At 45.1% G+C, this 71,366-nt stretch overlaps 3 protein-coding genes, 1 long non-coding RNA gene and 1 pseudogene across 4 annotated transcripts in view; all 5 read right to left on the bottom strand.

Annotated features, from left to right (window-relative positions):
- The window catches only part of LOC136572061 (uncharacterized), a 10,469-nt gene extending 464 nt beyond the window's left edge, over positions 1-10,005 (bottom strand). The window contains exons 1-4 of the long non-coding RNA XR_010785748.1: positions 9,630-10,005; positions 7,822-8,001; positions 4,357-4,494; positions 1-83 (exon numbers count right to left, since the gene is read on the bottom strand). The exon at positions 1-83 is cut by the window's left edge and continues 464 nt beyond it. This is a non-coding gene — a long non-coding RNA (uncharacterized lncRNA). The remainder of the gene's footprint in view (positions 84-4,356; positions 4,495-7,821; positions 8,002-9,629) is intronic.
- A 13,039-nt stretch (positions 10,006-23,044) lies between these two features.
- On the bottom strand, positions 23,045-34,030 carry CFAP107 (cilia and flagella associated protein 107). Its single transcript, XM_066606716.1, has 4 exons — positions 33,838-34,030; positions 26,745-26,858; positions 24,356-24,530; positions 23,045-23,414 (listed from the first exon to the last, which is right to left on the bottom strand). Exons 1-4 carry the CDS (start codon positions 33,946-33,948, stop codon positions 23,131-23,133), a joined length of 684 nt encoding a protein of 227 aa, XP_066462813.1. The 5' UTR covers positions 33,949-34,030; the 3' UTR covers positions 23,045-23,130.
- A 2,657-nt stretch (positions 34,031-36,687) lies between these two features.
- LOC136632094 (arylacetamide deacetylase-like 4) lies at positions 36,688-45,951 on the bottom strand. Its single transcript, XM_066606715.1, has 4 exons — positions 45,684-45,951; positions 40,899-41,124; positions 39,381-39,444; positions 36,688-37,703 (listed from the first exon to the last, which is right to left on the bottom strand). Exons 1-4 carry the CDS (start codon positions 45,858-45,860, stop codon positions 36,929-36,931), a joined length of 1,242 nt encoding a protein of 413 aa, XP_066462812.1. The 5' UTR covers positions 45,861-45,951; the 3' UTR covers positions 36,688-36,928.
- Positions 45,952-49,396: 3,445 nt separating this feature from the next.
- On the bottom strand, positions 49,397-58,140 carry LOC136632093 (arylacetamide deacetylase-like 4). The gene is made up of 4 exons (XM_066606714.1): positions 57,900-58,140; positions 55,080-55,302; positions 52,662-52,725; positions 49,397-52,136 (listed from the first exon to the last, which is right to left on the bottom strand). Exons 1-4 carry the CDS (start codon positions 58,074-58,076, stop codon positions 51,380-51,382), a joined length of 1,221 nt encoding a protein of 406 aa, XP_066462811.1. The 5' UTR covers positions 58,077-58,140; the 3' UTR covers positions 49,397-51,379.
- A 3,616-nt stretch (positions 58,141-61,756) lies between these two features.
- Positions 61,757-68,929, bottom strand: LOC136633532 (arylacetamide deacetylase-like 4; annotated as a pseudogene).
- Positions 68,930-71,366: the final 2,437 nt, after the last annotated feature.

Raw genomic sequence — 71,366 nt, 5'->3', positions numbered from 1 at the left:
ATGGGGTTTTGTAGCCATTGAATCTTGTGGACACTTTAGTGGCTCTACTTCAGGGCAAGTCACATTGGCACACAGCCGCTCTCCTGTAAAGTAAGAACAGAAATTATTATACCTCGGTTAACTTGCTCTTCAACTTTTTCAAAAAGGAAATTGGTAGAGCCCCAACCATTGGCATAGCCTGGTATAGTTAATGGTGTGAAAGTATTAAGATGATCTGTGTTATTTAAGGGGTTAATACATCTTCATGTGAAGCTTGTGGAGACATTATGTCCTTAGGAAGCGGGAGGGGTATGAGTATTTCCTGGAGTATATACATAGTCATTATATCGAAATCTTTGTATTTTTTATCAAATAATAATGTATGCAAGTATCGTAATACGCGTTATCAGACTTTTTATACTTTTTAACACGCAGAGGTGTAATGTAGGGCGTTGTCCACTTACAATATGTCTATTATAGACTCCTTTGTTCTAGTTTTTGTGAAAAACAAAAAAAAACTGGTGAATGAGCTTTTCCTTTGCGAAGGGCTCTAGAACAAAACTTGGGTCCTCCATGCTGAGTTCTTCTCCATTGCGCCATACAAACAGTTGGGCATACCTGGTTGATGAGGTTTCAATACCCCTTGAGTATCACTTAAATATAGGGATTACTCCAACAGTGGTATACTAATGCGCTGGTGTATCAAATCCCCTCCAAGACTTCCTTACAATTCACAGTTTCCAAGATCATGAAGGGTAGGATTTTGTGGTGAACCTGTCCCATTCAAATAAGCTACTGCAGAAATTTCAACCTGGGAGAAGCATTCAAAAGGTGATTTTGATTTTCTAGCCGGGGAGTACCATGCCCTGTGGCTACGTGAGTGTAGATAAAAGTAGGTGTGGTTTGCATCATGAGGATTACCATGCCCACCTTAAATCCAACTGAACATCGCAATCATAAGAAATAGATGAGGAGATAGCCTTTATAGCTGGACTGCTGGAATGATGACATTATATGTACTGTGTATTATATAGAGCAGCTCATACTATGGTTAGAGGTATGTAAGGAGGGTGAGATGTGTGTGTGTGTGCAACTTAAAAAGGACTCCGAGTTCATATCTTTTGAGAGTGCCCTTTTGGAGGCTATTTAGAGTTAGAAACTAGAGATGAGCGAGCATACTCGCTAAGGCAAACTACTCGAGCGAGTAGTGCCTTATGCGAGTACCTGCCCGCTCGTCTCTAAAGATTCGGGTGTCGGCGGGGGAGAGCGGTGAGTTGCGGGAATGAGCAGGGGGTAGTAGGGGGGGGGGAAGAGAGTGAGAAAGAGATCTTTCCCCCCCCCCCCTTCCTCCCTGCTCTCCCCCGCAGCTCACTCGCTCGAGTAGTTTGCCTTAGCGAGTATGCTCGCTCATCTCTGTTAGAGGCCTAACAAAGGCACTTTTTTTCTATTCATATACCTCTAGATCACAGTTGTCAAACACAAGGCCCGAGGGCCAAATCCGGCCTGCCACCACATTTTCTGTGGCCCGCCAGAAGTTCCCTCTCTCCTCCGTGCTGTTGTCAGTATGTAATCTTCTATCAGAATGTTCTGTCTAGTGCTGACAGTAATAGAGGAGTGCTGATAGCACACTGACAACAGCCGCGGAGGAGGGAAGAAGATTGCAGAGAACATGATCTGTGGTGCGAGGAGAGCGGCGCTGAGGAGGAGCAGCTGCAGGGTGAGAGCTTGGTCAGTGCTGAACTCCTCTCACCGGTCCTACCTCTGTTCATGGCTGCAGGCCAGGAAGACATCAGGGGCCCAAGTATGCAGGAGGGCCCCAAGAAGGACTAAGAGCAGCCGGTATACCTGCCAGTGGGACCACATTGGATGCAGGTAAGTATAATGTGTGTGTGCATCTGTACGTATATATGTATTATAGTGGTGCGTCTGTGCATATATGTGTAGAATAGTGTGCGTCTGTGCGTATATATGTATAATAGTGTGCGTCTGTGTGTAAATATGCATAATAGTGTGCGTCTGTGCATTAATATGCATAATAGTGCGTGTCTGTGTGTATATATATGTATAATAGTGAGCGCCTGTACATATATATGTATAATAGTGTGCGTCTGTGCTATATTTGTAGAATAGTGTGCGTTTGTGGGTATATGTGTAGAATAGTGTGCGTCTGTGCGTATATGTGTAGAATAGTGTGCATCTGTGCGTATATGTGAATAGAAGTGTGCGTCTGTGCGTATATGTGTATAGAAGTGTGCGTCTGTGCGTATATGTGTAGAATAGTGTGCGTCTGTGCGTGCATGTGTAGAATAGTGTGCGTCTGTGAGTATATGTGTATAGAAGTGTGCGTCTGTGCGTATATGTGTAGAATAGTGTGCGTCTGTGCGTATATGTGTAGAATAGTGTGTGTCTGTGAGTATATGTGTATAGAAGTGTGCGTCTGTTTGTATATGTTTAGAATAGTGTGCGTCTGTGCGTGCATGTGTAGAATAGTGTGCGTCTGTGAGTATATGTGTATAGAAGTGTGCGTCTGTGCGTATATGTGTAGAATAGTGTGCGTCTGTGCGTATATGTGTAGAATAGTGTGTGTCTGTGAGTATATGTGTATAGAAGTGTGTGTCTGTTTGTATATGTTTAGAATAGTGTGTGTCTGTGCGCATATGTGTAGAATAGTGTGCGTCTGTGCATATATACTTAGAATAGTGTGCGACTGTGTATACATATATGAGGGTCCACTATGGGGGACCTTATTACCAATCAGGCCACTGTGGGGTTCACTTTTAGTATACTGTCTTACAATTAGAATCGGCCCTTTGAAGGCAACCATAAGGCTGATGTGGCCCTCAGTGAAAATAAGTTTGACACCCCTGCTCTAGATCCTCTTACTCGCCTACATTGAGCTGCTCCCAGGTGTTTGAATAAAGTCTCCACCAGGCTGTTCCCCATATCTGTCTGGCATATAAGCCATTTATAGCATGATCATGGAAGTAAACTGCTCCAAGGCAAACTGGGTGGACCTTCATGCTAGTCTACGAAGCATCTACTCGCTTCAAATATTTAACAACTTTGCTACATTTTCAAGCAAACTGGAACCCATGGGATACCTTTAGCCTCAAACTATTAAGATAGGAGCAGAACTCTACATATGTTGTGTGTTGGGACACATGGGTGGCATGACCTAGCATCTCATGTGCCTGTTATTGCCTCTGCCAAATTGATGATGAAACAATACCCTGGCCATATACCACTCAGAGATTGCACCACCTACAGAGATAGCACCACCATATAATATTTTTCTACTTTTATCACATGCATTATGTATCAAGTATGCATTACACATATGGTAAAGCAGTTGCACCACAATTACAAAAGTTATTTCATATTCACAGAATAGAGGACAAGTTGCTGATCCAAAGGAGTCTCAGTAAATGAGAGCCCTATCAATCTTGAGAACAGGGGTTCCGTGTCCTCCTAAGTGTGGGGTCATTGTACCACCCTGCAGGAGCTGTAGGGGGTTAGCTTTAGAGCTTTTAGCCACTGTAACGCAGCAGCCAGGGAGCTACAATGTGTAGCTTTTCCTCCTCTGGGCCGCTACCTGTCCAGGAGGGGAAGTGGGAAAACAGGTTTAGTGACCACTGCAGTGCTTTGTAGAGGTCCTCTCCATTGGCCAGACCCCATCGATGAGCAATTTATTCCCTATCATGTGGATAGGGGATAACTTGCAATTGTGGTACAATTTAGTTCATATGTTGTGTTACACTTCAGGGATCAGAGGTGAGGGGAGAGCATTGTGATATCTTGAGCACCAAGAGAGCGTATCTCAGTCTCTGGATAGCAATATGACTGCAGGATCAGCCTACATAGGGTTTGTGCATAGTCTGTCATGGAAACACATGAGCCTGCATCGGAGTGATTTCCAGCTCATATTATTCTAACGCAGTAAAAAACGTATTGTAAAGGTGGACCTTCCCTTTAAATTAAAGTCTACCTCTACTGAAAAATGGAAAACTTGGTCCTGGAGGAGGGAGATTGGCAGCAAAGAGTGGAAATTGGCAGTAGAAGATTTTTGACTAGTCCTGAGAAGCAGGGCTTTATGTACAAAATGAACGAATGAAAAGATAGAGATTTTGCCCCAAATGCCCATTTAGATTTCATTTCTCATTTTTCTAATGTAGATTTGGAAACAAAAATATTGACCTGATTGATACTATTGGTAATTGTTCCATTGAGTTGAATGAACCACTAGAAGAGTTGTACTCTCTGGCCTGAACCGTATAGGCAAGGTACAATCTGTCTTTTTTTACCCCTCTATAGAATGGCACTATACGGTACATACATGCTGTTTATAATGCTTTACATCAGTTAGAGAACTTGTCATACTTATCACATTTTCACAACTCCTTCTATCCGTATATTCAAAAGTACGGTCACACCCGCTAGTTCCACAAATACACTTGTTGTCCACAAGGTTGCAGCCGTGGCGGGCACAGGGAAAGTCAAAATGATGGTCCATGCCGGCTGGAAAAGAAAGAGAGATAAGTCAACATGATAAATACAATTAGGTTTTTGCCCTTCCTATTCTTTTTAAAGCAGAGTAGCCACACTTGTACAACCAGAGGGCTGGGATTTCTTTGCTCTTGAGATTGTTGGGGGTCCCAGGTAGTAGAATATGCATTTTATGTGAAATTAGCCCCTTTACTAATTGGATTCTACAAAAAAGTAGTGCCTCTTCCCATTCTGAACAAATCTAAAAGGTGCACTTGAGCTATGTACAATTAATATCTGCATAAAACTACACAACTATTGTTTATACTAACCACATAAAAATGTGAGGCTCTTAGTGCCCAGTTTGATCAAAATCTATGGGCCCATCCATCACGTCCATGCGAACCATGAGGGATGGGTTCCTAATTCTATAGATAACCCACTTTGAGCTAAAAAGCCTCCAGATTAATGGGAAAGCTGGATCCCTCGCTATGTACTATCACTGAACCAGCTGATACAGATGGGTAAATGGATGCAAAGGAGCATAGGCTACAGTAAATTATTTTCAACTGTACCCGAGTTTCACCCCTTAATACTCATTCAATACTTCTCTTAAAACTGGGTTCTTTGTGTCAGGACTCGGGGTCCGGGAAACTGGAGATCCCTGAAAATACCCGCAACCCCTGTCCCTTCCTACTTGCCCCCCTGGGCTAAGCCCCAGGGCGACAACTGGGCGACGGTCCCTACACTCACTAAGGAAGGGGGACACGGGGACTAACGAACAGACAGACACTGGAACAAACAACAGCAAGGAGAGTCAGACAATCCGGGTCAGCAACAAGAGGATACGCGGTACAAGAGGGTCAGGCAAAGGCAACGTCAGGTCCAAAGGCAGAGGGTCAGTAACAGGAGTCAGGAGTCAGAACTATGCAGTACGCTGGTGTAGCAGGAAATCCAAAACTAACACTGGCACTGGATTGCAGACACCAGCAGGTTTAAATGCTGTCAGAGCTCCCGCCCAAGCAGCTGATTGGGGCGGGGAGCCTGACAGCAGCTGAGTGCACCCAGCAGCACTGGGGAACCCGCCTCCCAGCCCTGCAGGAGGCAGGACAGGAGACGCATGTTTGGTTGCCAAGGTACCTAGGACGCGACGCGGGGCAACACCCACCACGTCCCTGCAACCCGGCGGCGAGGCGGAGCTCGGCGGCCAGGGGAGGTGACGAGGACCGGGGCCCCCCTGCGCCGCACAGCAGCCGCACGTGTGACAAGACCGGCGGTGCGGGCATGACGGACCCACGAACCGCCAGTCCTTACACTTTGCATCCCCTGAAGTAATCATGATAACAATATCCCTGATTGTTATTGATCATGCATGGCCTTATAAGTCTCCTCACTCACCTTTTAGGTGTCTTTACACCCCTTCTGGGTGCTTTCCTTAAGGAAAGACGACACCCCTTTTGACCCACATCACAGGTCTCTCACCAGCCAATCCAGAAACCTACTGCACACTGATGAGGGCAAACACTCCGAAACAGCTGTCTGTGTATGGTTTTCTGGCTTGGTTTCCTTTTCCTAATTGTTTTACAGACTTGTTAAAGAGTCGTACATTAATTTAAAGGAATGCTGCCATCCAATAGGTGGCACTGCAAAGGTATTATTCCATCTTCCTTATTTGCATAAATTACCCAGAGGCAGCATGCATGGTCTTATAAGTCTTGACCCAATAAAACTTGTGATATTAATGCAGGTTTACAATGCTGGGACCTTACACGTTATCTACATGAATACTAAAGCTGAAACAGTCTACTTGGTTTCTTTGCATTGAGTGCAGTGTACCTGGGTGTAAAGTCATACAGATACAGGTGAGCTATTTCAAATATATGCTCTTTCATTTTAACTAGCTACTGATATAGCATTGTCCCTTTAAATGTGCCAGGCACAGTGCCCCCATAGTAATAATTCCCAAACACGGTACTAGGGCACCCTGTTGTACCATGAGAAATCACTAGGGGTGCCGTGAGGTGAGATTTAGCATTTTTTTAAAAAAGGTTTTAAACATGTTTTTTTTTAAGCAGTATCAGACTGTGTCGCAGCCCTCTACTCTACTCTGCTCTACGCTACTTGGTTTTCCAATTGGGTCAATAATGTTACTACCTCCCAAGATCAAGTTGCCTGAAAATAGGTAATTGCTAAATATTTACCCAATTTCTCTGAGCAAACTTTTAATTTGTTTTTATTCTCAATAATGAGCTAAAAAGGTTCAGCAGAAGCCAACCTCATCTGGAGGTAACTTTGCTGCCAATCACTTGTCACTAGGGTCCATATTTATGGGTTGAGTCTAGAGATGAGCGAACACGTTCGGCTCCGCCCCTTTTTCGCCCGAACACCGAACTTTGCGAACACTTCAGTGTTCGGGCGAAAAAGTTCGGGGGCCGCCGTGGCAGCGCGGGGGGGTGCGGCGGGGAGCGGGGGGGAGAGGGAGAGAGAGAGGGCTCCCCCCTGTTCCCCGCTACTGCCGCCCGCGCCGCCGCGCATCTCCCTGCCCCCCGGCGGCACCCGGACACTTACGCGCGAACACTGCAGTGTTCGCCAAAGCCGGTGTCCGGGTGCGGATGTGTCCGTAACGGACACGTTCGCTCATCCCTAGTTGAGTCACAAATAACCTATTAGAGCTTTTTGATGATATGTCCTTTATTAAGTGATGATAAGATGCAATTAAAGGAGTATTCAAGCATTTACTATTGATGATCTATCCTCAGGACAGGTCATCAATAGTTGATCAGCGGAGATCTGTTGCTTGGGATTCCCTGCGATCAGCTGATCGTTCAACCCACTATTAGTGCACTAATAAATGGGAGAGCAGCCTTCTGTTATATTTCCTGTCCTGACCACCAATGTGGACGTCTGGCTCTGGTGCACTGGCAGCAAGCCGGACGATCAGCTGACCCAAAGCGGCAGACCCTCAATGATAAATTATTGATGACCTATCCTGAGGATAGATCATCAACAATAAGTCCCCAGAATACCCCTTTAAAGTGTGTGTGCACATGTTTGATATAGCTAGAAAACGGGCCCTAAAAATCACACTCCTTTGTAGGCACAAGGAGCCACTGTTCCAAACTGATGTCTTAATTACCAGAAAGCTCAGTGAGGACCGATATATTTCTTCTATTGACCATCGGAGACTGCATAAACAAAATAAGCGAAGAATAAACGGGGATCAGTTACTGACTACTGAGGAATGGACTATATACATACATAGGGTTTAGTATTATACCTACAATACAGGTAGACAATATGTATACAATTGCACAAAAGATATTAAAAGTAGAAAAGACTGAAACACATTGATAAACTTACGCTGATCATAGTAACGGTCACAATACAGAGGATTGTAACTGCCAAGTTGGAAGTCTGGTAAGCATGTACGCTTAGTTACACAGTCACACGTCCCCATGACTCTATAACAGCCAGAATGCTCAGGACAGTTCTCATCATCATCTTCCGAATAGTGTTTCATTCGCTTGCCTGTAGGCAGATCTGTAGTAGGGAAAATAAGATGAATAGGATTTAGACATATATTATACACGTCCATTGTATAAACCTCATGTGGTATCTAAAGTGGAACCAAAAGGGGCCATATCCAGTGAAAGCCATAATGTTATGTCTGAGCCAGACACCAAGACACTTCATCTGGATTGTACATAATAGCTGTCTAAAAGGACAAATATACACAATATGAAAAGTCTGAGACCAAAACTAGCAAGAACAAAACAATGTGGAAAGGGAAATTTCACCATACTATCCATAGTATCCATTATACTAATGCAGGGAAACGCTCCCTAAAAACCGGGTGATCACTCTGACAAGAGCGGCCCCATGTCTGCTACCTCATTACTACCAAGAGTCCAGACGTGCATTCACGCCCTAAAGTTGGTAGAAACTATACTTGATTGTAGCCTCCAGCAAGAGCCCTGCACTCCTCAAACACCTCTATGTCTGCACTTCACGGCGTCTTAGCCCTGGGATGTCAATAGGGGCTAAGACGCCGTGAAGTGCAGACATAGAGGTGTTTGAGGAGTGCAGGGCTCTTGCTGGAGGCTACAATCAAGTATAGTTTCTACCAACTCTAGGGCGTGAATGCACGTCTGGACTTCCAACTAGATAAGCACAGATTGCCCAAAACTGAGAGATATGTTATCTGAATTTCTCAGGGCTTCATCTGTACTATCTTAAGTGGATTCTCTGATGACTATCAGTCCTCCTAGCCTAAAAACAGAGCACTGATATATTAAACAGTGCGATCTTTAGCCATTGGGCATAAACACTTTGGAGATGTGTGTATAAGCATCAAATACCACATCATCCACATATTTGATGCAAGTGCCAACATCAGCTCTGATCGCAAAAAGAGGGGATATCCCCATATAATTGAGTTACACTCCTTAACCCTCTGAACTACTCCATCACAAGTACTAGAAACACTTCAGGCAATTCTGTGCCCAGGCAAATATACCACTATGTTAAATACAGTATAAACCAGTGGTATTATCGGTCGCAGGCGCCGACCACCTCTACCTCTAGAGGGACAATGTAAATAATCACGAACTAACTACATATAAGTGTTATAAGCCCTACGAACCATTCTTCATTTGGGGCATTTGAGTACAAAAGACAGAGGCTATTCGTCTTGATCCTGATGAATCGGCTCACTTATTACATCAGGGCCGTAGAAACGCGTCGATTAAACATTATTTGTCTATCATCCTTAGCCTTCTGAAATAAAGTTTATACCGTTATTACCACTGTATAAATAGTAATATAACCGTACCTGTAAATCTATTAAGGGAACGGTAATTAACATCGGTATAGCGGATCACCACGATAAGGTGATATACCTACCCCCTGTCCTGTATGTTCTTTGGGTGTTTGTATGTTTATGTTCGTCTAGTTTCCTGATGTGTGCTGGGCCATTTGGTGGTGTGATATAGCTTATTTTAAATATAGTCCTATAATAAAAGTTATATTTTAATAATAGAACAGATTATCTAATCTAATATTTCTGGGGCACTTTCACAGTTAAATTGTATTTCATTTAAAGGACTACTGTGCGACCTTGTCTACATGTCATTTTTTCTTGTTTTAATACTTCATTATAATCAACTTACATTTGCATGCTCCTATGTCTGGGATTTCCACCAGCCCTGTGCCATTGATAGCCGCACAGTCATAGTACATTTGACAATAGCCAAACTCCCAGTTTGGGCCTCCACAGAGCTCTCCTTCTTGCTTCGCACAGTGTTGACAGCACCCACATGGGTCTATAGCTTCACCTCTTGGGCAGGGAGACATCACTGGTGGGCATTTTTCTTTTTCGCATGCTGTGCAGTTGTACGCTGTCTGCGCAGGCTGCAAAAAGTATGGGGAAAAAACTAAGAAAAACAAAACCAATGTCATTGTCACCAAGGTAATACAAATGCACTGGAGCTTTGTCTCTGCTGGTGTGACGCTTCTGTCTCTTCCCTACGAGTGAAACTTTTGGACTTAAAAAACTGTTTAAGAGTAAAGTATCATTGCATAATAGAGGGATCAGTAAACACAACAGGGAGCATTAAACTGACTCATGCAAACAAAAAGGAACGGTGTGCAATCAGTCACTTGGGGTTTAAAAACATCTAACTTCGAGACTAATAAACACATTTTGATGAAATTTGGTCAAAACATACCGAACTCAATTAGAATAGGGGACCTTCATATCATGTGCTGGAACCAGGGGCGTAACTATAGGGGGTGCAGGGGATGCGGCTGCAGCCGGGCCCAGGAGCCTTAGGGGGCCCATAAGGCCTCTCTTTCCATATAGGGAGCCCAGTACTATGAATAAAGCATTATAGTTGGGGGCTCTGTTACAGGTTTTGCATTGAGGCCCAGGAGCTTCAAGTTATGCCTCTGTGCAGCATGGTTTAGGTATGGGTACGGGTACAGATACAGATATAGGGGGGCCCCAGCTCACGTTTGGCATCAGGGCCCCTGAGCCTTTAGTTACGCCCCTGGCTGTAACTGTTCTGCATGTGCAGTCATGTGTGCCTGAACCTTCTGGTAAGCATGTTCAGCGTCACAGCAGTAATTTCTAGCGTGATGTTCCTTTCAAATTCCTGGATAGTTTTTGGCTTATTCCTGTAAACCTTCCCCTTCAGGAGACCCCATAAAAAACATTTGGTGGAGTCAAATCAGGTAACCACAGTGGCCAAAATCTCTCAGAAATGATTCAATTCCTCAAAAGAAGCTTGGATCTCAGGCCTGGTCGCATTGGAGATGTTGCACATCAACCCATCCTGTTGAAAGTCAACAATGCTAATTTCCTCATCTTCCAATTGATTTCCGAACACATGTAAAATCTCCACATGCACTGCATTGGTCACAGTTCTGTCAAAAAAAGACAGGGCTGTACACAAGGCATTTGTTTTAATTTGGAGCTTTCCGTTTATGTGAGGTGGTCCGAAATACATATATCTGGCCCCTCCATAATTGTCATAAATGTCATGTGTTAAATGTGGATGCTCTGTGCAAATTGTATTTTCACTAGTTATGTGTATTGCACTGCTGTAGCATATAAGAGGTTAATGTCTGTGAATGTCTGGAAAATGTCACAATTTGTGTTGTCACATGAGCATGAAAGATATATGTGATTGCAAGGTGCAAATGTGGGCCTTTCTTCACTAGTCTGGTTGAGGTGCGTTTGGAGAGCAAGTGCCAGCCACATGGGGGTACGTTACACCCTCGTGTGGTGAAGAATGGAAGCAGAGGAGCGGTATCCTGGAGGTCTATTCCCAAGACCCCTACCAATGAGAGAGTCAGAGTGGAGAAGAGGAGAAAAGAGAAAGTCTGCCGTGTAGAGTATAGACGTCTACAGAAGTGAGTGTTCAGTGGAGTGTTCTTGTCCTCCTCCGGAGTGTGTGTGTGTCCAGGAGCCGAGTCATACAGATAACTCAACTGTAGGCTCGGTTTCATCCTGTGCTTCTTCCCTGACCTCTTCATTTGTTTCCTGCACTGGTGTGAGAATATCTACAGAAGTTGCAAACCTGTATCAAGATATTTATTCAAAGTAAAGTTTACGGTTGTTGACCGTTCCCAGAAACTGAGTGTTATCTAGTTAGCCCATGTGTGGACTTTCCTATTTCCCGTCGGACATCCTGCGGAGCAAGGAATGGTGGGGTCACTAAACTATTCAAGTCCACTACACCAACTAGTCAGGTAAACACAGCACCAGTATTGCCTGGAGAGGCCTGTTGGCGCCTTGGCCAAGGGTCACATGCGTCACGCAGGGGAACAGTTGGTAGTGCCGCCGTGACATCCCTAACAACTACCCCTGCCATCTCCTCAGTGGTGTGCCTTGCGCCTCCTTCACTGCACATGTACTGCAGTCCCTTGGTATGCATGGAGACGAGCTCTCTGCAGCTCTTTGGCACGTGTTCTTAGATGTTCCCATCTGCTGAGTCAATTTGTATAAAAACTTTCTCAGAGAAGTCAACAATCTGTCTTTAACATTCTGCATCATCCTTTACCACATTTTCGACCTGCCTCCACCATGTATGTTCACAATGTTCCTGTTGTTTCCAGTTTTGATACCAATTTCTGTTCTCCAATAGGTGCGCATAATGAACACACACTCTCGATTATATGACTGAAGCAAAACATGGCTGTCGGGGTGTGGTTTGGTGTCCTGAGCTAGACAACCAGGCTAGTTGACCAGACTAGCTGGTCTGTATTCCATTTGGTAAAAGCTCTTTGACATTAATAAAAACCCTCCTGTCCCCATGTATTTAAGAAATTTGATAGGTGGCGCTCACTTTTTCGGATATCCAAAAGACGTCATATAAGGCTCGTGGTGAGGAGGTGGATGTATACTTCTTATAGTCTGGCAGATGGTGTTTGTGCTCAAAATAATGCAGGACACTAGTGCACTGCAGAGCAGCTTGAGGAAGCTCCAGTCATAGGTATGGTGGAGTGAAGGCAAACGAGAAGAAAAAAGGAGAAGACGCCCCCAGTCCCAGCAAGCGTAGCAAATTACCGTCGGCAGCAGGATTGGTGGTTCCAATATTTATTAAGGAGTAGATGCGTTTCGGCCTTACACAAATTAGGTACTTGATGAAGGCCTAATTTGTGTAAGACCGAAACACGTCTACTCCTTCATAAATATTGGAACCACCAATCCTGCTGCCGACGGTAATTTGCTACGCTTGCTGGGACTGGGGGCGTCTATACAAGGACGCCTCCGTGAAGTAAGTCCATTTCTTTTTAACATCTTCTATCATTATTGTACCCATATTCTGAGAGCTGAGGACTTTTCTCCTTTTTTCTTCTTGTTTGTCCCCATGTATTTGGAAGTGGAAGGATTTGAGATCTGACAGGAACTGAAGTGGTGCAAGACCCACAGGAACATATATACAGATGAGGTCAGGGCACATTATGACATGTATGGAAAAATGGAAGTAACCAAAGACAGTTTAGTAACGTCTACCTCCAAGGTGATAAGAATGAAGAGAACAGAAATGTTTTGGGCAAGAAGAAGCAGGTCAACAGGCATCCAGTGGAAGACCGGTACTAAATCTATTGAACTAAGCCGCTGAATGAGGCAAGTCAAGAGCATGAAGTCAACCTCTGTTCAAATGTCCCTTGGAGATCTGTATTACATAGTCATCCATTTTCCCTGCAAGCAAAGCACAAGGCTAACAGACCAGAGCATACTGATACAGAAATGCCTGCTCAGCAGAAACAGAGACAAAGACAAATAGAGGCAAACTATAAATATTATAGTTGTCTTTATAGTTGCAGGTTCACTTCTTCAATGCAAATGTTGCTGCTAATATATATCCATAAAGGCAAAAATTGGTCCACCTAAAGAAAAAGCTGAGCAAACTCTGTTGGTGCCCAATGTAGTGATTTCAAAATGTACGTCGCCATCCATGGTCCCCGAAGTTCATTTTAAGCCTGTAAATTGTGCTCACCCTAATAACACCCTAGTCAAATTTGTCTACTTCACATACCAGTAAACATACCCCTGCCTGAAAACAAGCTTCATCTAAAGAGCTCAGATTCTGACAGAAAAGAGTGGCCCAGGCAAAACCAAACTCATAGTTTGAGAATAGCTGAATTTATGCATCACGTGATATCAACTTTTTGGGTTACCTCACAAACAATGAGCCATACCAATGAACATAACAGCCTTGAAATGTTCCCTAATCTCAATTTCTACCCATGTAACTTCTCCAACTAAGTTGTCGATGTATGGGTATACCTATTACCTAAATGTTTTGAGCTGCAGACGTAACCCCAATAACAGTATCATCCATTGTCACATACAGTAGGATGCTAAAATGTGCCATCAACAAGCCATCGTGTCTAAGAAATCAATAAATGGGGGGAAGGGGGTAAAAGGTGGAAAAAGTAATAATTTTTCAACCTTCAAAAACATACATGTGGGTTTCACTTTTTTGTTCTATACTAAAGCTACAGATGTCATAAAATGTAAAAAATCTGCGGAATACGTATGTCCTATATAAATGACTATATAAAATAAGTAAATAAATGAGTCTTGGAGAACTCCCCGTGAGTCCCCATGGAGCCCAATATGGAATACATGCAATAATAGCTCAGCTAAGTCCATTTTTGATGGTATGCAGAGCCGTAGCAGTAACATGGCCTTCTGACCATTGCAAGTAAGCGTAAACTTACTGTGGAGGAAACCATGTTACCTAAGGAGGACCTATCATGGGATGAAGATGAGTATAAAATGGCGGAACACCCTAAAGGAATCCTTTGCAGGAGGTACAAGGGCAGTAATGGGAACAATGGCTTAGCCAGTGATGGAAACAAACTGTGAAGGATGCCTGAGGAAATCACTAACCCAGAGAGGAGTGAGCATGATAGATGTTGGGACAGGAGAAGGTAAAAAACAACATGGTTTGGCGCACAGGTTTCGTAGTGAGGAAAGAAATAGCTGTGTCAAGACTTGAACAACTTTTTTGATGTCAGAAAATATCATACAAGATTGATCCTGTTTCTTGCTTTGTCACTGGGCACAATTAAAGGGTCACTGTCACCATGGAACAGCTTTTCTCAGACCGTTGTGCGCATGCTCTCCTATACAAGTTGTAGGAGTGCAGTACACATAATGACCTGTAAGGGGCTATAGATAGGCTTTCTGGAACCTGATGTGATGGAAAATACCTGTGGGTGTGGCAGGAAGTAACATAGAAGGATCAGTTCCTGCCACACTCAGGGGGTAATGAAAACAGACATCACAGCAGAGCTAAAAGGGCTGCAAGCTAGGTCCATTGTGGACCAGTGAAGGCCTCATTCTGACAGGAAGTAAGCCTCTAGACTCATGACCTGGAGTAAAGGCCCATAGTCTGATAGGGAGGATACCCCTAGACTCATCCCCTGGTGGGGTACGGATAATGAATTTTTGTTGATGTTATGGCATTCTGCTGCATATGGAATAAATACAGGTGCCAGAAATTAAAGAAACACCAAGTTTTTGAGACTTTTCTACACATGTGGTGCCCATTCCTGACTGAAGGATGGCGATCCAATAGATGAGAAACCCCAACTTGCTACAAAGTTTATTGAGGTGCGTGCACACAGTGGTCTGAGAAGAGTCAAATATTCAGGCCACATGCAGACTTCATGGGTGTACACCGTGGGAACCGGAAGCAGATGAGTATAAAAAACAAACACCCCGGATCCCCATCACCACCTGAAACAGTACCATAACTTTGTTTATGGTACTATTCCAGCGCTATCTCATGAAGAGGCCTGACATGTGTTATATTTGCGGGCATTGAGAAGTCAGAGTCAACCTTTCTGCTTTCTTCTATAAACAGCGCAACACCTATCCATGGGCTATGTCTAGTACTGCAGTGTATTCTACTGAAGTGGCTGCGCAACACTACTGCACACAACCAAGCTACATACTGTATATAGGATATCTAGACCTCACTCCCCACACAACTCTATTCCTCCTGTCACACCTGGGAAATGTAATATTTGCAAAATGACTGTAATATGTTTGTTAGTAAAATAACCTAAAGCTTAGTCAAAAATACCAAAACGGGTAACAAAAATATCACTATTGTCGAGAATAGTATGATACATGACTTTATTAATACAGCCTGACAGATACACAGTGAGGCACTCTCTGCTTGCCATTCCAACACCGCTTCAGGACTAAAGCCATTTTTCAGAAGCCAATGTTGACTCTACATCCAAGTTGTTCTTCGTGATTTGACATCTTGATGTTGATACAACACAGCATGAAAGGCCACAGCGAAATACACAATATCAATCCGGAACTTTCCTGCAATAGATTTTTATGGAATATCAAATAGATATGAGATTTGTGGAACTGCAAATGTTGAGACCATCACCAATACCAAGAATTTGGGTTACCTGTTCCTATCTTTGACTACATATGTATGGTTACACAAGTCAGTGGGAGATATAAGAAAGTAACAGTCGCTAAGGACACTTACCCGCTCGGAAGAAAAGGTTCAGCTGCCGGTGCGGGTGAGAGGTGAGTTGCGGCAGTGAGCAGGGGGGAGCGGGGGGAGAGAAAGATCTCCCCTCCGTTCCTCCCCGCTCTCTCCTGCGCTCCCCGCCCAATGCCGGCAGCCGAACCTTTTCTTCCGAGCGGGAAGGTACACGCTAAGGGCAATACTCGATCGAGTAATTGGCCTTAGCGAGTATGCTCGCTCATCTCTAATTATTACATGTATATAATAGGAAAAGTAGGCATCTGTGTCCGCCATGCAGCTGGAAGGCAGGTGAGTGTAGGGTTACCCTGAAACCATGCAGTGCAACTACTCAGAGATGGTCACGCCATGTCCAACTGCATCTGCTAATGGCCACAAGATTTTGTAGGTTAGTCATACTGCCATCAACAGGCAGGGATGGTTTGAATTGGCCACATGCAGCCAGCCGTAACATGTAGTTTTACCCTTACAGCAGAGAAACTTGCTTCACTTGCTTGATTTCACTTATGATTAAAGGGGATGTGTCAAGATTTCAAGTTATTTCCAATGGACAGGATAGGAGATAACTTACAAATCAGTGGAGTCCAACCACTGGGACCACCACCGATCCCAAGAACTAGGCTCTAAAGTCCCAAAGTTTGAGTAGCACTACTCCATTCACTTCAGCGGGACACCCAAAGATAGCCGAGTTCAAGTTCTCCCTCTCTAGTGGACCCATTGAAGTGAATGGAACAAAAGTGTTCACTTGCGATCGCTGCTTCCCATACTTCGGGATGTGCCACTGTTCCATTTTTGGGAATGAGTGTTGGTCCTAGTGGTCTGACTCACACTGATCTGCATGTTATCCCATATCCTAGTGATATGTATTAACTTACAATCATCTCACAACCTCTTTAAAACTAATTGCATTAAAATGTTATTGAACGATTGTTGGCTCAGTGAACACAGGGGCCATTGAACTGACCATACAAAAAAGAACAAACAAAATGTTCAGCCAGTCAGTTGAGTTTAATGGAGCATTTCCAATAAATAGCTAATAATATAATCAACATTCCGTCTACTCATCAGATTTCCGTGTTTTCCGTACTACACATCATGAAGTGCTTTATATCTGTTTTGCTAATTAAAATAATGTAATACAATTTTGAAATACTGTAAAAAATGTGAAACACGTAATATGTGTATGATATAATTTAACAGTATTACATGTATGACATAGGAACAGTAGCCGTTATGTTTGCTATGGGACGGCAAGGCCAATGAGTGTAGAGTTCCTCCAATTAGAAGAGAAACTTGCTGCAAGGTGATTTCACTTGTGATTACATCTAATTTCATTAAAGTTTACAAACACTTGTACTTTACTTAGGAAAGACATTTCCAGACTGACATTTCAATTCCCTGTTGTTTTTTTGAGACTGCCATCCAGAATCACCGTTTCCTTCTCCTATTACCCTTTAAGCAATACTGTCCAATTTATTTAAGAACTGGTATGAACACCTTACACAGCATGACATTATTAGTGCCTCATACCAAGCGGACCTCAAACGTTTTTTGCTTTGTGTGCAGGAGCTCTGGCTATATTTATACCTAGGCTGGGTCCATTTAAATGAATAGCAACTCTAACGGAAATTGTTTTTTTTTTTGGGGGGGGGGGGGTTTAGCCACCGCCATGCATCTGGGCTATGATGGGGGCATTTTTGCCTCTCGGGTGTAGAATCTTTCTATTGCATATTAACCTATTTTGCCACAAGGTTAGAGTTCCTCCTATTATATAAATTTGCTCCCAGGTGGTTTCACTTGTGATTGATCTAATTTAATTAAAGTTAAAAACAGTTGTACTTTACTTATAGGGGTTGTCCCACTTTTAGCTGTTTAGCTACAGGAAGCAGAAAGCTCCATACATTGTGCAGTGATCTGGTTGGTACATACAAGCTGAGTCCTAATAGGTGCAGTGTGTCTCCACCGGACGTATGAGTTGGCCGGCCTGACCTACAGGTAGCGCCCGAAGCTGACAAAAGCTTCTGAGTGGAGATATACTACACTAAAGGGCTATTTACACTAGACGAATGTCAGACAAACAATGCCCAACATTGGTCCCTGTGTGTACTCGCTCATATGCTGCTGCTTCCGCAGCAGTTCAGTACTGAACGGTTGCTGCTAAAGTGAACGGAGAGGCGTGGGGGAGAGCAAGGAGTGAAATCTCCTCCAGCCGCCCCTCCTTCCTGCTGCCTGCTCTATGAGCGAACCAGTAATACTCTAGTATGTCTCCACCGGGGCGTGAAACTGGGTGACTGGGGCGTTATCTGTAGGTCAACACATACTTCCAGTGGAGACATGCTGAACTAATACCCTACTAATGAAGTAAATGGGATTCAGCTTGCAGTACCAACCTGGGCCACTGCACAGTGGGGCCACAACTTTAAAGAGCAGCTGCATTTTTTTTATGTACAGGATAGGCGATTCTATGCATTTTTGCAATAAGTTTTATCAGCCTATTCTTTACATTTTTCTTACGAAACCCCTCTTCAGCTATGCAGCTAGGTGAAGACAAGGTTGAGAAATCCGTTTACACCTATCTGCAGAGCAGAAGAGGGCATTCCAGCTGTGCCTGCACTGTTTTCTCTAGTACAGCTGCAGACACAGCTGTTCCTATATACCACTTTAGTAAGAAATTTGTCTATTATATTTTATTTATTTTCAATAGCTCTGTGCTCCCCAATCTGTCTAATTGTTCCCATTACCATAGGTGTTTTATTACTCTCCTGCTCTAGGCACTGTATCAGGAGAAGCCATTCTATGCTGAATACGGCTTTTATCCTTCACAGCGCTCATTTCCCCGCCGGACCTGACGCGCTGCTTGTGTCATGGGGTGCTGACATGCAGGACTATACTCCAAATGCACTGAAACCCTGACAGTGCATTGGGTCCAGGTGGAATGAGTGCTGTGAAGGGGAGAAGCCATCTGCAGCATAGAATGGCTTCTCCTGATACAGTGCTTCGGGACATTAGCATGAGGGGGACAGGAGATTAAGAAAACACCTACGGCAGTGAGACAACTAAGATAGATTGAGGGCACAGGGCTATAGAAGATAAATGAACTATAATATACACATTTCTTAATAAAGTCATATATGGGAACAGCTGTGTCTGCAGGTGATGTTTGGAGGGTGATCTCACCTGAGGTCAATTTTATGAAAAGCTCGACTCGAATAACGCGGACCCGAGCATTTGGGTGCTCGCTCATCTCTAGTTGTGGGTTATGCCAAGGACATCACCCGTGTTATGTTTGACATGTTTTTTCTTGCTGTATGTGTTGTGAATGTTGAGATTACCAATTAAGTTGCAGGTCCTTTAAAGGAAAGACACTAGTGATGACAGTCAGCCCATGCCCACTGGTCATCAAGGATTCAGGACTGTCCTGGTTCAAAAAAATGTTACTATTGCCACTACAGACTGAGACCTGAGCACTGTGCCCCATATCGTGGTTATAGACAAATAAACCCAACCATAGACAATGAACATTGCCTTGCATCTCTGTCTTAACGGGGTTGTCCAAGTTAAAGAAACCCCTGTTGCTGGGTTCCCCACGAATTAACCGTTCCCAATCCACTGTCTGACATCTTCCTACATCCTGATTGAAGTTTATATAGCTCCAATGTCAGAAGATGCCCGACAGGGTAATTCTTACCGTCTATTACCAGCCACTCCACTGTCGGAGCCTATCTGGCGCACACACTGGCTTTAACCAGCAGAAGGCACCGTTGTATACCATCATAAGGAGAAAGCCTTTTAGGAAACCCTGATCCCAAAATTAGATTGGAAAGGGTTAAAATAGCAAATCAGTGGTTCCTCGCCTCTCCCCGCTCCCCCGCTCGTCCCCCAATGTTGTCTACAGTCCCCACTGTCTTTGGTTACAGGCTTAAGCCTGTCTTCAGCTGGCAGCCAGTGACAGCGCTCAGATAAGGAACGGAAGAACTAAGCTGGCTCATTCTAGTGATTGGTGGGGATCTCAGCAGCTGGGACCCCCGGAGATAACAACTTTTGTCATGTGCCCGTGACATGTGAAGAGTTTTTATAAAGCACAGTTCCACTTTAAGCCTGAGAACTGTATATAGATTGTAACCGCCAAGTCTGTTTGCCTCTGAGTGAGATAAAGTTGAGTTGCAACATTTATAACTGTGTCTGCTGCCAAGTTATTTCTGCTGCACCTAAATTCTTTATGCGACATACCCCATTGCCCACCACACGGACATACTACAAGGTCGTCTTAGTTACCATGGTAATGGAACATTGCTGAGAACAAAGATCAGGAAAACTCTGATGGAGAGCAGCAGGGATCCTCCAGAGCACAGGAGCAGCTGGAAACTACTGGCAAAGGCGAGAGCGCTGCAGTTGACCTCAGAATGGGGAGTAGCAATGTATATGCAGCTACGTGACCAAAGACTGCCGTGTATATGGTCCCTAAAGGTTGAGTATAGTTGCAACGTCCTGTCATTAATAAAAGTATAAATCAGCTCCAAACTAGTGCTCTAAGAAGTAAGGGTCCTTTTACACAAGCAGGTAAATTGTCCAAAATGAACACTGATTGCCAATAAAGCAAGTTGATTGGCGCTTGTTTAGGGGCTCTGTAGACTGGGCATTTTTGGGGGATGAACGGCCACACAAATGATTGCTCATGATATACAATTACTTGTATAGACGTTCCTTTCCATTAGGGCTCCTGCCCAATGACGAGGGCAATATTGGGCCGTGATGCACAGCCTGATATCGCCCATGCAGTTCTGAAAACCCCTGGATGCGAGGCGTTTTCACAAGGAAACCACCATGCATCACTGCAGGGGTTACTTTCATCTCCACCGTGACTGTCACAGTCATGGCAGGAGATCACGATCCTCTCCCATTGTTTTCAATCGGTCCGACACTGCTGCCGCAGGCTGCATTGAGAACAATGGACAATATCACAAAAAGAATGGACATCGCAAGTGTGTATGACCCCATTCCTTCACATGGGCGCATAAATTTTGCATGATTTTCTCGCCCATGTGAAGGAGCCCTTCCAGCTGTTAGCATTTGGTTCTTCACCAGCTGATTCCTGGAATGTTTATAAGAGACAATGATTGGGAACTTTGTTGTGGTGATTCTTATCCCACCAGCTTGTTATCCGCCATCTCGTCAGAGTTGAATCTGTATTTCTTTATCTAATCTGTGAAAGTTGAACTAGTGAAAGGAATGTAGCTGCAATCTGCTGTCAGCAGTTCTGTATGGCTTTGGTCTTGTCGTCTTTTGCTAGGATATAAAGGTTTTGCAGGGTGTATACACGTGAGCCGCCACATACAGTTGCCTATGAGAAAAACATGTTTTTTCTAAATGTACACCTGCTGCCTTAAGTGCTTGCCCTTCAGCCTTAATGATCGTCATCACAAATACTATTTTTAGAGTGAATTGCAGCTTTGTGAATTGAAAAGTCAAATCTGTTGGTATTATCGGAATGCATGGAAGTAAAACACTTTCTCCTTTAGCTATTCCAGTCCTAATAATGGCTCTTACAATATTTCACCCTAGGTGTGTAATTTGTAATTGTGTGCCGTTGCACAGTTTTGGTGCATCAAGATTTCGCATTAATAGGACCGAAACACCAAGTTTTAACCTCAGCTTATGGGAAGGCCCTCCTGACAATTTCGAACAGTTAAGGAACTCTACAGGGTATGATGAGACTTGTTCAGAGTCCATAACGTTATCCACCAACAGATACTCTACAGTTTCTCCTTCAACTCATGAAATAATTTCTTCGTTCATCTGTTTTACAGTTTCATTAGTTGGTGCCAAAATTGCCCATTTGTGTCGTACAGCTGAGCTTTCATTTGTTATACTGCTGAGGTAAAATAAAAGCAGCGCTGTGATTGGTTGCTTTGGGCAACACAGATTTTTTTTTTTAATTTCAATCCATGTTAATGTGTCTTTGGTTCAAGTTTTAATCCAGGGCAACGCCGGGTATCCCTGCTAGTTTAATAGTCACATATGTGCAGCAAAGACGTCTGCCCTCATGTGTCTGCCCTTTTGTGTAGGCATAGCTTATGATGTGCAACCCCCTTCCCTTTCACCTTGCTGCATGGCACGGCGCTGCCGCCGGAGCGGAGGTGCACCTGTGCATCACCAAATAAATCAGTCTTGTCACACTCCCTAGAGAACACTATAAATTTCCAGGATAGCCCATGTCCTTCCTCTAGATGCAAGCTATCTGTCTGCCAGATTTTATCAAAATCGCTTTGGCGGTTTAACTGTGAAACGGTAACAAACAGACAGACAGCGTTACTTTCGCATTTATAATATCAGTATGAATGGGTCTTTTTTGGAAACCACTTTTACAGTTTTTGATGCCGTTTTTTGAGCCAAAGCCAGAAGTGGATTGAAGAAGAATGAGAACTATAAGGAAAAGATGTCTACCTCTCCTTCCTGATGGATCCACTCCTGGCTTTGGCTCAAAAAACTGCTGTAAGTTCGCTCTCCAAAAAACTGGTGTGTGTGAAGCCCCCCTAAAAGATCTGCCCATGAGTACATATAAGTTTCATTGTCCATTGATAAAATAACAATAATGAACAATTTAAACTTAATGCAGATTAGTACTTAAGTTATCATAAAGGCGTCATATACACAAGCGGTCTCTTTTTGCACATCGCTTAGCGTGAAAAAAATCGCAATATGTCTTATCTTTGGACATTTTCTCGGAGTGCATCGCCCATTGTTTTAAATGTTGCGGCTAAAAAAAAAAAAGCATCGCACCCCATGTGAGGTGCATGCAAGTGCAATGTGAGGTTTCCTATTGAAAACAATAGGAAACACTTGCCGATCCTCCAACATGGCTGACAGCTACTTTTCTGTAGCGATGCAAGGTGTTTTTGCCACAAAAATGCCTCACATTCGCGGGAAAATCGCGCGTTCCCAACCATGATATCAGAACGAGTTTCACAGCCCAATACGGCACTTGGCCGTGTGAAATTGGCCTAACTGCAATTAAAAAAAGGTAATTCTAGAAAACGCTTTTTCATACCAAGTTAGTGTTTGAAATTTATTGTCAGATTGATCTTCATCCATCGATGTGTTAATGACGGGGGGATAATAGGATTTCCAATAATTACATTTAGGATGTTGACTTTATTATCAGGTTGCTGTTGGTTCTTCCAACTGGGTTGTCTGGAACCTGAAGGTAGGCTTGGCATTTAAAGTCTAAAGCCTTGTTGGTATTATTGGGTGGATGCATGGTGCTGGACAAGACACGAGGAGCTACTCCAAAGCGGGTGGTCTTCAAGGCAGAGGGTGGTGGTTGTCTGTATGAAGCAGAGTACACGCTTCTCGGCTCTTCAGAGACTTGGTTCCTCCAGAGCTTTTGCTTTTCTTGCAGGAGACCAAAATTGGTTGGAGGATCTGAAGAACAGACAATTCATAAAAATAAATGCATCAAGGAACCATAATTGGATTGTTGTATGATTTAGAAAACTCAATTTCAAAAACTGCTCTTCTATATATTTTGAGTTCAACGGGGAGCAGTGCATTGTGGGAGCTCAGGTGAAGGATTTAAGATGGTAGGTTACATGTGACAACAGGGTGAAGCTTAAAGGGGTTGTCCAGTTGTAAATTGTTGATGGTCTAGCCTCAGAACAGGTCATCAGTAGCAGAAGCGTAACTTGAAGATTCTGGGCCCCAATGCAAAATCAGTAACAGGGACCCCAACTAGAATGCTTTATTCATAGTACTAGGCTTACTATATGGAGAAGAGAGGCCTTGTGGGCCCCCTAAGGCTCCTGGGCCCGGGTGCAACCGCATCTCCTGCATCCCCTATAGTTACGCCCCTGATCAGTAGTAGATCTGTGGTGGTCTTTGGTTTTGATAGCCTGCTGATCAGCTTATTTCCATGCTAGTGTGTTATTGCACTGAACTGAATTCTGCAGAAAGCTGACAGCTCCATTCCCACTGCAGTGGCCAGGCTTGGTACTGCAAGCCAAATTCCCATTTATTTTAATGCAAATTAAGCCTGCAATACCAAGCATGGTCATTGCATTGGGTACGTTGCTTCCTGATGAGCGAGTGCATCGACCCATATAACAGCTAATCAGAAGCATTCCTCGGCTAGAGGCTCCCACCAATCTGCTGCTGATGACCTATCTTGAGGATTGGCAATCAATATTTTACAACTGGACAACCCCTTTAACCATTGTCTGCTTCCAAGGGCAACCCACAGAATTTAGAGAGCAGCTCGTGACGTTGTGACCCAAGATCTATAAGGGGAGTATGTTACTTTTTGCTATATTTAGTTATTTAATATTCTGACATCCTTTAAAAGAACATTCAAAAAAACCTTATATAACCTGTGGAAGGAAAGTCAGATTTCTCTGGAGCCCAAGTCATGCTGTTCCCATCCCAGCTCCGAAGAGGAGGCAAAGTAGAGTTGCCACATCGTATATAATGGTCATCATACTGTGATACTAAGTGCCTAGAACTCGGCTCTCCATGATGTGATAGCAAATGACGTTCTAGTAAACCCTGGAATGCAAAACAAGGAAATACAATAGTTTTACTGTTTTTTTTCAGATTTTAGGACTCGGCAATTACAACAGGAAGGTCACAATGTAGGTGAATTGTAAGACATTGAAATGATTGAATGTGCAAGATTTACAATGGACTATGATGGTCTCCTGGAGCTAGAGACAGAACACAATGCTCCCGGGCCAAATCGCAAAATCTATATATAATCCACCATGTACCATTTGTAATATGGTGTCTTCCTACGTGACCAACTGGCCTTGAGTCCCTTCAGGTACCGGGCTAAGTTACAACTGCTACCTCTGCACACCGTAGAGCTGCGCTCGTGTCTGTGCTCAGAAATGACTTATAACTGGACTGCAGCTCTATATAACTGAGGGGTGTCCTGTTTGTAGGGTCTATAATATAGGAATAGATTAACAGGGCATTTAAAGACTACATGTCTGTGATGACAACCCCTTTAAAGAACATCTGCTTTCGCATGTACTTGACACCTAGAAAGTTTAAATGCCTTCTTAGAAAGTGGCCAAACCATGCACAATTAGTAACATACTCTGTAATGCCATTAAATGATATTAACACTAGAGGGCACCATAAACCTGTAATTCAAAGGAGTTTTCCTGGACGTTTAGTATTGATGACCTATGCTTAATCATTGGTATTGATGACCCATCTTCAATACTGATATTAGGTATTGATGACCTATCCACTGTAGTGGCCAGGTTTGATGCTACAGGCACAGTTCCCATTGGATTCGAACTGGGAAATTGCAATATCGACAGCGCTATCTGCTTCCAGCACTGTCTGCAATGACAGCGGGTCTAGGGATCAGTTGACTGGCAGGGATCTAAAGCGGTAGACCTCTGCCAATCAACTATTGATGACCTATTCTGAGGACAGGTCATTAACTGTAAAAGCTGGTAAAGAGGATTTCTGTAAAAAAAAATGTGCAACTTAAAAACGGTGTAGAATAAAGAAAGAATAAAGAAAAAACGGATACTCACCTACTCCAGCAGTTCGTCGTCCAGCAATGGACTCTGGAAGAAGTATCGGGCAATTACATGTCGTACACTGTGCATCTAAGTGCACAGCTAATAACAGGCTTCAGCAGTCAAGGAAAAATTGAAGCGGAAGCCTGTGAGTGGCGGAGCAGTAACATGCACAATGTACCATCTCTCCTAAAGGAGGGCACCTAGAAGGTGTGTGAGGAGACTTCTAAGGCCATCTATGCTCATCTGGGAAATCTATGCAAATAAGGAAGATGGAACAATACCTCTGCAGCGCCACCTACTGGATGGCAGCATTCCTGCAAATCAATTTGCAACCCTTTAGACAGGTCTTTAAAACAATGATTGGGGATTGAAAATCAAGCCAGAATCCATACACAGACAGCTGTTTTTTTGTTTTTTTCCCTTTTCAGTGTGCGGTAGGATTCTGTCTTGGCTAGTGAGAGGCCTATGACATGGGTCAGGAGAGGTAACATCACTCCTTAAGGCAAAACTCCCAAAACAGCTGTCTGTGTATGAATTCTGTCTTGGTTTTCAATCCCAAATCATTGTTCTAAAGACCTGTATAAAGGATTAGATATTGATTTGCAGGAATGCTGCCATCCAATAGGTGGCACTGCAGAGGTATTGTTCCATCTCCCTTATTTGCATATATTTCCCAGAGGAGCATGCATGCCTTATGTCTCCCCACTCACCTCCTAGGTGCTCTCCTTAAGGAGAGACAATACCCCTCCTGACTCACATCAAAGGCCTCTCACTAGCCAAGCCAGAATCCTACAGCACACTGATGAGGGGTAAAACCCCCGAAACAGCTGTATGAGTATGGATTCTGGCTTGGCAGGTCCAATGCTGCCATCCAATAGGTGGCGCTGCAGAGGTATTGTTCCATCTTCCTTATTTGCATGCATAGTGAACGGCCTGCAACAACTTGCTATTTTCTTCTGGGTTCTGAGTGGCGAAGATTGCTGGACAATGAGCTGCTGAAACAGGAGAGCATACATTTTTTCTTTATTTAAAGCCTTTTTTTATAGTGCCAGAAATCCCATTTAAGTAAAACTGATGGACTGGATGCAAATACACAACCCAATAGACTGGAAGAACCCAAGAGTATCAGTGTGGCTGGAGTGTTACTTTAACAAGTGCTAAACACAACAAAAACCAAGTATAATCCAGAAGACTCGTCTTCAATATGAAAGAACTCTTTTACCGCCATTCTTTTTAAGTAATATCTCCTCTGTATCCGGTCCGGCTTACTGTCTGAGAACCACACAAAGTCTTTTTCATAGCAGCTCTTGGGTGCTGGGAGATTGCTTCTCATAAACTGAAGGAATGAACATACAAATATGTGTATTATAATGAGATCATGAACACATTATATACATAGCGCACACTATTTACTGTCAATGGGTGAACGTCTATTGATGTGATTGCTATTGTACTGCTCTAATGTCATTAAACACCTCTAGCCCCCAAGATATAATAACACTTACTAATGATCCTCTGCACAATATCCTCTGGTGACCTCATATATTCATGTGCAGACACAAATTCTTTAATTGAATGTTGCCACCTTGTGGTCATAGCTGGTATTACGGTCTGTATATTAAAATAATTGAGTTTCCTCTCTAAATAACATACCGTAGTATGTTAGGCTGAAAAAAGACATGTCCATCCAGTTCAGCCTATTAGCCGGCAATGTTGATTCAGAGGAAGGTTTAAAAAAAAAACATTAATGAGATAGAAACCAATTTTCCCCATTTAAGGGGAAAAAATGCTTCCCTACTCCAATTTAGCACTCAAAATAATTCCCGGATCACCGACCCTTCTGAAGTTATTAATGATTATAACATATAATATTGTATCGCTCAAGAAAGACTTACAGGCACTTCTTAAATTCTTTTAGTGAGTTCGCTATCACCACGTCCTCAGGCAGAGAGTTCCATAGTTTCACTGCTCTTACAGTAAAGAACCCCCTTCTATGTCGGTTTAGAAACCTTCTTTCCTCTAGACGTAGAGGGCGTCCCCTTGTCACAGTCCTTGGTATAAATAGATCATGGGAGAGATCTCTGTATTGTCCCCTGATATATTATACATAGTTATTAGGTCGCCCCTCATCTTTTTTCTAAACTAAATCATCCCAATTTTGATAATCTCTCTGGGTATTGTAGTCCGCCCATTCTGTTTATTACTGTAGTTTGTACCTGCTTAAGCTCTAAGTCCTTCTTGAGTACTGGTGCTCAAAACTGTCCACAATATTCCATGTGTGGTCTGACCAGTGACTTGTAAAGAGGAAGAAAAATGTTCTCATCATGTGCCCCTAGACCTCTTTTGATGCACCCCATGATCCTATTTGCCTTGGCAGCAGCTGCCTGACACAGGTTGCTCCAGTTAAGTTAATAGTTAACTAAAATCCGCGAGTCCTTTTCCATTACTAGTACCCCACTAGTAACGGTGACCCTTCCAGTACTGACCCCTATTGTATCCCACTAGTAGCTTATGTCCTACCGGGTATGACTCTGAAAATGTTGCTCATGGATTTAGAGGACAAGCGGCGCAGGCTTTTCTTTCCAAAACTTAAAGGCACGGGGACTGGGATATATTACAGTTCCTGATGGAGCCTTCAAGTCTTTGTGGTTTGATGCCGCTGCTAGAGATCTTTCATGGTACTAAACTGTTTCATTTAGGCTTTTTATTTGTGTTACTCATTTATATATACTCTGCACACAGATTGTTATCACTTATGTTGGAGCCTGTCCCTGTGGGGGTTCACAATGTACAGTTGGAGAGGGAGACTGTGCAAACTCCATGCAGATGTTGTCTTTGGCCAGATTTGAACCCAGGATAATGGTGCTGCTGCCACATTGTCTTCCTGGGACCTGCAGTTCTATGAAATTCCAGAAGCACACTGCTGCAGATAAAGTTAATTTTACTGGCTGAGGGGTAGAGTTCTCCACCCAGTCAATCACTATCGGTTTCATGCATGTAAACACTAGCCTCTCTTACTAGAGGCAGCGGGATCAACTGATCAGGCTTCAAATAGCACTGCAATACACAGGGGTTAGAGTGGAAGCCACAGCTCCGACCCCTGTACAGTGGTCAGTGCTTGTAACTGCAAATGCAACTCTCATTGATTTTAATGAGATCCCAACCTCCAATTACAAGCATCGGCTACTACACCATGGTTGGAGCTGCAGAAGGCCTAGCTTGGCACTATAAAGCTCTTTGGTATCCCTGGACAGACCATGTTGGCTTGCTCAATGTGTAATGACCTGGACTTGTCACTGCATGGTAGAATTAATATATTTGAAAGACTTTTTATATTTCTGTAAATGTATTTTGCACTTTATTATTGCCCTATGCCATGAAGGTGGTGGCTTGAGCAGAGTACAGTTCAGAGAGAATTAAACAGCCCAGTATTTTAGCTTCCCATGTCACAGCCAATCAGCAATATACAGGTGGGAGGAGCAACATTTATAAAAGTTGTCGCAGTGATCTAAAAGTTTACAGTTCCAGACTAAAAGAGAGCAGTATAGTGTGAACAAGTTAAACTGGTTTAGGGATCAGTCACTCACAGCCAACTTTACGGATGGTTTATGAAGAAGGCTGCACAATCCAGGGCTATGGTAAAAACCCACACAACGCAGTATGGAGCTAAAGAAAGGCTATAGACTTCAGAGCTGTGATGAAAACCCACAATAGGCAGTGCGGAACAGCAAAGTAGCAAGTGCTATAGCCACCACCATCAGGACTGGACTTTGATTGGATTGTAAAGAATTGTGCTTTACCAGCTGCATGTTGAACCATTTCACTTTTGGAACAAGTAAAAGTGAGTTGAACTGTTTTCCCTACCCTGACTCTCTGGACACTTTTTGTTTTATTTGGGTTTGTGCTACCCCATACCAGGGATCATAGACCCATCCTTTACTACCAACCCTGTCAGAAATCGAACCTAGGACCTCCTGTACTGCAGTTGGCATTTTTCCCTTCTGAGCGATCCAGCCCTTGGACAGCTCCCCTGCATGACCTTAGCCTTGTTCCCAGATCCTGCAATCCAGCCCCTGTTCTACCTCTACACTGTTCCTGATTTGGCTAACAATTAGAGATGAGCGAACGTACTCGTCCAAGCTTGATACTCGTTTGAGTATTAGCGTGTTCGAGATGCTCGTTACTCGTAACGAGCACCACGCGATGTTCGGGTTACTTTCACTTTCATCTCTGAGACGTTAGCGCGCTTTTCTGGCAGCCTCACGCACGTGCCATGCCTGGCCCACGTCTTTAATTTGGTGGTTCAGCGCTTTCTGAAAAGCTACCCACGCTTGTCAGACCTGCTCGGAAAGGTGCGCCGGCTCTGCGCACATTTCCGCAAGTCCCACACGGACGCTGCCACCCTGCGCACCCTGCAACATCGGTTTAATCTGCCAGTGCACCGACTGCTGTGCGACGTGCCCACACGGTGGAACTCTACGCTCCACATGTTGGCCAGGCTCTATGAGCAGCGTAGAGCTATAGTGGAATACCAACTCCAACATGGGCGGCGCAGTGGGAGTCAGCCTCCTCAATTCTTTACAGAAGAGTGGGCCTGGTTGGCAGACATCTGCCAGGTCCTTGGAAAGTTTGAGGAGTCTACCCAGGTGGTGAGCGGGGATGCTGCAATCATTAGCGTCACCATTCCTCTGCTATGCCTGTTGAGAAGTTCCCTGCAAAGCATAAAGGCAGACGCTTTGCGCTCGGAAACAGAGCCGGGGGAAGACAGTATGTCGCTGGATAGTCAGAGCACCCTCCTGTCTATATCTCAGCGCGGTGAGGAGGAGGAGGAAGATGAGGAGGAGGGGGAAGAGACAGCTTGGCCCACTGGTGAGGGTACACATGCTGGTGGCCTGTCATCCTTTCAACGTGTATGGCCTGAGGAGGAGGAGGAGGAGGAGGAGGAGGAGGATCCTGAAAGTGATCTTCCTAGTGAGGACAGTCATGTGTTGCATACAGGTACCCTGGCACACATGGCTGACTTCTTGTTAGGATGCCTTTCTCGTGACCCTCGCGTTACACGCATTCTGGCCACTACGGATTACTGGGTGTACACACTGCTCGACCCACGGTATAAGGAGAACCTTTCCACTCTCATACCCGAAGAGGAAAGGGGTTCGAGAGTGTTGCTATACCACAGGACCCTGGCAGACAAACTGATGGTAAAATTCCCATACGACACTGCTAGTGGCCGAAGGCGCAGTTCCGAGGGCCAGGTAGCAGGGGAGGCGCGGAGATCAGGCAGCATGTACAGCACAGCCAGGGCAAAACTCTTTAAGGCCCTTGACTGCTTTATGGCTCCCCAGCAAGACTGTGTCACCGCTCCCCAGTCACGGCTTAGTCGGCGGGAGCACTGTAAAAGGATGGTGAGGGAGTACGTAGCCGATCGCACGACCGTCCTCAGTGACGCCTCTGCCCCCTACAACTACTGGGTGTCGAAGCTGGACACATGGCCTGAACTAGCGCTGTATGCCCTGGAGGTGCTTGCTTGTCCTGCGGCTAGCGTCTTGTCAGAGAGGGTGTTTAGTGCGGCTGGGGGAATCATCACAGATAAGCGTACCCGCCTGTCAACCGACAGTGCCGACAGGCTAACACTCATCAAGATGAACAAAGCCTGGATTTCCCCAGACTTCTCTTCTCCACCAGCGGACAGCAGCGATACCTAAGCAATAGGTAGGCTGCACCCGCGGATGGAAGCATCGTTCTCTATCACCATCAAAAACGGGGACCTTTCTGCTTCATCAATCTGTGTATAATATTCCTCCTCCTCCGCCTGCTCCTCCTCCTGAAACCTCACATAATCACGCCGAACGGGCAATTTTTCTTAGGCCCACAAGGCTCAGTCATATAATTTTTCTAAACAATTTTTATACGTTTCAATGCTCATTAAAGCGTTGAAACTTTCACCTCAACCAATTTTTATTTTAACTGGGCTGCCTCCTGGCCTAGTTACCAATTAAGCCACATTAACCAAAGCGATTAATGGGTTTCACCTGCCCTCTTGGTTGGGCATGGGCAATTTTTCTGATGTACATTAGTACTGTTGATACAGCAATTTTTGTGGGCCCTCGCCTACAGTGTAATCAAATTAATTTTTAGCCCACCTGCATTACAGCTGACGTTACATCAGCTGTGTTGGGCAATGCAATGGGATATATTTATGTACCGCCGGTGGGTTCCAGGGAGCCACCCGTGCTGTGGGTCCACAGGGAGTTGTAAATGCATCTGTTTCCACTTCTAAAGAACCCCAGTCTGACTGGGGCATGCAGTGTGGGCCGAAGCCCACCTGCATTAAACATGACATTACTACCTCAGCTGTGATGGGCAATGCAATGGGATATTTTTATGTACCGCCGGTGGCTTCCTGGCACCCACCCATGCTGTGGGTCCACAGGGAGTTGTAAATGCATCTGTTTCCACTTCTAAAGAACCCCAGTCTGACTGGGGCATGCAGTGTGGGCCGAAGCCCACCTGCATTAAGCATGACATTACTACCTCAGCTGTGTTGGGCAATGCAATGGGATGTATTTATGTACCGCCGGTGGCTTCCTGGCACCCACCCATGCTGTGGGTCCACAGGGAGTTGTAAATGCATCTGTTTCCACTTCTAAAGAACCCCAGTCTGACTGGGGCATGCAGTGTGGGCCGAAGCCCACCTGCATTAAGCACGACATTACTACCTCAGCTGTGTTGGGCAATGCAATGGGATATATTTATGTACCGCCGGTGGGTTCCAGGGAGCCACCCATGCTGTGGGTCCACAGGGAGTTGTAAATGCATCTGTTTTCACTTCTAAAGAACCCCAGTCTGACTGGGGCATGCAGTGTGGGCCGAAGCCCACCTGCATTAAACATGACATTACTACCTCAGCTGTGTTGGGCAATGCAATGGGATATATTTATGTACCGCCGGTGGCTTCCTGGCACCCACCCATGCTGTGGGTCCACAGGGAGTTGTAAATGCATCTGTTTCCACTTCTAAAGAACCCCAGTCTGACTGGGGCATGCAGTGTGGGCCGAAGCCCACCTGCATTAAGCACGACATTACATCAGCTGTGATGGGCACTGCAATGGGATATATTTATGTACCGCCGGTGGGTTCCAGGGAGCCACCCATGCTGTGGGTGCACACAGAATTCCCATTTACAGAGCGATTCCTCTCTCGCACTGAGATTGGATTTAGACAATCGCATATCGGCTCGGTTTTCACGCCCAGCCGATATACGTCGTCTCTCTCTGCAAGGGGGTAGGCTGGAAGAGCCAGGAGCAGGAACTGAGCTCCCACCCCCTCTCTGCCTCCTCTCCGCCCCTCTGCACTATTTGCAATGGGGAGAGGCGGGATGGGGGCGGAGCTAATTCCCACCCCGCCTTCTTTCATTGTAAATAGTGCAGAGGGGCGGAGAGGGGGTGGAGAGGAGGCAGAGAGGGGGCGGGAGCTCAGTTCCTGCTCCTGGCTCTTCCATTCTCCCCCCCCCCCCTGCACACGAGGACGACGTATATCGGCTCGGTGTGAAAACCGAGCCGATATGCGATCGTCTAAATCCAATCTCAGTGCGAGAGAGGAATCGCTCTGTAAATTAACCTTTTACATGCCAATGTTCACCAAATGGGAACACTATCTTTCAATTGTTTTTAGTGGACTAAATTTTACCACTTTTGTTAAAAAAAATTCCGGCCACTTAAAAAAAAAATTGTCCTGTAAATGGTTAATCCCTTTGCATAGTTTGCAAAATTTCGGCCGCCTTCACACGAGCTTATGAGTATTTGCGCGCGGCTGAGCGCTACGTATTTGTGGAATGAATGGGACTTTGTGCGCGCATCGGCGTATTGTACTGTACTTTTTCCGCCCACAGGACATGTTCATTTGTGCTCTGCAAACAAAGACGGAGCGATTGCAATGGCTAATTAGTCTGAGTTCAAGATATGTTTTCTTCCCAAAGAAATTACGCGGCGTATAACATATCTGCTTGTGTATTGCGCGCATTTGCACACCTCCCATTAACTTCTATGGGGACCTTTGGTGCACAAATGTGCAGGAAAATAGAGTATGCTGCGTTTTATTTTTTTCGCAGGAACGAACTGTATGCAATATACGGACATGTGAACGAGCCCATTAATATCAACTTATTCTATTCTGTGCGTATTACGTGCGTACATTTTTTACGTGTGTTTATATGCCCATGTGAAGCCGGCGTGAGGGTACTTGCACACGGACCTTTTAAAAGTTGACCCCCTTGTCCCAACCTTGACGCCGCTGACACATGGGAAGCACCATACCTTCTTCCTCTCCTCCACCCAGTTTCCAATCAGCACTTTGTTGGCGTATCTCTGTTCTATCCGCCATCCCGGCAGCGACAACTTCTTGGCACAGTCGGAATATGCAGCCATAGCGAGACGGGATCTCTCCTGTGTGACGTCTGGCCGTCTCGTCTCCGGGAGATCACATCTCACTGTTCATTCTAGAGTCAGAATGTTTACTGCTGCCATGGAAACCACAATGACAGCTCAGCTCCATTCACTGCAGACATCCAGCAGATCCATTGTGCCCCATGTATCCGCCTCTCAACATTTGGTCTCGCATTCTAGTGTACACAGTGATAATACACAGAGGGGGGGGGGGGTTAACCCCTTCAGCATGAAAAACCTTTATTGTTTTCTCATTTTTTTCTCTGTCCCACTTTTAAAGAAAATCATAACTGTTTTCTAATTTTTCTGTACCGGTCTGGAGTTTTTTTTTGCAGACAAATTGTATTTTTTAGTAGTACTATTTAAAGTACTGAAGAACTATAACATATAACGTACTGAACCACTTTTAGAATTTTTAAGTGGAATTAAATTTTTTTTAAAAACAGAGTTGTGCCATTTTGTGGGGGTGTGGGAGGGTTGTCTTGATTTTACGCCATACACACTGCAGCAAAAATAACTTAACTTTACTTTGAGGATCAGTACCAGGACGATACCAAATATATATATGCGTATATATATATATATATATATATATATATATATATATATATATATATTGTAGTAGTGCAGTACACAGAAGGGCCTGTAGGGGGCTGCAGACAGGACTTCTGGTGCGAAGGGTAACAAAAAGGGGTGGAGCAGGAACTAGAAAAGGATCAGTTCCTGCCAGAATGGAGAGAGGGGGAGAGGTCCAGCGCAGCAGAGCTGAGGTGCTGCAGGCTGGTGGCCTAGCAAAGGCCAGAGTCCGACAGGGACGACAACCCTGGACTCACACCCAAGTTGAGAGAGACGTTGGCTGTGAGAAAGAGCCAGGTTCATGGAGCTGCAAGGGCTGCTAGCCCAGGGTCTAGTGCAGACCAGGAGTTTGACAGGGAAGACAACCCTAAACTCCACACCCAGGTGGGGTGCTCACATGGACTGTGTATTTTGTTGTTATATGATGTGCTGTAAAAATAAAGGCTGGCAGGGGCCAGATAAAGAAATCCACATCTCCTGAGCAGTTTCTACGTGTGGTGCGCCATTTCCATATAAGAGAGGTCAACGATCCGCAGGCAAGTGTACCCCGCTTGCTACTATATATAATGTATTGCCACTACTTTTGAAAAACAACATATTTAAAAAAAATTCCCTTCGCATGGTGCGGATATTTTCCGCTATGAATCCGCAGTGTGTCTATTTATGTTGTGGAATCGTGCTGCGGAATCTGTAACTGGGTCCCCTCCTTACCATGTGCCATTTATAATACTGGTGTCTTCTTATATGGCAGAAGTGTTTTTGGCCTAATGATCCAGGGCCCGATAGTGAGTGCTACCTCTGTACCCCCTATAGCTACACCCCTATTCTGGACCCTTTCTGTCTACTCTCATACAGCGCATTCCATCATAATAAAATAAAAGCGTAAAAAGTTCTGCAACTTCTAATGTTTTGTGTTTCAGTTCTTCAGGATTTGCAGTCGGCGAAGGGGTACATCCATGGAAACCCATTCTGATGTCCAAATGACACAGCAGCGCAATGCAATGCAAGGGAGATCTCTAACTCATTCCATAGAAGTATATTCATCCAAAATAGGGTTTTCCACACAAATACATCAAGTTTATCAATAGTTGATCAGCTTGGTACCCCAGCCCATCAACTGATCGGGTGCTTGCTGTCAGAGCCGCAATACACAGGGGTCGGAAAGGAAGCAGAGAAATTACAAGGAGCAGCCACTACACAGGGGTCAAAGCCAACTGCTTCTGATCCAACCCTTGTGTATTGCAGTGCTAACAGTGGGTGCCCGATCAGATGATCGGCTGGGGTCCTGAGCAGTGGACCTCAGTTGATCAACCATTGATGACTAGAGATCAGCGAGCATACTTGCTAAGGCAAACTACTCAAGCCTCTCCCCATTGCAAATAGTGCAGAGGGGGGGAGAGGAGGCAGAGGGGGGGGGGGGGCGGGAGCTCAGTTCCTGCTCCTGGCTCTTCCAGCCTCCCCCCCCCCTGCAGATGAGGACGACGTATATCAGCTCGGCATGAAAACCAAGCCGATATACGTTCGTGTGAATGCACCCTTATCCTGAGGTGTAGCAAGAGTCCTGGACAACCTCTTTATAGACTTGAATTAACTGAACCCGCCCATTTCGGCCGAACCAGACGACTGGTGAATGTGTACAGGGGCCTCTCAACTTTCTCCGACAGATGACATTGGGAGAAAGAGGGATCAGGCACATTTAATTTCATCACCAGATCCTTATACTCCCATGGGAATAAGTTACTGACAGAGGGGTCTGACTTTCTCCACGAAACACATGAGCGCTTAGCCAAAACCAGAGTTTATGTGCTTAGGGGAATCAGTGGAATAGCTTTCAGTCAAATAAAAGTCCAGCTGCAGTTATTTAAAGGTGTTGGGGGATCACTAGCCTTACATGTTACAGGGGTTGTCCCACTTCTTAGCTGAGTCCCATTCACTTCAGTAAGACTCAGCCTGCAGTACCAACCTGGGCCATTGTGCAAAGTACAGAGCTGTCTGTTTCCTGCAGTAAAACAGCCAGAAGTGAGACTACCCCTTTAAAGAATTGTATGCTTTCAAAGCAAAAAGTTATTGTAGATTTTGCTACAGGCTCGGGTCAAGAGATGTAAAAACAAGACTTATGAGGCACCCAAGACGTTAATGACAAGAGTTGTCAATCATTAACCATTTATTTTTAATTATCTTTATTACACATTTTAACATTTAGCTTTAAAAAGTCATCATTCTCTTAATGAATGAAAAGGTTTCCGTTTTGTCTTGCATTGCTCTGAGTTAATATCCCATGGTTGAAAGTCATTGAAAACTGGACGTATCCAATCTGCCACTGAAGTCAGTATGGTAAGCCAACCACCCATGGTGTCCAAGAGTGGATGTTGGTGGAACAGAAATGTCAAACATCAATAATGAAATTTACAATGTTATCAACAGCCAGTTTTCCAGACTCAAATGAGAGTTTTCCATTGTCAAAAAAGCTAATTATTCCATGGAAGCCATCTTTAAGATGAAACCACGTAACTGGGACTCCGTTGTCCTCCAGACGTTTCTTATAAAGTATTCCATCATCACGTAAGACGTCAAACTCGCATGTTAGAATGTATGCTTTAGGGAGAAGACGAATGACAGTGTCCTCGGCCAACAATGGAGACAAGCGAGGCTCGAATACTTGCTTGTGGGCTTCATAGACATCCTCAGCATGTGAGCCCATTACACGAGGCTTATAACCCCGCACCTTGAACTCATCAGGAATATTTTCCGGACCCAACCATTTCTTAAACTTCAACTTCAAATCAACTGGAACATGGTCTCCCTCTACAACTTCTTCCATCATTTCCAGGTTGCCTTCTATATAGTTTATCATGTAGAACACGGCTCGTTCTCTGTACAGAATGGGCACTGCTCTGTTTTGTATATAGGATGGCAGGTGGAAATCAATAGCTTGGACCGCCGGGTAAATCAGCACCTGGGCTAGGGGCTTTGGAAGATCTGTTTTGTCCACAAGGACTTGACAAATGGCAGCTGTGAGATTACCTCCAGCACTGTCTCCACTGATTATCACGGAGGAAGGGTCTACACCATATTCGTTGGCAGTCTTCAGGAAGTAGATTGTGGCATTAAGACAATCATCAAATGCTGCAGGGTATCTGTGTTCTGGTGCCAGGCGGTACCTAAACAACAGACATATATACATAGAATATTAATTGCACTTAAGACAAACGTAATATTGGCATCTGGAATCAATTTGGGCCGCTACAACCACCATGCAAGGGTGGAACATTTATGATAATTTAAGTGGGTTGTGCCAAGTTATAAAGTTATCCCCATTCACAGGGTAGAGCTAACTTTATGATTGGTGGAGATCTAACTGCTGAGACCCCTACTGATTCCGAGAATGGCGGAGCCAACGTGTGTCGCTACTTCATTCACATCAATGGGGGTGTCAAGAATTGCCAAATATAAATGCTCTGTAATTTCCGGTGCTCCTATTGAAATGAATGGAGCAGTGGCAGACCTCTGCTTCATTCATGTAGGGACCTTAGGGTTCCTGTTCTCAGGATTGGTGGGGGTCCCAATGGTCAGACCCTCAACAATCATAAAGTTATCCTTTATGCTGTGAATAGGGGATTATTTCATTAATTGGCACAACCTCTTTAGTCATTTGATTACATAACTAACATATATGTTAGTTATGAAATCGCTGTATATAAAAGGAAGTTATATAGGTACATCGCTTAAGGAGATCCTCCGGTTTCAGGACAAAATTCTGTTCTAGGACTAGAGGGGGAGAAGAGTACATTGCCTGCAATTGTTCTTCTCTGGTGGTATGAACCCTGTTCAAGGTAACTACCTAATGCACTCTCTGAACACTCCCTGATTTTCCAGCACTGATCATGTGAACAGTCTTAGCCAATCAGAGAGCAGGTATAATGCATTGGTAGTCTAACACTACCAATACATTGTGGGGATTAGGTAGTCTGAAGACTGCGTCTGCCGTCTCGGACGGCCGAAAACAGGGCTGAAACTGGTGAATCGGAGGCTCAGCACAGATGAACAGCTGCATGTAATGTACTTCATTCCTGGCTTAAATAAGTTGTACAGTATTAAAAAAACATGGCTGCTTCCTTCCAGAAATAGCTCAATATCTGTCCACGGGATGTGTCTGAAATTGTAGCTCCACTCCATTGAAGTGAATGGCACTGAGCTGCAATACCAGACACCACCTGTGGACAGGTGTGATGCTGTTTATAGGAGTGAACAGACAGATTTTTATGATCCTGGAAACCTCTTTAAGTCTCAGTTCATCTGCGTTCTGTTGTGAAAGAAGAAAAACGGACTCCCCTGGCCGAAGGGTTCTGTTTTGTGACGGAACTGAGTGCATCCCATTAACTATAATGGGGTCCATTTGGTTCCTGTCATCCTGTCCGGCATGTTACCTGATGGAAAATCCTGCATGCAGGGTTTTTCATCCAGCCGGATCGGTCCTGGTGGTTCCAAACAGCCTTTAGCGCAGATGTGAACAGAGCTTTAGTTAACAAAACCTACCCCAAAGGTGTCCGTAGTCTTTAAAACTCGTTTGACATAACAAAAAAAGTTTCCTTTTTTTCAGAAACTTTTTGAATAGGGCTGAGTTGCAATACCAGATACTGCCACTGAACAAGAGTGGAGCTGTTTCTGGGAAAGGGGGTGGGCCTTAATTATAATCTTTGACATGAACTTGCATGTGAGACAAGGAATGTTATCTTTTGTTCTTTATTATAGTTGGACAACATGATAACACTACAGAGGATGATAACGGGTCACTGGTAGAAAGTCAGTGAAATGAAGTCCCATAGTCGAGGACTTACCCAACGGAGACGACCACTGCTTCTGTTCCTCTAGAGATGTAGCGACATAAGACATCATAGGAATCTGAGCAATAGGTGAAATAGATGATATGAATCACGCTGGGTTAAAGCAATTTACTGCCAATTCAGAAAAGGTAAAGTCACCAGATATTAACCGCTTCCCGCTCCAGGGCGTAAGTTTACATCCTGGGAGCGGGGTACTTCCCGCAGCAGGGCGTAAACTTAAGTCCTGGGGATAGCGCGAGATCACATATGATCCCGCGCTATCCCGCAGCTGGAGCCGGCTGTCAGTCACAGCTGGCATCCCGCTGCAAAAGCGTGGGGGCATCGGAGATGCGCCCCCCGCTGTTAACCCCTTCCCTGCTGCGATCTAAGTAGATTGCAGCAGGGAAAGAGTTCACAGAGGAAGCGTGCTCCCTGTGTGTCTTCGGCTGTCTTTGCGATGTTATCGTGAGAGCCCGGGCTGTCGCCATGGCAACAGGACGCCAGACACTGGCGTCCTGTATTGCCAATGCCTATTATCGCTGTTTAAGTGATAAGGCATGGCAGGGCAGTAACCCTGCCGTGCCTTATCACAGCGATGGGCAGTACTGTGGTCAAAGTCCCCCAGAGGGACACAAATGTTGTAAAAAAAAAAAAAGATTAAACAAATGAATTTTAAAAAAATGTAAAAAAAAGTTAAAAACCCCCTTTTTTATACTTTTTCTCAAATTTGCATAAAAAAGGTAAAAAAAAATTAAAACCCCACATATTTGGTTTTGTCGCGTCCGTAACGAAACGTACAAGCTGCACATGCTTTTGACTGTGCACGGAAAAAAGCGTTAAAAAAAACGCTAAAAAACTGAGGCAAAATGCTAATGTTTAGTATTTTGCCTCACTAGAAACGCAATAAAAATGATCAAAAAAGCCATATGTACCCCAAAATGGTACCAATAAAAACCACAGCTCGTCTCTTAAAAAATAAGCCCTCAGAGAGCTCCGTACCTCAAAAAATAAAAAAGTTACAGGACTTTAAATGCAGCGATTTAGAAAAAAAAAAAAAAAAGATTTCCAAAAAAAGGGTTTTTATTGCAGAAAAGTTGAAAAACCTAAAAAAAATGTAACAATTTTGGTATCGTAACCGTACCGACCCGCAGAAAAACTGGATTGTCTTATTTATGCTGCATGATTAACGCTGTAAAAAAAAAATCTATGGCAGAATCGATGCGTTTTCTCTCCCTGTTATCATTTAAAAAAAAAAAAGTTTTACAATATAGTCTATGTACCCAAAAATGACACCGGTAAAAACTACAGTTCGCCACGCAAAAACAAGCCTGTATTTGGCCGCGTTGACGGAAAAATAAAAAAAATTATGACTTTTGAAAAATGGAGAAGAAAATCCACCAAAAATCGTTGCGTCCTGAAGCCCAAAATAGGCCGTGTCATTAAGGGGTTAAGCACCAGAGCTTCCATCTCAGCTGACCAGACGTCACACCGTAGTATTTGATATCTTTATCGTATCAGAATGAATTTCCTTACCAATGCTCCCGAACATCCATCCTCCACCGTGAAAGAACACGACTCCTTTTCTCCCGCCAGCAGATGGCGACCTAGGCTGGTAAACTCTCACCGGAATGCCTTCGAACGTCAGGTCTTTAATAAGGAGTTTGGGGTCTTCTCCCAACTTCCTGGCCAGAAGTTTATCTCTGATGAAGCGGGTGAAGGCGAGCTGGTTGCAGATGAACAAGTTCTGGAGGATCTTCCCCTATGTAATAAAAAGGCAAAATTCTTTTTAAAGAATGTGTTTTAGGTATTATTGTCCCAAGTCTTAGACGGCTTCAAAATGAAAAAAAACCCACTAAAATCATTAGACCAAATCAGATGACATCTACCAAGGAACTCATCCGCTACTTTTCTATGCTGAAATGTAGGGGGGATTCAAAAAAAGGTGCAAGATTAACCCTTTCGAATCCACTGTCTGACGTCTGAAGACATTCTGATTGAAGGCTGTACAGCTCTGATGTCAGAAGATGTGCAGCAGGGTATTCTTACTGTTTATTACAGGCCATTCTGTTGTCGGGGGCCTCTCCAGCATGTCCCATACCACAGTATTGGCTCTAGCCAGCAGATGGTGCCACTGTATAATGGCAGAAAGAAAGCCCCCTAGGAAACCCTAAATCTAAAATTGGATTGCAAAGGGTTAAGGGCTTCTTCAGACAAGGCAATGCAAAAATATGCTTGCCTCAGCGCGCTGTATTTGCGCAGTGAACTAGGGTGATTTGCACGTGTGTTTTTAAATAGTACTTTTTTGCGCACACAGGGCTGTTCATATGCCTGACTGACATCCTTCCATCCCCGTCATGATTTAACAGGCAATTTAGCCTAATGAGGTCCAAATGTGTTCTATTTTTCACAGAATTGCGCAACATGATGCGCATTTGCGCAACTCTCATAGATCTATGGGGAGCTATGCTGCGTAAATACGTAAAAGCTAAAAACAGGTCCTATATTTTTGAAATGTGCGCAATTTAAAATGGTTCACGTGAAAGAACCCCGTGACATCAAGGGGTCCTATGCTCTGCTTATTGCGCGTATAGATTTTATGCACGCAAATACGTCCGTGTAAAGAAGCCTTAAATCTGATTTCTTCATGCTTGTGAAAAGCACAACAGAATAGAACCCATTGATTTAAATGGGTTCCTATACATGAGGATAGTCCCTGCCATCACTATAGCTACACCCCTGATAGTAATGCAAACGAAGCCACTAATTAATGCTTAGTCAGCGAGTTCCATACTCTTCACTACACGCTTTTCCAGTTTAGTTTCATACAACCTGATTGTACTGGAAGAAGAAGACAAAAATAGCATGGCTCATGTAGACCGAACATACAGTAGATAACGATGTTTGGAGTTCTGTGAATGGATTTGAATTGCAGATTGCATGATCGCCATCCGTGCGGACAATGTGATAATATGCTGGCATTGAAATGTATGGACTTTTGCCGTTTTGCGGAGGATTTGCAGATTCAGAAGAAAAATTGCAGCATGCTCTATTTTACTGCAGATTCCGCGATTATGAGCGCCATTGATGCGTCCGATCCCCAGGGTATATGCAATTACATTGCGCATGGATTCGTATGCAAGGAGACCAGATAACAATGGTATAAAGAAATTTGTGGGCAGACAATGCAGAACGGAGTCCGAGCAGCAACACACCAATCAGACTGACTGCAACCTCCTGTCTGCTTACTCTTCTGGGCTCTTCCTCCATAAGAAGAAGTGGTTTTTTTTTTATTTAAGTGCTTTATACTACTTCCAAAAGAAGTAGTATAAACTAGCCGAGCCTAGAGAGCCGTATCCCGTTCTGAAGGCTCTCAGAGCAGCTCCCACCACAACAGCACAAGGGAATGTCGCATGAGTGATAGAAGGGAGTTTCCAGGGGATTGGGCTACTTTCTTGTGTCATTCCCTTCGGAGCCGACGATACACTGTCCTTAAACATACATCCGTGCGGAGAACCACATGCACTGGCGTAACTATATTGGATGGCGGGGATGCAGTTGCACCCGGGCCCACGACCCTTAGGGGGCCCATAAGGCCTCTCCTCTCCATATGGGGAGCCCAGTACTATGAATAAAGCATTATAGTTGGGGGCCCTGTTACAGGTTTTGCATTGGGGCCCAGGAGCTTTAAGTTACGCCTCTGAACGCATGCATACGTGATCATATGCAATTCACTTCGGCGATCACTTGCAGGTCTTCCGACCATCTCGTGTGAGCCCGGCCTTCATGAGCTTGGACCCTCAGATTCTCACTCTGCAAAGTGTCCAAAACTTGACATGTTGAAAATATATTCTGCAAGTGACTGGCTCCACAGAAACCTCCAAACGAGGCGAATGTCTGCCGGACCTTTGGGGCCGTTCTTATGGCAGATGCTGGTCCCATCATACGGTCTTCCTGTACTCTGGTGGGCCAGTCCTACACTACATTACAGAAGTAAGGCCGTATTCACATGGCCGATATTCTCGCACTAGTTTTGTGAGACGCAGAAGAATAGACTCCATTGTTTATATGAGCGACAGAAAAGTCGCAGCTCGTCGTATTGTTGTGAGAGTCTCGCAAGAGAATAGTGCATGCAAATGTGCAGTGTCCGTGTTCTGTAGGATGCAAGTCGCATCTGAGAATCGCGGGCTCAACTCGCTCTCGGCTGTGTAAATACGGGAATGAGCTTGATGGGGTTAATTTGCGCGTGTGTCTGCACATAGTACTGTACGTTTTGTGCTCACAGGGCCAGTTCGCATGCGTGTGCGACACACCCCTTCCATGGATTAGAAGACTAATTAGCCTAATGAGGTCCAGATGTGTTCTTTTTTCAAGGAATTGCGCAGCCTAACGAGGAAAGGCACACGGAAAACACACCCATGAGAACGATTCCATTGACATTAATGGGTTCTATTCTCTGCATATTGTGCACAGAAATTTTGCGCACGCAAAACCATGCACGACTACGCCCGCCGCAGTGCAGAGTATTTGCTTATGGACGAGATTTGGAGAACAACATAATCAGCGTTTTGCGTACATGTTTGCGCATATAACTTTAATCTTTGCACATGCAGGCCAGTTTGTACGCGCGTGACACAACCTTTCTTTAGAATTAAATGGCTTTTTAAGAATTTTTTTTGCGCAATTTCACACTCTTCCACTTGCGTTTCGCGCACCTCCCATAGACTTCTATGGCAGTTCCGCTGCACAAAATGCAGGAAAATAAAGCAGCTCTTATTTTTATTTGTGCACGCAAAACGCGCTTATAAGAACAAACCCATTGAAATCAATGGGTTCTATTCTCTGTGTTTAGGGAATCAATGGGTTCTATGTCTCGTGTGACGCAGTCCTTACTGTTGGGAACCTATTCTCAGGATTGGTCATCAATAGTTGATCAGCAGAGGTCCGCCGCTCGGGATCCATGCTGATCAGACTGCCAGTGCAGCGGGGCCAAACATTTGCATTGGTGTTAGAGCCGGAAGTGAAGAAGAAGGCATCACTTCATCGAAATCAAGGGGAGTGATGCCTTCTATTACACTTCCAGCACCGACCGCAGTGAGGAGTTGGAAGAGTAATAGGAGGCACAGCTCCCATTCATTTTAATTAGGCTATTAGGGCTTCTTCACACTGGCAATTGCGATTTTGCTGCGAGGAAGCCGTGGCAAAATTGCGATTTGTGTTGTCCACATCCCCAGATCCATAGGCTCTGTTTAACGTCAGCTTCACACGGGCGTATTTGCGCAACACTAAAATTGCGTGTGCGATACGTAGATAATAGAAGCCATTGATTTCAATGGTTTATTCACATTTCCTTTTTCGGCACATATACAAAAACTGCAACATGCTCTATTTTGTACGGATTTTTGCAGCAGAGGTCCCCATAGAATCTATGGGAGGTGCGCAAATGTGCGCCCAGTGTGCGATACGCTGCGCAACTCCATGAAAAAAAGAACGCATCTGGATCTCATTGGGCTAAATAGCTTTTTAAATCAGGGCGGGAGCGGGGTGGCGCAACAGGCCCTGCGTGCTCTAAAAAGCACAGTACAACAACAGGCAGACATGCGTGCAAGTCAACCTCGCTCATAGCGCAAATACGTTGTACTGAAACGTGCGCATCCGCCCCGAGTGATTTCCATAAACTTACATTTTAACTAGGAACAGGACAGTAATTAATTGTGAGCAAAAGTCAAAATTATACAGCTGGAGGCAACGCTTAAGGCGGGCTCACGGGAGCGCGTGCGTAAAACGCGGCGCTTATAATGCAGCGCTCCACCACTGTGTTGGATGGCCTATCACCGGGTACAGCAGCAATTTGTCTGCCATATGGTAATGATTTTCTGCACAGTCTAACTTTTTTTTAATTTCCCACTTTGCCACTTAGCGTATAAACGCGGCACATACGCAATTTAATTTATTACACACCCATAGACAATAGGTCTCCATCTCACGTAATACGCAGTAACATAGAACATGCTGCATTCTTTTTTGCACGCTTATTATACGAATGGAACAGTGAATCAATCTACTTTCATTGACTCCATTCGCCGCGTATTACGCGCTTGTGATACGCTATTACATTCCGCTCGTGTGAACCTGCCCTATGGCTCAGAGCGATAGTATACAATACAACAGCTGCGCAAAAGAGATTCCACGGCAGCTCAGGTTTCCTACGGGATAGCACTATAAGGCATGATTCCCGTCTTTCGGTCCGTACAGTAAGCTGAGACTTGTAGTTCAGCAGCGGCTATAGGTTGCACAGGCATCATATACATGGGTACTTACCACTACAGCAACGCCAATCATGACGCAATGAATGATCCGAAGCTTCATGGGATCCGCAACTCCTGGTGGGATTTCTGAGTTGGAAAATTCGAAATATATGACGCCCACCACCAGCAAAAAGCATAACCCTATGAACATGGCGCCAGAGATCACCGCCAACACCAACGCTATGCCCATGGCTGCTGCTGCCAGGGACTCAGTGCAGCCCGCACTGACTTTGAAGTGACATTTGGGTATTTCCTGTTCTTCTTGTCCCTTGCAGTGAGATGTGGGAGTGGCAGTCAGCGTCCTGGAGGAGAGACGGGAGAATGCTGCGTGCACCGTGGGAAGGTCTCATACTGGGAGTCCTGCGGGTCAACCAGATGATCAGGCTTCTGCATGTGAGCAAGCTCTATTTTTCTATGTACTTGCGCACAAAAGGTCCCCATAGAAGTCAATAGGGGGCGCGCAATATACACTAGGAGATGCGTAAAATGCTGCGTAATTCCACTGGAAGAATAAAACATCTGAAGCTCGTTAAGACTAATTAGCCACTTTAATCGGTGCATCTTGTTTGCTGCACAAATGAGCATGACTTGTGGGTGCAAAAAGTGCAGTAAAGTACGCCAACGCAAAAAAGCATCGTTCATTCCGCGACAATACAGCACTCAGGTGCGTGTAAATACGCCGATGTGTCCGTGTGAGGCTGGCCTGAGGGGTGGTTAGGCCGGGACACACTTGCGTTAGGGTCAGTTCAGGGTTTCCTTCTCTCTTTTGGAGGAGAGAAACTGAAAAAAAAAGATCCGTTTTTTTCCCCCATTGATTTGAATTGGGTCTCCAAACAACGGAAAGCAAAGTGAGAACTATTTTTCTTTTAAAAACAACTGAAACCTGACAGAATGGAGGCCTTTATGTTTTCTCTCCGTTTTTCTTTTTAAACCACATTGAAATCAATTGGAAAAAAAACATGTTTTTTTTCCTTTTTATTTTAGTTTCTCTCCTCCAAAAACAGAGCAGACAAATGGAAGCCCTGAACTGACCCTAACGCCGGTGGGAGAGCAGCCCTATACTTATACCCCGTGATGCGTACATCATGTCACTGTTGTTTTATTACTTGTTAGGGCTCCTACCCACTTTTAAAAAAAAATTTTACGCAGATGTCAATGGGACTTTATGTTAAAAATTCATCCACTTTGCGATTTTTGTGCGAGGCGTTTGACATGTGCGTTAAAAAAAAACGTAGCGTTAACGCAGCATTAAAAAAAAACAAGTGAGTAGGAGCCCTATATGTAATGTTCTTATGAAGTTATAAGTTACCTGATGGCTGGACAGCAGGCCTGCAGGGCAGCTGCTATGGGTGGAGAAGTGTTGAGGAGTGCTCCTGTAGGGAGGGTGAGAGCACTACTGCAGGGAGGGTGAAAGTGCTGCTGGAGGGAGAGCGCTGCTGCAGGGAGTGGGAGAGCGCTGCTGCAAGGAGGGTGAGAGCGCTGCTGCGGGGAGGGTGAGAGTGCTGCTGCAGGGACAGCGCTATTGCAGGGAGAGTGAGAGCGCTCCTGTAGTGAGGGCACTACTCCAGGGAGAGTGAGAGCGCTCCTGTAGGGAGGGTGAGAGTGCTACTGGAGGGAGAGTGCTGCTGCAGGGAGGGTGAGAACGCTGCTGCAGGGAGGGTGAGAGCGTTGCTGCAGGGAGGGTGAGAGCGCTGCTGCAGGGAGGGTGAGAGCGCTGCTGCAGGGAGGGTGAGAGCGCTGCTGCAGGGAGGGCGAGAGCGCTGCTGCAGGGAGGGCGAGAGCGCTGCTGCAGGGAGGGCGAGAGCGCTGCTGCAGGGAGGGCGAGAGCGCTGCTGCAGGGAGGGCGAGAGCACTACTGCAGGGAGAGTGAGAGCATTACTGCAGGGAGGGTGAGAGTGCTACTGCAGGGAGGGTGAGAGTGCTACTGGAGGGAGAGTGTTGCTGCAGGGAGGGTGAGAGCGCTGCTGCAGGGAGGGTGAGAGCGCTGCTGCAGGGAGCGTGAGAGCGCTACCACAGGGAGTGTTACAGCACTACCGCAGGGAAGGTGAGAGCACTTCTGCAGGGAGGGTGAGAGCGCTACTGCAGGGAGGGTGAGAGCGCTACTGCAGGGAGGGTGAGAGCGCTACTGCAGGGAGGGTGAGAGCGCTACTGCAGGGAGGGTGAGAGCGCTACTGCAGGGAGGGTGAGAGCGTTACTGCAGGGAGGGTGAGAGCGTTACTGCAGGGAGGGAGAGTGAGAGCGCTGCTGCAGGGAGGGTGAGAGCGCTGCTGCATGCAGGGAGAGTGAGAGCGCTACTGCAGGGAGAATTATAGCACTACTGCAGAAAGAGCACTACTGCGGGGAGAGTAAGGGCTCCCACACACTTGCGTTTGAGTTTTTTGTTAACGCGATTGTCAATGGGACTTTCTAATGTTAAAAACGCAATGCACCAAAAACGCAAGTTGCGTTGCATTTTTAACATTAGAAAGTCCCATTAACAATCGCGTTAACAAAAAACACAAACGCAAGTGTGTGGGAGCCCTAAGAGTGCTACAGCGGGGAGGGTGAGAGCGCTTCTGCGGGGAGGGGGTGAGAGCGCTACTGCAGGGGAGGGGGTGAGAGCTCTACTGCGGGGGGGGTGAGAGCACTACTGCGGGGGGGGGGGGAAGAGCTCTACTGCAGGGGGGGGGAGAGCTCTACTGCAGGGGGGGGGGGTGAGAGTGCTACTGCAGGGGGGGTGAGAGCACTACTGCAGGGGGGGTGAGAGCACTACTGCAGGGGGGGTGAGAGCGCTACTGCAGAGGGGGTGAGAGCACTACTGCGGGGGGGGTGAGAGCACTACTGCGGGGGGGAGAGCTCTACTGCAGGGGGTGAGAGTGCTACTGCAGGGGGGGGGTGAGAGTGCTACTGCAGGGGGGGTGAGAGCACTACTGCAGGGGGGGTGAGAGCGCTACTGCAGGGGGGGTGAGAGCGCTACTGCAGGGGGGGTGAGAGCGCTACTGCAGGGGGGGGTGAGAGCGCTACTGCAGGGGGGGTGAGAGCGCTACTGCAGGGGGTGAGAGCGCTACTGCAGGGGGGGGTGAGAGCACTACTGCAAGGGGGGGGTGAGAGCACTTCTGCAGGAGGGGGGTTAGAGCGCTTCTGCAGGGGGGGGTGAGAGCGCTTTTCGGGGGGGGGGTGAGAGCGCTTCTGCAGGGGGGGTGAGAGCGCTACTGCAGGGAGGGTGAGAGCGCTACTGCAGGGAGGGTGAGAGCGCTACTGCAGGGAGGGTGAGAGCGCTACTGAATGACCTGTCATAAGGTAGAAAGTAAACCCACTGTGTGCAAACTTTATCTAAAACATACCGATCTACACCTTGTGAATGCTGGTTCTCTTCCCAGATGCACAATAAAGCCTGCGTTCACACGGGACGGAATTGCTGAGGAATTTCCTTGCGGAGTGTCCTCATGGCAATTCCGCCCCCGCCCACTTCCCTGTTAACCCTGTCATGTAGGCCTCCACTCACAGCCCTGCAGGCCTATGTTACGGCCTTTACTGTATGGGGACACATGCGGCTGACATGTTATTGGTGGTGCCACGTTCATTGTGGGACCTATCTAAGTATGCCTACATGAACATATATATGTGGCATCTACAATGGACCGCCTATTATCATGCAGAACAACTACCCTCAATCTGCATGGTAATAACCCATAGGGTCCAAACAGGACAGTAAGTACCTGAATATAAATAGACACCACTCGGATATACGAAACATGATAACTTTATTAGACTAGACAAGTATACAATATACAACTATATCATCAAACAAACAGCAAGGAGAAATCTGACCCTTATCTAAACAGAGAGGGGAAACCTGCCTATAATTGGAGGAATCGTCCCAACATGGACGGCCCCACATCAGGAACCTAGGATCAAACTGACTCACCGGAGTTCAGTAAGGGGATAATAAAGACATATAATGACCAGCACCCTCTATCACACCGTGACAGTTGGCAGCGGTGGGGTGGCAGAGGATGGTGGGTTTCAGTTGCTATAGGATGTGGCGATGGCTGCAGAAGTGAGGGACAAAGGATCTCTGGACAACAAACCTAGCAGGCGGAGACATCGTCATATTGGTCTGGGCTACATTGATTATATGGGGATGTTTTACTTATTAACCCTTTCCAATCCAATTTCCCTGCCACTCGCACGCTCCCAAGCTCTTTTTTATTTTAGGTGGGAAAGCCCATTATGGATTCCTTGGAATTACTCAACAGAAACACATAAAAATAAACTGTCCCAATTATTTTATTAGCAATCTTTTGAAAATTAAACGAGAATTAAGAGTGTTTCTCATGAGGAAGATCATTTATAATAATCTTGCAATTATAAATATATTGATAAGTCTCTATTAATTTCTAATTTCTCTAATGATAGGCAGATAGATAGAATTAGAGAAATTAGAAATTAATAGTGTCTTATGCCAATTAGAAATGTTATTGAGTATGCAGAACATAGCTCCGATGTCGGAGGCTGCATATGTTTATAAGAGTATGCAGGAGCGTGCAGCTCCGCAGCGAGGTCCCACATAGTATAATATACATATGCAGAACAGCCTCCGACATCAGAGAGCTGCTCGTAATGTTAGAAACATGTGTCGGACCTCGCCCAACATCAGAACTATGCAAGGGAATCTGATTGTCGGACGAGGTCCAACACTGGATTGGAAAGCGTTAATGCTTTTGTCAGCATTAGACCTAGATATCTTCCAGTCTGGTAAAAGGGATAGCACAGGAGAAAGAAACAAAGTGCAGGAAGTAGCAGCAAGGTAATTAATTGTCTTTTTAGGCTGGGTTCACACTGGGCGGATTTGCCACGGAAATTCCGTCCGGAACTTCGCCGCAGCAAATCCGCCTGCGGACGCTAATCCCAGGATTGGCCAACCATGTGGACGAGATTTCTCAGAAATCTCGTCGACACGGAACGGCGAATCCGCTGCGGCAAAGCCGTCAGAAGCCGGCGCTGCGGCGCGGATTCGCCGGCATAGCATGTTCATTTGTTTTCTTCTTCCGCTGCGGCTGTGCTCTCCTCTATGGGAGCGCCAGCCACAGTGGAAGAGCGTGCAGCCAGGCCACTTCAAAACCCGCAGCTAACGGAAATACTGCGGTTTTTCGCTGCGGCCAAAACGCGTGATTTCCAAACGGAATCCGCCCAGTGTGAACCCAGCCTTATAGTGCAAGATTTGGGGTGAGATAAGAGCCACTTATGCATTTCAAGCCAGATATTGTTAATAATCACATAGCTTAAAATATGTGAGTGATGACTTAATCTTTCTATGCAGTTGCTGGAGGGCCCTGAGTTAGTTCAGGGGGCCCTAATAAATTGTGTTCCATATCCTAGACACTCCTAAACTGACCAATATTGCACTTATTTTTGCAGAGTTTGAGAAAGTAAACTCTCTATGCCATACTATGTAATCGGAAGTTGTAGTCATCATACATATACATTTCAGTACATGGATGCGCAGGTAATACATGGATGCCACTGATGCAAAGCTGCTCTCTCCTTTATCTCATGGGGGGGAGAACATGCCCATATGGCCAAAGAGGGCCTTTGGAAAGGAGTTGTCATACTTAGTCCACTCCTTCATAACCGGCCTAATAACATAAAGCTGAAATCCAGTGTTGCATTTAGAACACGTAAGCGTTATATCAAACATAAAGAAGTACGTTTTCACCCTACAAACTCTCAAAGGTTTTTAATATAAGTAATAATATTATCTACAGCCAGCTTTCCTGACACCACCTCAGGCTGATCAAAGAAGCTAATGATTCCATGGAAGCCATCTTTCACATGAAACCATGTGACCGGGACTCCATTGTCCTCCAGGCGTTTCTTGTAGAGTATTCCATCATCACGGAGAACATCAAACTCACATGTTAGTATGTAGGCCTTTGGTAGTTGCCGGATCACAGCATCATCAGAGAACAGTGGAGAACATGGAAGCTCAAGAGCCTTCTTAACGTTCTCATAAACACCTTTATTAAAGGGCGCCATGATGTGCGGCTTGTAGTCTTTGACCTGAAACTCTTCGTAACTCAACCACTTGCCTAATTTCTCTCTTATTTCAGGAGAAACATGGCTGCCCTTTATCATTTCCTTTGATAAAGAGAGATCAGCACCTATATATGTCAATGAGAAGTATGCAGCACGCTCTTGGAATAACAAGGGGACATTCTTGTTTCGTTGGTATGACGGTGTATTGAAGTCAGCCATCTGGAGTAAGGGGTATATCATTACTTGGGCAAGAGGCTTTGAAATATCGGCTAAACCCACAAGGCCTTGACAGACCCCAGCTGTGAGATTGCCCCCAGCACTGTCTCCACATATTATAACAGAAGAAGGATCGACTCCATGTTCTTGTGCCGTCTTCAGAAAGTGCACTGTAGCCTTGAGACAGTCATCAAATGCAGCGGGGCATCGGTGCTCTGGAGCCAGGCGGTACCTAAAATTAATAGTCAAAAATATCTGATTAACCTTTGATGGTTTGGGAAACAAGGATCAATAACTGGATGATACAATAACTGCATGTGCTTTGCTTACTACACCCATAATCCCTAGTTTGTAGATATTTTGCATAAGGTGTTGGGGAATTACATTGATGGACTGAAAGAAATGGTGTAATTTCAACATCTTGCCCTGTCCCCCATTTTGTCTTCAGTAGTATTTTTATGCATAACTCTTTAGTAACAGAGGGAGCCCCCTCCCCATAAAAATACCTTGGATGCCCTATTGACCACAGCATCTAAGGCATTAAACGGTAAGGATCAGAGGTTTCTCAAATCCTGGCTATTATATCATTAGTGCATCTGTCATTAGTCTAACAAACTCATGCTCATAGCACTGGTCTTCTGTGCCAGGTTAAAAATGTATATAAGTGGTTTAAAGCCAGTTAGTGACTGCCATAAGAAGGCCTATTGGTGGTTACTAATGGGCTAAAGGAAATGTTAGAGGTATTACGTCACCTTACCCAACAGAGACAACCACGGCTCCAGAATTCTTTGTTAGGTATCCACATAAAGTGTCATAAAGATCTAAGAAAAAATAAAACATTAGTTCTTGGGATGAATGTCAGTGTCAAATATTGCTCCTATGCTGGGGCATGTATAAAAAAAAATACCTATTATACTTACATATACAGTTCAGCACTGATTGCTACTGAAATTTGTTGTATCATGGAACCAATTTAAGCATGTAAGAGTGTTTTCACATCTGCACTGGGGATTACGCTTTTGTTAAGGTTACGGATGTGGAACCACTGGGTCAACCTACCGGGCAGGGGAAGGACCAATGCAGCAAGTTTGACAGCTGACCCTTTGTGATCAGAGGCGGAGAGGAGACCTAAGGATGAGACGCCAAGGCCTCAACTAGTACAGGAAAGAAGGGACAGCCATGCTTAGAAACAGGGCTGGCATCCATATAAGAAAGACCCCGTGGTCTTCCTCTAGGACCTAGTTAATCCTGACAGGACACAGGACAAAACACTATAAAATCCAAAAGACAGACCGAGGACAGGAAAAGAGCAGAAACAGAGGGGCTGTGGACAACCGAACAAGAACGAGACAGCAGAACAGGCGAAGGGCTACCTGACAGGTAGATGCAGAGTCAGGGACACAACAAACAGACAAATACTGGACAAAGACAGGATAAAGGCAGAAGCAGGACCTAAGCTGAGTGTCAGAGAGAAAATGACAACAACACTGAGCAAAAGGCTGAAGGATTCCCAGCTCAGCTAAATAGGGCAATGATTGGCCATGCCCTACAGCTGAGCTAGAATACCTGGGGCAGGTAACTATTAATGTGCTGGAAGAAAGTATGTAGAAGCTCAGGTTACAGGGAAAGCAGGACGGTGCCTGTGTCTGCCAGAAAGAGGGAGAGAAGAGCAAGTCTGAACAGCGGACCTAATAGCTTTTCTGCTCCGATTGGGGAGCAAAAAATTGGAATCCAGGCAGACAAATGTTCTGTCTCTGGACAGAACAAAACAGCATCTGAAGGACCCCATTACCTATAATGGGGTCCACCCAATTTCCACCCAGCTGACCGGATTTTGGCTGGAAGAACAAGTGCTGCATGCAGTGCTTTTTCTTCTGGTATCCTTAGCCGCATCAATGACAGAACCTCCAGTCGGATGTTCCGAAACAGATGTGAAACCACCCTTAAACCATCCTGAGACTCGTGTAACACAGCTGTTTTTGCAATAGTCGCATTTTTGTTGCAGAGTTTTTTAAAACTTTTTTATGTAGCAAACATGTCATGTCAAGATGTTAGCTGTAGGTCAATATGAAATTATAAAATGCACTGTAAACAGTGTAGCTGTGTTTTATTTCTTAGTTTTAGTGCAGTTTTTTGTTGGGGGGTTCATGGTGTTTTTGGTGTATTCTGATAGGCTTCTGTATAGTAAAAAATGCCAATCAAGAAACTTGTCTGTGACCATAAAAAACCTAAGAACACCTGTGAAAAAGTGAGCATCATCAATAAATATGACAAGCTTTTTTTTTTGGGGGGGGGGGGGGGAAGAAGAGGCAGTGTCTACAAGTAAAAAAACAAAAAAAAAATTATACCTGAAAGAAGCCCTAAAGTCGTATTAGGACAACAGACATTTCTGCCATGTTCATAGGAGTAAGATAGCTCAGCTATAGACTTTAGGAGGAAATCCATGTAAATGGCAGTCTCCTGCTTCTCCTCTACAGCAGAATGCTGGGGGGGGGGGGGGGTCACAAGGCCTTCATTTCTCCAAAAAGTGGAAACCTCAACTGTTAGACCCTCCCACTTGTCAAACATATATGACATCAATAAACGCCTTTACACTGCTCATAGACAGCCAAACATGTATATAGTTTTTATGGATAGAGGCTGATAAATGGCTGCTAAGTGCACCAAGGAAAAAGGACCAGACAGATTAAACTCCAACCTGTCCTCTCAGTTGCGATAGACAACTGATTTCAGCAGGTCAAGTTGAAGATCACCAATACAATATATATGACCAGCTTTGGGCCCGTGTTGATATTTGCACCTGCAATTTTTGTGCCAAAGGGAGGAGTAATTGGCTCTAGATTTATGTGGACTATTTCATGTATTCAAACTTGCTGTACTACTTATATACATCATATGCAGCAGGATAGTTCCCAGCACAAAAGCTGAACCTAGTTATAGGGCCACGTAGAGACATACAGTTAAAAAAAAAGTATGTGTATACATTTTTTTTACAATGGGATCCAATGGGCAATGTATGCCCCTGTATCATTTAAGCCTGGCAATTTCAGTGGGATCGTTGAACAATCTATTGTATTGGGTCCCCCCCTATATCTCCTGATATCCTGGTATTTGTTGGGGAAGAGACGTTCTTTGTATGGATCAATCTTTGAGCCTCAGGGTTTGACTTGCTTACCAATACTTCCAGACATGAATCCTCCTCCATGAAAGAACACGACTCCTTTTCTACCGCCAACAGAAGGAGATCGGGGCTGGTAGACTCTCACCGGCACTCCATCAAATTGTAAGTCTTTCTTGAAGACCTCTGGATCCTCCTTCCGCTTTGGCACAAACATTTTTTCTAGAAACTGAATAAGCCTTGTACTGTTCATTATTCCAAGTTTCTCAAGAATATCCCCCTAAAGTTTAAGTGAAGAAGCAAACAAAAAAAATTAAGAGCTTTCCTAATGGGGTTGTCCTTATTGCAGGTCCCCCAGACTGGTGGTACTCTACATTCCCGACCGTATTGCTCACTCCCCAATAAAGACTAAGACTAACCTGCTGGCATTTAACACGTGGGGTAGGCCACAGCTTCATTGATTAAAGGGGTTGTCCCGCGCCGAAACGGGGTTTTTTTTTTTCAACCCCCCCCCCCCCCCCGTTCGGCGCGAGACTACCCCGATGCAGGGACTTAAAAAAAAAACAGCACAGCGCTTACCTGAATCCCCGCGCTCCGGTGACTTCTATACTTACCGGTTGAAGATGGCCGCTGGGATCTTCTTCCTCCGTGGACCGCAGCTCTTCTGTGCGGTCCATTGCCGATTCCAGCCTCCTGATTGGCTGGAATCGGCACGTGACGGGGCGGAGCTACACGGAGCCCCATTGAGAAGAGAAGAAGACCCGGACTGCGCAAGCGCGTCTAATTTGGCCATTAGACGGCGAAAATTAGACGGCTCCATGGAAACGAGGACGCCAGCAACGGAGCAGGTAAGTGAAAAACTTCTTATAACTTCTGTATGGCTCATAATTAATGCACAATGTACATTACAAAGTGCATTAATATGGCCATACAGAAGTGTATAGACCCACTTGCTGCCGCGGGACAACCCCTTTAACATTTTAACATACTTTTAATCATTTAACCTTTTCATTAATCTTTAACGACTTCCCATGCATGCCACAATAACTTTATTACAGTCCCGTAAGGCGCCAGAAAGCCCGCTCAGATCTAAACCGAGCTAGAAGGACCACCTTTCCTTAAGCCCAAAGCTGGCATGGGAAGCTATCCGCCTAAACCAGCTGTGACAACTTTCAATACCACCTCAGTTCTGAAACCCACCAAACCCTTCCTCCAGGGCGGGCGAGCTTCTTCTCCTTTCCTACACTATCTTCTGGAAACTTCTCCCCCGATCCCTACACTGCCTTTTATCCCTTTAGCTCCTCCCAACTTTTTAAAATAAAAACTTGCTCGCCCAATCCTGACTTTCTACCCACCCCCAGTCCCTAGGTAGCTGTATTAACCCCTACAGCTACCTAACAAACACAATCAGTTATTGACTAGGAGCCACCATACAACAAAACAAACATAAAATACAGCAAAAGCCATTTAAAAATTTGCAATAGGATTTCCCCTAACAGCATATTAACAGTTTAATAAAAGGCACATTTGCTAATGCATTGCGGTACTACATGACCGTGGCTTATACATCTGATTTGAAACGAGTGTGCATTTACACAAGCGAGTGTTTTCTATTCTTTTCCCATGCGATTTCGGTGCACCTCGCAACGCACAGAAATCGTGCAGGAAAGTGCACCCTGAGGTGTTTTTTTTAACTACAGCCTATGGGTTAAGTCATGGAAAACCCACTGCAAAAATGTTCCCAAAAAATTGCAGAGATTGTCTTGGAAACTACAAGTTTTAACTAGAAGTGCAAATGGACTGTCATTATATTTCATGTGCATTTGATCCTGTGCAGTGAATGTCCTGTCAGGGGGCTTTATATTGGGGAAACAGTACAAAAACTGAGAGCCAGGATGAGATCTCATCGCCACTCAATTAGAGAGGGAAAGACTGAACTACCTGTGGCAAAACATTTTTGTGGTCACGGACACAACATGGAACAGATGAGAGTTATCATACTGAAGGGTGACTTCAGGTCGCAGCGTCACAGAAGAATTTGGCAGTATAAATATATGGCCATTTTTGATACCCTCAAGAATGGAATGAACCTTGGAGCAAGGTTCTTGCATCAGTGGAAAATATGAAAGGTCTGAAGGAGGTCAAGAGGGGTGTTCTTAAGGAGAGCACCCAGGGGGTTTGTGGAGACACCTGGGGGCTGAATGGGGCAGGGGATGGCATTATCTCTCACTGAAGAGAGCACCCAGGAGGGCTGCTATACCAAATCATTGGTAAAAACTCATACAATGATTTGAAGAAATGCTGCCATCCAATAGGTGGCGCTGCAGAGGTATTGTTCCATCTTCCTTGTTTGTAGGTCTGAAGAAGAGATTTCAAATTCCTTGACGCTGGACTAATTATTTACTGTTATGGTCATCCCTCCCTGGTATTTATCAAAATGCTATTAATCCAAACATGTCTGTGCTCTCTTACCCTCCCCTGTCTCTGGTATTTATCTAGTGGAAATTAAGTTTACCATGTGCCTGCCCTTCTATGTGATCCTTATTAAATACATCTATAGATTTGTTCCATTATGCCTGAGAAAGGACCCTGCGCAGGTCCGAAAGCTTGCAGTAACATCATGTATTTTTGTTAGCCACTAAAAGGTATCATATCTACAAGATTACTTGGTTTCTCTTACTGAGAACAATCACATTTTGCTCTACCGGCTAACACCGTACCAAACCCCTTGTTTTTGATATGTGCTACAGTGTAACGCCTGATCACAGAAGCAAAAGTGACAAAAAATTGTTGTATGTAAACACAAACATAACCAGCATTCTGATGATGGGAATGTAACAGACTGCAGAAGGAAGAAGCTTCAAGACACGGACTCACCAGGATGAATGCTCCAGTGGAAACTGTATGACTTGTCAGAAGTATTTTAGGATTTGCAATCCCCGGTGGGATCTCTGCTTTTGAGGATTCATACCACGTTACCCCCAAAAATATCAGCAAGCAAAACACAAGAAAAATAGCAATTACACCCAGCAGAGCGGCTAATACTCCGAGCATTCTTCCAGCTTTCCCTGCTTCTGTATTCACTTAGACCTCGTACTTCCTGAATCCTCTCAGTAGTAATTACCGTGTAGTACATGCCAGAGAGCTGAGCGGAACACCCTCTTAAAGGAGAAGTACCACAAATTGTTATAATAACAGCTTCTGGCTTATCTTTTAGGGGACCTGACAACGCTACAAAAACACACACTTATTTAATTAATTTAAGGCCAGGGCTCCCTGCATTAATGATTAACCCTTTTGTGGCCTCCAATACATCTTTTTACGGTGGTCACAAATGGGCTTTAAACCTGCTCATACATCTTTTTAAGGCGGTGGCATGGCTGACTACTGACAGCCAGGCTCCTGCTCTATCATCCAAAAATGGAGAAACCTCAGATCCTGGCCGTTTAACCCTTTACATGCTTCAATCAGTAGTAACCGCAGCATGTTAGCAGATTACAGAAGGAGGGGGCTCTTTCCATCACCCTTTAGCACTCTGCCATGTGATCACAAGGTACCAATGACAGCCAGAAGCCTGACAAAGGCCTCCATGTATGCCATGTAAGGTCGGATTCACACGAGTGTATGTGTTTTTTCAATAGGGCGTTGCTCAATTGTGCGCTCAAAAAAACACACACCGATGCCCTCTGGTAACAGTGCAGATGTGTACCCACTCTTACTCAACACATATGACCCATATGAAGAAGTGTCTCCGTTCAAAATGTGAGCACATTGACTCTTGGTTTTGAATGTGTTAGGCGTACCGAGTTTTAGACAGATTTACAAATAGTTACACCACAAAAAAAAAAAAAAAAGATCCGGCAAGCTCGACAATTCTTTTCCCCCAAAAGTGAGCGTGGCGGGCTTCTCTCTATCTATCCCTCACATTTATGAAATGTTACTACAAGAAAATGGCGGTACAAAGTGTCACTAATAAAGCTTAATAAAAACTGGTTTAAATGAAGAGAAATTTGGAGCAAAGTTTTGGCGCCTTGTTAGTTTTGGGGTATTTTTTGGTGTAAATGCAGCTACACGGATAGGGTTTTTTTCTTGATTTTGCCCCAATTTTGTTTTATTATCATTATTTTGACTGTTGGCGAATTATTTTATATTAGTTGATGATGCAGAATAAAGTTTTTGGAGTGAAACATATTTCCAAATGCAAACTGGCTCAATTTTGGAGCTCGTAGTAGTGTTATGCAGAAAATCGTGCATTTTGAGGTGCAATTTTTTTTTTTTTCTTTCATGTTCTGCCCCATTTCATGTGTTAAAATCAGTAAATAGATTGCTGGCTAATTTTTTTATATTAGTACATAAAGCAGGATTTAATTTGTGGTGCAAAACATATTTCAGAATAAAACAAATTGGTGAATTTTTGTTGCAACTTTCCTATTTTTGGGCATCGTAAATTGTGCCAAATTTAGAAGTTCATACACGACTTTTGTAAATTTGGTGCAATTCAAGGCTGTCAAACTCTAAAAATAATTGGCGCAACATACGCCAATATTCATAAATAAGGGCCATTGGCTTCTGCATCCCCCAATATAACCTGATTCTGTAGTGGGATGCCTTAGCTGTCCAGATGCTAAAAAAATTTAAAGGGGGTTGTCTGCCCATTATTTCACTGATAACCTATCCTCCGGATGTCTGCAGCAAAAGACCTGTATATGGTCACGTATGCATGTGGTTTTCCCTGCGGATGTACATTTAAGGACAGTGTATTATCTGTGCAGAAGAATGAGCGCAAGCAGGGAATGACATCAGAAAGTTGCCCAACCCCTTGGAAGCCCCCTTCTATCGCTCAAGCTACATTCCCTAGTGCTGTCATGGTGACAGATGTTCTGAGAGCCTTCAGAATGGAATACTGCTCTCCCGGCTTGACTGGTTTTATACTACTTTGTTTGGAAATAGTATAAACCATTTTAAAAAAAACCTCCCGCTTCTTCTTGTGGAGGAAGACCCCAGAAGAATAAGCGGAGGTTGCAGTCAGCATTCTGGATGGGCATGTTGCTCCCCAGACTCCATCCTGCATTGTCTGCCCACAAATTCCTGCTTTCTTTATTTGTATCTGGTCTCCTAGCAACTTGCAATAGAATTTACGTTCATATACAATGTAATTGCGTATGCACTGCGGATCAAAAGCATCAACAGAGCTCATGCGTGCAGAATCCGTAGTAAAATAGAGCATTGCGGCGATTTTTCACTCACATAATCCACAACTTCTTCTCGCGAACCGGTGAACGCCAATGCATTTTAATGCCCGTGTATTACTGTGTGTCATACATGTGGACAGTGAACGTGGAATCCACAATTCCAATCTGTTTGTGTGAGACCACACTAGTCTGCTATTACAAACATGTGTTACTGCACTGCAAAATGCAGGAGGATCTACACTGATCACAGCCGGCAGCTGGAAGTCTCATGGTCCCTGAACTGAGACGTTGAGATGTCAGCTGAAATCAATGTAGCTCCTGCTGCATTTTGTAGTGCAGTAACGCATGCATGTAATAGCTCCCTTAATTATATAAATCGTGTAATTCGTTGACATACCAACGGTCAATAGAAACCAAAATCACCAACTAACTGAGGACTGGACACCAAATCACCAAGAAAATCAATTTGTGTAAATTTCATCATGACAACTCAATGCAACTCATTAGTGTGTGCAACTCCTATATATATGTATGCACTCACGACAACTTCTGGGTATACCCATGATTAGATGGTGGATGGTATCCTAGGGAATCTCCTCCCAGACCTGGTCAGGGCATCAGTGAGCTTCTGGACAGCTTATGGTGCTACTTGGTGGCGGCAAATGCAATGTTCAAGAATACTCAAAAAGTTCTCAATGGGATTCAGGTCTAGAAAACGTGAGGGCCAGTCAATGGCATCAATACAATGAATCAGGTGTGTACTGGGGGCTGCAGAAGTCATCCAGGAACTGCCTACACACTCTGGCCACTCTAGCCAGGAGGAACCAGATCTGACAATAGTTCTGAGGATATCATCCCAGCACCTAATGTAGAAAGTAGCCAAACCAGATCTTCTAGTTTTATGTTTGGCAGCAGGTATTATTTTCTAGGTGGAGACAACAAGTGAAATTAGTAATTTTTATAACGTTATTAGGTAATATTTGTGTCTACAAGGAGATTAAATTTATATCACAATAAGGATTCTGATTATTTCTCTGTTCAAAGTTACAGTAACAGAGATCAACTATAACATACAGACCAGTTTGATTTAAAGGAAGTAGCACTCTGCCTATAATAAAAACCAGCGCTAACAGAATAAGCAGATAACACAATGTTCTTGTTCTATGGACACCAGAAATTAGTGTTAAACTCCTGTCTAAGTGGCTTCCGTAGCATGAAGACTAGGTAGCATTTCAAGAGTTTAACTTGATTTCTGCTGGTCTATCTGCTTGACCTGACAAGAGAGATGGATATCCTATAAACGGTTTTGCAGTCTTTGCTTTGCTTAGTTATCAAAATCACACAGCTCAGGTGTTGTGGCCCGAAAGGCCCCACAGGGTAGACAAAATGGTTACTAAGTCCTGCGGATCTCGCTATGGGCCCCTAAGGGGACATAGGAGTCATCCTGCCTCGGAAGAGCTGTTTCTCCGGGATAACGGGTTAAGAATGCTAGTTTGCCTAGCAACCGCTCAGTTCTGATTGAAGCTGAGAGAAGCTGAAAGTAAATTCTCTATGCCTCCCTATATAATCGGAAGTTGTAGTCATCACACATAAACATTGCAGTACATGGATGTGTGGGTTGTAATACATGGATGCGCTGGATGCCACTGAACCTAACCTGCTCTCTCCTTTATCTCATGGGGGGGGGGGTTGATCTCTACAAGAGGTCCGTATGGCTTAAAAGGGCTTTTGGAATGAGGTTGTTATACTGAGTCCACCCCTTTCATAAATGTTACATCTTCATAACCGGCCTAATAACATAAAGCTGAAACCCATTGTTACGTTTAGAACACATAAGTGTTATAACAAACATAAAGAAATACATTTCCACCCTATAAGGTCTCACAGGTTTTGATATAAGTAACAACATTATCCATAGCCAGCTTTCCAGACACCACCTCAGGCTGATCAAAGAAGCTAATGATTCCATGGAAGCCATTTTTCACATTAAACCATGTGACCGGGACTCCATTGTCCTCCAGACGTTTCTTGTAGAGTATTCCATCATCAAGTAGAACATCAAACTCACATGTTAGTATGTAGGCCTTTGGTAGTTGCCGGATCACAGCTTCATCGGAGAACAATGGAGAACATGGAAACTCAAGAGATTTCTTAACCTTCTCATAAACACCTTTATTAAAGGGCGCCATGATGTGCGGTTTGTAGCCTTTGATCTAAAACTCTTCAGAACTTAACCACTTGTTTAATTTCTCTCTTACTTCAGGTGTAACATGGCTGCCCTTTATCATTTCCTTTGATAAAGACAGATTAGATAAAGACCTATATACATCAGTGAGAAGTATGCAGAATGCTCTTGGAATAACAAGGGGACATTCTTGTTTTGTTGGCATGACGGTGTATTTAAATCAGCAGTTTGGAGTAAGGGGTATATCATTACTTGGGCAAGAGGCTTTGGAATATCTGATATACCCACAAGACCTTGACAGACCCCAGCTGTGAGATTGCCCCAGCACTGTCTCCACACATTATAATAGAAGAAGGATCGACTCCATGTTCTTGTGCTGTCTTCAGAAAGTGAACTGTAGCTTTGAGGCAGTCATCAAATGCGGCGGGGCATCAGTGCTCTGGAGCCAGGCGATACCTAAAATTAATAGTCAAAAATCTGTTATTAAACCTTTGATGATATGGGAAACAAGGAAATCAATTGAAATTAGAACAGTAGTGGGTAAGGGTCCTGCTCCAACGAGCTTACATACTACAAATAAGGGAGTGATGAAGAAGGTAAAGGACTGGAGATGTGCACGGTATGGCAAGGTGGAAAGTGTGGGAAGCTATACACATAGACAATAGTCAGACATAAGCCGTATGATGGCTAAATAGTATGACTGCAGGGGATGGTTGATGGTGGCTAACAGGGAATACAGTCAGTAGGACAGGGAGCATGTTATTAGGGGAAACACAAAGGGGTTTGGTTTAGGGGTTATGGCATGCCTCCCTGAAGGGGTGCGTTTTTAGAGCATGCCTGAAATTTTGTGTGTCAGGGATTGCCCGGATAGTTTGGGCTAGTGCGTTCCAGAGGACTGGTGCTGCTCTGGAGAAGTATTGGAGGCGGGAATGAGAGGTTCAAATTAAAGGGGCACTCAGTCTGATTTCATTAGCAGAGCGGAGGGCCCAGGCTGGGTGGTGGATTGAGATAAGGGAGGCAATATAGGGTTGTGCAATGCTGTGGAGGGCTTTGTGGATGAAGGTAATGAGTTTAAATTGAATTCTGTATATAACGGGCAGCCAGTGCAGTGACTGGCACAGGGTAGAGGCGTCCGAGTAGCGGCTGGACAGGACGATGGGCCTGGCTGCTGCATTTAGGATGGATTGGAGAGGGTAGAGTCTGATGTAGAGGAGGCCGATCATCAGTGAGTTGCAATAATCGAGCCGAGAGTGGATGTTCTTGAGGTGCAGCTGACATGTTCGGACCAGAGATTGGATGTAAGGGGTAAAGGAGAGATCAGAGTCGAATATAACCCCAAGACAGCACGTGTTCTGTCTGGGAGCTATGGTGGTGCCACACACTGAGATGGAGATGTGAGGATGAGGTCAGTTAGTAAAGGGTGGAAATACCAGTGTAGTGGCCCAGCGGGTCCTACTGAACACTAGCAGCACACTTGTCCTGTCACACCTGTCTGCATGCCGCCTGATAGGGGCTGTGTAGATGGAGAAAAGGAGGGGGCAGAGGACCGAGCCCTGGGGGGACCCCAACAGCAAGGGGAAGAGGAGGGGAGGTAGAGCCAGCAAAGGAGACACTGAATGAGCGGTCAGATTAGTAAAAGGTGAACCAGGAGAGAGCAGTGTCCTTTAGTCCAATGGAGCGAGGCATACTATGAAGTTTGTGGTCAACAGTGTCAAATGCTGCAGAGAGGTTGAGGAGGATTTGACTGTAAGGAGGTCGTTTGACACCTTTGCAAGGGCAGTTTCTGTTGAGTGTAGGGGCGGAAGCTGGACAGTATGGGGTTGAGAAGAGAGTTTTCTGATAGATAGCTTATAAGGCGGGAGTAAACCAGGCGTTCTAGTAGTTTGAAAATGAAGGAGAGATTTGACATGTGTTGGTAGTTAGTGGCATCAGTCGAGTCAAGAGTTGGTTTCTTTAGCAGTGGGGATATGATGGCATGCTTGAAAGAGGAGGGAAAAATGCCAGAGGTTAGAGAGAGGTTGAATATAGTGGTGAGATGGGAGATGACCACCGGGGAGAGGGACCGGAGGAGGTGTCGAAGGAAGGGAGTTGCTAGCACAGGTGGTTTCAGCGAGCAGAGGAGAGCAATCTGGAGACTTCTTCCTCTGTCGTTGGTCTAAGTTCAGAAATTAAGCAGGAGCTAGATGCAGTACTGATGAGACTAGGGTCAGGGCTAGTCTCGGATTGGGAGGTCGTTTGACACCTTTGCAAGGGTGGTTTCTGTTGAGTGTAGGGGCGGACGCCAGACAGTATGGGGTTGAGAAGAGAGTTTTTTGATAGCTTATAAGGCGGGAGTAAACCAGGCGTTCTAGTAGTTTGAAAATGAAGGAGAGATTTGACATGGGTCAGTAGTTAGTGGCATCAGTCGAGTCAAGAGTTGGTTTCTTTAGCAGTGGGGATATGATGGCATGTTTGAAAGAGGGGGGAAAAATGCCAGAGGTCAGAGAGAGGTTGAATATAGTGGTGAGATGGGAGATAACCACCGGGGAGAGGGACCGGAGGAGATGTGAAGGAAGGGAGTTGCTAGCACAGGTGGTGGGGCGCGCAGAGGACAGCAATCTGGAGACTTCTTCCTCTGTCGTTGGTCTGAGTTCAGAGATTGAGCAGGAGCTAGATGCAGTACTGATGAGACTAGGGTCAGGGCTAGTCTGGAATTGGGAGCTTATTTCCTGCAGATTTTCTTTTTGAAGTAAGCAGCCAGCTCTTCAGCACTGAGATTCATTATCTGGGGCTACAGTTTAGGGCTGAGAAGGGAGGGAAAAGTATCAAAGAGCCGTTAAGGGTTGTGAGATAGTGAGGAGATGAGAGAGGTGAAGTAGACTTGATTGGCCTGGTGGAGGGCGAGGTTGTAGATTCTGAGCATGAATTTGTAGTGGAGAAAGTCTGCAGACATTTGAGACTTTCTCCACAGCCGTTCAGCACAACTAGAGCACCGCCGGATAAAGCTCGTTTGAGGCGTGAGTCAAGGTTCCCAACGTCTGCAACGGATGGCTTGGGTCACAGGGGATGCAGCTTCATCCAGGGCATATTTGAGAGTGGTGTTGTAATGTGTGGCAGCCAGGTTAGGGCAGGAGACGAGAGAGATAGGGGACAGAGAAGACTGTAGGGAATCAGCAAAGTTTTGGGTGTGAACTGCCTGAAGGTTCCTGTATGTATGGTAGGTAGGAGGATCTGGGGAAATACTAGAAAGCTTGACAGAGAAAGAGAGGAGGTTATGGTCTGAGAGCAGGAGAGGGGAATTAGTGAAGTGGGAAGCAGAGCAAAGAGGGAGGAAGACCAGATCAAGAGTGTTGCCATCCTTGTAAATGGGAGAGGCTGTGAGTTGTGAGAAACCAAGGGAGGAGGTGAGCGATAGAAGCTGAGAGGCAGATGAGAAGATGGGGTCATTTGTGGGGATGTTGAAATCACCTAAGATGAGGGTTGGAATATTGCAGAATAGGAAGTGGGGGAGCCAGGTGGCAAAGTGATTCCGAAACAGGCGAGGAGCACCTGGGAGGCAGTAGATGACTGCTACTCGCATGGACAGTGGACAGAAAAGTCATAGCGTATATACTTCAAACGATGGGAAAGTGAGTGAGGGTACGAGGGGGGATGACCTGGTAAGTACATTTCAGGGAGAGAAGAGCACCTATTCCTCCACCACTCCTGTCTTCTGGTCTTGGGGTATGGGAGAACTGCAGGCCATTATAAGACAATGCAGCAGGGAAGGCCGTGTCAGACTGCTGTATCCACGTTTCTGTGAGAGCTAGCAGGTCTAGGGATTTAGCAGTAAAAAAATCGTGGATGGTGGGGAGTTTGTTGCATGCTGACTGGCAGTTCCAGAGCACACATTTAAAGAAGTCAGGGGAGGTTAAACATGGGCTAGTAGTTGGACTTGAGGGGTGTCTAACTGAGGCAGGTAGGGGATAATAGTTTGGAGCAGTGCAGGGTGGGCCAGGATTGGGGGAGATTTCCCCAGCTGCTAGTAGCAGCACGATAGCGAGAGTGATCAGGTGGTTAGGAGATTATTGATACAATACCTGCATATACTTTGCTTACCACCTAAACTCAGAGCCCCTAGTTTGTAGATATTTTGCAGAAGGCATTGGAGAATTACATTAATTAACTGAAAGAAATTATGTATTTTCAACATCTTGCCCTGTCCTCCATTTTGTCTTCAACAGTATTTTTATGCATGACCCCTTAGTAACAGAGGGAGCCCCCTCCCCATAAAATCACTTAGATGCCCTATTCACCGCAGCATTTAAGGCATTGAATGGTCAGGATCAGAGGTTTTTCCAATCCTGGCCGTTATATCAATTAGTTCATCTGTCATTAGTCTAACAGACTCTTGCTCCTCCTAGCAGTGGTCTTCTGTGAAATGTGAAAATGTGTATAGTTGGTTTAAAGCCAGTTATTGACCGCCGTAAGAAGTCATATTGGTAGTTACTAATAGGATAAAGCATAAGGAAATGTTAGAGGAATTATGTCATCTTACCCAACAGAGACAACCATGGCTCCAGAATTCTTTGTTAGGTGTCCACATAAGGTGTCATAAAGGTCTAAAACGAAATAAGACATTAGTTCCTGGGATGAATGTCAGTCAGTGTTAAATAATGCTCCTATGCTGGGGCATCTATAAAAGAAATTACCTACCGGTATTATATTTATAATCATAGATTATCTACTGAAATTAGTTATATCATGAAACCAATTATAGCATGTAAGGATGCTTTCACATCTGCGCCGGGGATTACATGTTCCTGCTCCATTTAGAAAGCAGAAAAGGTGAATCCCTGCAACCAAATAATTCTGTCTCTGAACAGAACCGAACAGCGATAGGTGGACCCCATTGACTATAATTTGGGTCCGCCCATTTTCCACCCAGCTGGCCGACTTTTCAGATGCATCTGTGACGGAACCTCTGGCTGAAGGTTCCAATGCAGATGTGTAACCACCCTATGCCATCCTAAGACTTGTGTCACGCAGCTGTTTTTGCAATATTCTGCATTCTTGCTGCAGGTTTGTTTTTCTTTTACATGTTTGTAGCAAAAGATGTCATGTCAAAATGTTTGCTGTAGGTCAATAGGGAATTATAAAATGCACGACAAACAGTGCAGCAGCATTTTTTTCTTAGTGTTAGTGGATGTGGGGGATTTCGCTCCTCACTTCCAGCGATCCGATGCCGGAGCAGGACCGGGGGCCCCCCCACAGAAGAGCTGCTACCGCTTACCTCCGCTTCCACTGCCTAATGGCCATGGAAGTCACACCGCCACCAGCCACATTCTCAGACGGCTCTACAGCCAAACGAACCCCGGCCCACCTGCCTCCGCTTCCTCGACCCCCCCCCCCCCCCCGCGCGCGCACAGCGGGGCAAGTACTCCCCAGGTCACTGTGTCATTGGGGCTGCTCCAGTCCCTGGGGCGCTCTGAAGCGTCCCCCGCTGCAGCAGTGGATGGGGAAGAGAGCCATCCCTAAACGCTCTGAAGTGACCCCCCTGAAGCAGGGGACAGGTCAAGAGAACCATTTTGGATCGCCATCCCAAATCTTCATTCACAGCTGTTGAGGGACTGCAAGGGAGAGAGGGAGTGCACAGAAGGAGATGGGACCTAAGGGCAGCGAGGAGAAAAAATTTGCCAGCATATTACTTTATGTGCCCTTGCAAGTAAAACACCCCAGCACAGAGGGGTAAATTTGCTCCCCCCCACCCCCCTTCTCCTTGCCTCCCTAATCACCCACTCTCCAGATCTGGCTGTGGATGCTGCCTGGAAGACATGCAATGCCACACAAAGCCGCAGGAACCTGGACCGTGGGATTCATTATCTGGTGCACATTTATAACTGAGCCAACAGCCCCTACAGAGGAGGACCGATCAGCTTCACAACCCTGACCCGCGGCCAGCCACAGATAAACTGAGCCCCGCGCCCTGACTCTGCGACCACACAAACCGGCCAAAGCCCTGCAGCCACTTCTATATTTTCATGAATTAACCGCGAGGGTCCACCTGACCATCTGCAACTGTATCTATACTCCAGTACATTTGCCTATGCTTATGCTTGCTCCACTTTTTCATGTGCCTCATCATCTTCATCTGCAAAGTCTGCATCTCCATTCCATTGCTTTGCTTATGTTTACATCTTGCTCAATTTCTGCATTGACGACTCCCCTCCTCTTTTGCTTTTGCTTTATCACCCTTATTAGCCTGCTCCCCACTCACCCTGCCTTACCAACCCAACTGCTCAATTGAGAAAGTCGCACATCTAAACATGACCAATCGACAGGGCAGGGGGCAAGTACACTTCACTAACACCCTGCACATCTACAACTTCATCTGTACAATAACCTTAATCGCCACCCTCACTGCCAGCCTAAATGCTCTCTTCCTATGCCCTCCCCCAACACATTCCATCCACATTAACCCCTCCCTCCTCTGATCACCCATGCATAGCTCCCACGCACTATTCACCTTCATCAAATGCCTCCATTCTCTTCACACTGCTAAGATCTATCATAACCACCCTCAGAAACCCCCCAATCACCTGCTCAACCTCGCTATCCCACTCCTTCTAGCTACAGGGAACACATTCCCGAACCCTGGTCCACCTCATATTGCTCCCTACCAAAATCTCTCCCCTATCATACCATGGACACTGTTGACCATGACCTCCTCCTCACTATGCTTCACTCTATTGGCCTAAAGGACACTGCTCTCTCCTGGATCTCCTCCTATCTCTTTGACCACTTTTTCAGCGTCTCCTTTACTGGCTCTACCCCCTCTCCCCTTCCCCTTGCTATTGTGGTCCCCCAGGGCTCGGTTCCCTCCTCTTCTCTATCTACACAGTCCCAATCAGACAAACTACTCACAAATTACTCTAATACCATCTCTACGCTGATGACACCCAGCTCTACATCTCTTCCCATGACAGCTCAGCACCATTCCTCCAAAATATTACCGACTGTCTGTCTGCTGTCTCTAATACCATGTCCTCCCTTTTTCTCAAACTCAACCTCTCAAAAACTGACCTCATCTTTCTGCCTTCCAACCGACCCCCTTCAGTATCTCCATATCAGTATCTGGCACCATAATAACCCCCAGACAGCATACCCTCTGTCTTGGGGTTACACTGGATTCTGACCTCTCCTTTACCCCCCACATCCAATCTCTAGCCTGAACATGCCATCTGCACCTCCGAAATATTGCTAAAATCTGGCCATTTCTCACCACGGACATGCTAAAGACACTCGTTGTCACCCTCATCCATTCCCGACTCGACTACTGCAACTTGCTGCTCATTGGCCTTCCCCGCACCAGACTCTCCTCTCTCAAATCCATACTAAATGCAGAAGTTAGATTCATCTTCCTATGCAGCCGTTTCTCAGATGCCTCTGCACTATGCCAGTCGCTGCATTGGCTGCCCATACACTACAGAACTCAATTCAAACTCCTCACCCACAGAGCTCTCCATGGCGCTGCACCACTGTACATTGCCTACCTCCTGTCCGTACATCACCCAGCCTGCACACTCTATTCAGCTAACACATTTAGATTAAATGCCCCTCAAATACGATCCTCACGCTCTCGCCTCCAGGACCTCTCTAGGGCATCCTTGATCGTCGGAAATACTCTACCCCAAAACATCCGGACAATCCCTGATGCATGGAACTTCAGATGTGCCTTAAAAATGCACCTCCTCAGGGAAGCCTATCAGATCTCCTGATCTAATCCCCTACCCCCACAACATGTCTTCTGCCCCTCCCTATGACTCCCCACACTTTCCACTTTGCCTATCGTATACATCTTCCCCCCTGTACCTCCTGTATCACCCCCTGCAGTTCTGTTTCCTATTAACTAAATACCATATGTAATTTTCATATTGTTTGTGTTCCCCCGTGCCTCTTCTCCTGCCCCTGTACCTCCTGTATCACCCCCACCCCGTCTCTTTCCAAAGATCTGTATACCACATGTAATCGTCATCTTGTTTTGTGTTCCCCCCTGATTTGAAAATGCTGCGGAATAAGTTGGCGCGGTACAAATATAGATTATTAATACTTTTAAACTCACCAATAAAAATGTAACATATATGACCAGTTTTAGGCCTGTGTTGATGTTTGCATTCACAATTTTTGGCTCTAGATTTATGTGGACTATTTCATGTATTTACACTTGCTTTATTACCTATGTAGAACAGGAAAGGTTATAGCGAACCTAGTTATGGGGCCACATAGAGGCATACAGTTTAAAAAAAAGGAAGTGCATACATTTTTTTTCCAATGGGGAATGTATGCCTCTGTATCATTCGAACCTTGCAATTTTAGTGGGACAGTTGAACAATCTAATGTGTATTGAGTCCTCTTCAGTGTCTCCTGATATCTTGGTATTTGTTGGGGAAAAGACGTTCCTTTTATGGATCAGTCTTTGAGCCTAAGGCCGCCTGCACATGAGCGTATCAGACCCTGCATGTGGTATCTTGCAGAGGGATCTGACCCGATGCCCGGCAGGCGACCCAAGCGTACCTCTGCAGCATCTTCTCTTCTCTGCTGCGGACGTGCCAGCCAGCGTGACGGCGCACATACGCAGTAGGGATGACGCTGCGCCATCGCTATGGCGATGACACGACTCCTGTGACCATTCTGCAATGACGATAGCAGAATGGTTGCGGAACGGTTAGCTTCCATCCACTTCAATGCAAGCCATCCGTGTGTAGCTTGCACAAAATCGGGCATCACAATCAATTTCCACTTGTGGGCATGACATCTCGTATTTTTATAGCTTGATATGGTCTTTGTCAAAGACTCCTAGTGAGTCAAAATGTTACTGCTTTTACTTGTCGCAGAGGAATAAAATAAAGTTGAACATTGCACCAAAATCTTATCTACATTGGACTGCTCAGGTGATGTCATATCATGACGTTGGCTTGTCATTGCCCTCCCCAGTCATATTTTTACCTC

The sequence above is a fragment of the Eleutherodactylus coqui genome, chromosome 6 (genome assembly GCF_035609145.1).
Source record: "Eleutherodactylus coqui strain aEleCoq1 chromosome 6, aEleCoq1.hap1, whole genome shotgun sequence".
Taxonomy (NCBI): domain Eukaryota; kingdom Metazoa; phylum Chordata; class Amphibia; order Anura; family Eleutherodactylidae; genus Eleutherodactylus; species Eleutherodactylus coqui.
This window is presented reverse-complemented; position numbering and strand designations above follow the sequence as displayed.

Coding starts and splice junctions, on each gene's coding strand:
- CFAP107 (XM_066606716.1), bottom strand. CDS start 33,948: ATGGCTGCATATTCCGACTGTGCCAAGAAGTTGTCGCTGCCGGGATGG. Junction 26,859..33,837: donor GGGTGGAGGAGAGGAAGAAG/GTATGGTGCTTC, acceptor TCATTCCTTCAG/TTTATGAGAAGCAATCTCCC. Junction 23,415..24,355: donor ATCTGACTTTCCTTCCACAG/GTTATATAAGGT, acceptor TCTGTTCTTCAG/ATCCTCCAACCAATTTTGGT.
- LOC136632094 (XM_066606715.1), bottom strand. CDS start 45,860: ATGGGCATAGCGTTGGTGTTGGCGGTGATCTCTGGCGCCATGTTCATA. Junction 39,445..40,898: donor ATGGATGTTCGGGAGCATTG/GTAAGGAAATTC, acceptor CCTATTGCTCAG/ATTCCTATGATGTCTTATGT. Junction 37,704..39,380: donor GCAGTGGTCGTCTCCGTTGG/GTAAGTCCTCGA, acceptor TCTGTTGTTTAG/GTACCGCCTGGCACCAGAAC.
- LOC136632093 (XM_066606714.1), bottom strand. CDS start 58,076: ATGCTCGGAGTATTAGCCGCTCTGCTGGGTGTAATTGCTATTTTTCTT. Junction 52,726..55,079: donor ATTCATGTCTGGAAGTATTG/GTAAGCAAGTCA, acceptor ATTTTTTCTTAG/ATCTTTATGACACTTTATGT. Junction 52,137..52,661: donor GCCGTGGTTGTCTCTGTTGG/GTAAGGTGACGT, acceptor TATTAATTTTAG/GTACCGCCTGGCTCCAGAGC.